The 70651-nt window shown below is 50.0% G+C and overlaps 2 protein-coding genes across 3 annotated transcripts; both read right to left on the reverse strand.

Annotated features, from left to right (window-relative positions):
* Positions 1 to 7263: 7263 nt before the first annotated feature.
* On the reverse strand, positions 7264 to 9332 carry TMSB4X (thymosin beta 4 X-linked). Its single transcript, XM_077889533.1, has 3 exons — positions 9226 to 9332; positions 8110 to 8223; positions 7264 to 7706 (listed from the first exon to the last, which is right to left on the reverse strand). The coding sequence occupies exons 2-3, from the start codon at positions 8207 to 8209 to the stop codon at positions 7672 to 7674; spliced, it is 135 nt and encodes a 44-aa protein (XP_077745659.1). The 5' UTR covers positions 8210 to 8223; positions 9226 to 9332; the 3' UTR covers positions 7264 to 7671.
* Positions 9333 to 44231: 34899 nt separating this feature from the next.
* On the reverse strand, positions 44232 to 62893 carry TLR8 (toll like receptor 8). 2 transcript variants are annotated; one of them, XM_077889531.1, is made up of 3 exons: positions 62740 to 62893; positions 48351 to 48408; positions 44232 to 47401 (listed from the first exon to the last, which is right to left on the reverse strand). In XM_077889531.1, the coding sequence occupies exon 3, from the start codon at positions 47393 to 47395 to the stop codon at positions 44279 to 44281; it is 3117 nt and encodes a 1038-aa protein (XP_077745657.1). In that variant the 5' UTR covers positions 47396 to 47401; positions 48351 to 48408; positions 62740 to 62893; the 3' UTR covers positions 44232 to 44278. The 2 variants fall into 2 exon arrangements, with proteins under 2 accessions (XP_077745657.1, XP_077745658.1); XM_077889532.1 differs by lacking the exon at positions 48351 to 48408 and having other exon boundaries at positions 62740 to 62872.
* Between the last annotated feature and the right edge of the window lie 7758 nt (positions 62894 to 70651).

The raw sequence follows: 70651 nt of genomic DNA on the forward strand, positions 1-70651 counted from the left end.
ACGGCTGAGGGGCAGCCCCTCCAATAAGCTCTGCCCAAGTCAAATCCCCGCAACTTGGGAATGTGAAGTTATTTGGAAAAGGAGTCTTTTTTTTTTTTTTTTGCCTTCAAATAATCTCTACACCCAACGTGCGGGCCAAACTTACAACCCCAAGATCAAGAGCCGCAGGTTCCACTGACCCAGCCAGCCAGGCCCCCCGTGGAAAAGGACTCTTTGCAGATGTAGTAAACTATCTTGAGATGAGATCATCTTAGATGACCCAGGGAGAGCCTAAATCCAATGACAAGCGTCCTTAGAGAAGACAGAAGACACGACACAGAGCCAGAGAGGGCCATGTGACGACAGAGGGATTTATGCAGCCACAAGCCAGGGACCCCCCGGAGCTGCCAGAGGCTGGAAGGGACACGGAAGGACTGTCCTCGAGAGCCTTCGGAGGGCATATGGCCTGACCCCACCTTGATGTTGGACTTCTGGCCTGTGGAACTGGGAGAGACTGAAGTCTGTTGTTTGGAGCCACCCGGTTAGCGGTAGTTTGCTACAGCAGCCCCAGGAAACCAATACATGATCCAAGGCCAGCTCTGAACGTGCAAACCCTAGTATGAGGCACTGCACACCTCGGCCATCCCATCCAAAAAACGTAATCGTAACTATTTCAAATATATTAACCTTCCGTGCCTACCACTAGAAGACTTGGTAGCAAATGAACAGGAAAAGTGCTCACAATGCGGCCCGTCTTATTGAAATGGAGACTAAGAAATACCAATAAAAGGATAATTTGTTACTTTCCCATATGCGGTCAATATGATACTGATAATCTGCTTTTTCTTTTTTTTTTTAATTTAAAAAAAATTTTTTTTATTTGTTTATGATAGTCACAGAGAGAGAGAGAGACAGAGACAAAGGCAGAGGGAGAAGCAGGCTCCATGCACCGGGAGCCCGATGTGGGATTCGATCCCGGGTCTCCAGGATCGCGCCCTGGGCCAAAGGCAGGTGCCAAACCGCTGCACCACCCAGGGATCCCCGATAATCTGCTTTTTCGATAACAAGTGGGGACAGCTTCTTTTTTGCCCTACCCTGCAGGTGGCTATGGTTCTGTGCAGAAAGAGTCCACGCGCGGTCTCCAATGGGCCAAGTGGTTTTACTTCTGACATCTCCTCATTGCCCAAGGCTAATTTTCAAGCCTCTCAGCCAGGCATTAGCAGCCCTTTACCTTGTTCCAGTGTATCTCCCAGATGGGTGTATCGTGGGCCAAAAAAAAAAAAAAAAAACCAACAAAAAATCAGCCAATGGTTTTTGGGCAAATGAACAGATATATGGTTTCTGCTGTAGAGCCCTACCTGGCTTTTCTTCACTTACATGGGCCTGCTTCCGATTCATTTCTATTCCCAGCAACTACCAAAGGGCTGGACATGCAGGAGGTGCTCAATAAATGTTCGTTGAGTAAACAAAGAATAATTTCTTTCTACCCTTAAAGCAAGCCATTACTTTATTACTTTATTTACTTATTTGTTCATTCATTCATTCATTTATGGTGAGCCATTACTTTACATTGAAATAACTTGATGGCACTCAAGATTATCTATAAATATGCTGTTTTAATCTTATGAACTATTTCGGTTTCTAGATCGGGAAAATACTATCCTGAAGCCTCTGGGTAGCCAAAGGGTATCAGCCACTTACAGAGCTCTGTGTGGTAATGAGGAAAGGCCTAATTTCCTGTGGTTTGACAATAATGTGACAGGAATAGCTTCATCTGCTTTGAATAGATCATGAACATAACTTGTCCCTCTCTGTTGAAAGCCATGGAGTCCTACTAAACAAATGTGACCCAGCCATAGGGCTGAGAATTACACTTACATACTTAGAGTAGACATATACTTATAGATATCCTGATGTGGTCGTGATTTCGTTATGTTCTCTGAGGGATTTCAAAATTCAAGTGACTCTTTTTCTGCCCCCAATTATCTGACAGTCGAATCGGAGAAAGAAAACTGACAAAAGAAGGGTAAGGATTTAGTAAGAAGAAGTGTTTCTCTGGAAATTCAGCATCTAAGTTGTAAAATCCTGAAAAAGACTTTAAGATAATATCCATTCAGTCCATTCTTGAATCTTGGGCATTCCTCATAAAGGATTATCCAAAGGTAACGGGCAAGGGGCACCTGGCTAGCTCAGTCAGTAGAGCATGCAACCTTTGATCTCAGGGTTCTGAGTTCAAGCCCCACATTGGGGGTAAGGATTACCTTTAAAAATGAAATAAAAAGGTAACAGGCAAGAGTTATTATGCCCAGTCTTTCTATGCTGATAAAATATTTGATTGTGGTGCAAAGAATCAATTGGTTTCCATCACATTTCACTCACCATTGAGCTTTTAGAGGGATTTGATGGAATCGTTAGAGATACATCTGGGGGAAAAGTTCACAGTAAAGCAAAGGATAGATTTTTTTTTAAGATGTATATTTATTTTAGAGAGGTGGGGAGGGGCAGAGGGAGAGGGAGAGAGAGAATCTACAGGAGAGTCCCCAATGAGCACAGAGCCCGACACAGGGCTCACAACCCCGAGCTCATGACCTGAGCCGAAGTCAAGCTGGAGGCTTAACCAACTGTACCTACCACTCAGGCGCCCCAAAGAACAGGTTTTAAAACATGTTTAAAAACTCAAAGTGCCAAGGAGCTCTGCTGGCTCAGTTGGTGGAGCCTGCAACCCTTAATCTCAGGATCATGAGTTCAAGACCCATGTTGGGCACAGTGTTTACTTTAAAAATGTATATATGGGGCAGCCCGGGTGGCTCAGCGGTTTAGCGCCTGCCTTCGGCCCAGGGCATGATCCTGGAGTCCCGGGATCGAGTCCCATGTCAGGCTCCCTGCATGGAGCCTGCTTCTCCTCTGTCTGTGTCTCTGCCTCTCTCTCTCTATCTGTGTCTCTCATGAATAAATAAATAAAATCTTAAAATAAATAAATAAAATCTTAAAATAAATAAATAAAATCTTTTAAAATAAATAAAATGTATGTATGTATTTTTTTAATGAAAAAAATTCCAAAGCTCTTAGGTTCTGCACCCTAAAAATGAATAGTAATATTTTCTTAGCATTTTCTACTCAGATTTAGATGAAAAGGACATCTGTAGCCAAGAAAGCACACATGAGAGCAGGGACTGTGTCTTACTTATGACTATCTCTGTAACAAATAAAATAATAATAATAATAAATACCCAGCATGTATTGGACATTCAATAAATATTGGTGGGGCGAACTAATGACCCAGTGCTCTGGCTTAATAGTACGCAGTTGGCTCTAAGTGTTGATTCAAAATCTGCACAACCAAGGACAGTGGCAAATTAGCACTCAAAGCTCTTTAAATATATTTGTTAAATAATTCTTAGGTTTTTACAAGTGGAGATTCCACATTATCTGTGAATTTCATTACATTTAGGTGGGTATTAGCGATAAGTATTGAGGAAAATGTCCCTATAATCTCCTTCATTAAAAAATATTTTTTAAAAATACATATACGAGGCCAAGGAGAAGTGTAATGAGGCTTATTATATGGAATCAATGCCAAGGCACTTGGCTGGCCATCCTAGTCTGTGACTGTCACAGAAAAAGAAAAAACATTCAATGGAATTTGGTACGACTGCTTCTAAGTTATGGCTTTCTTTGGCCATTGGCCACCGACAACCATTTGTGTAATTATCAGTAGCAATGATTACTATTATCTGTGTAACGATTAAAACACCACTTCAGGGGCACCTGGGTGGCTCACTCGGTTAAGCATCTGCCTTCAGCTCAGGTTTTGATCCTGGGGTCCTGGGATGGAGCCCTGCATCATTTGGGCTCCCTGCTCAGGGGGGAGCTTGTTTCTCCCTCTGCTGCTCCCCCTGCTTGTGCGCTCTCGCTCTCTCTGAAATAAATAAATAAATAAATAAATAAATAAATAAATAAATAAATAAATATCTTTTAAAAAATAAATAAAATACCACTTCAAAGTCATTATATATATATTTAAAATGTACTATATATATATTTAAAATTGTACTATATTAAAATTGTACTATTTAATATGACATTCACATATTCAAAGGTAGGCCCCAAACAATCACGTTGCATGAACTCTCCATCAATTAAGAGGAGCAAAGTGTATACTGAAGCCCTAAGATTGCCCATTACCAGGCAAGGCCCTGTCGGACATAGAAGGGAAAGCACATGAGTAGAATGTAGGGCCACACACATTCTGCCCACAAAAGTCTGAGAAGCCAAGAGTCGAGGTAGCACAACTAGCACAACTGTATGACTACAGAGATAGGAGGCTATGGTACAAGTATCGAGGGGAAAAACCAGCCAGGTAAATATAAGCTTTCTTTTTTTAAAATTTTTTTTATTTTTATTTAAAAATTTTTTTAAAAAATATAAGCTTTAGAAACGTTTTCTTCTTAGCTCACTTCATTGCACATCTGTGTCTTAAATTTGTGATATAGTTTCTTCTCGATTCTCTTAGATTGCACAGGAAGGCATTTTTAAAAGTGAAAGATATGGGGTGGAGGGCAGCTGGAGAGGGTTTTTTTCTTAGTCTCTTGCTAGGTCAGTGAAGGCTACTACAGTAAATCAGGTGCTAAGTGTTTGCAATTATGAAATAATGTTTTCGATTTACAATCTTAAACTAAGAAGGGCCCGAGTTTTGGGTGTGGGTTGGGTTTGTTTGTTGTTGTTGTTGTGGTTTTCCAAAATGTCGCTTCCAAAATTTCCTGTTCTCTCTAGTAAGCACAAAATTGGCTCCATACGTTTAAAAAGGGTAGAAAATTGTTTTTTGCATCTTAAGCAGTTAGATGCATCTTTAGGGAAATAAATAGATCTTCCCAGTGCATTGGAAGGAGACAATATCTAGCTCACAAGGGCGTGGGGAGGATGCAATGATGGTCAGGGACGGAAGAGGCCCCGTACAGAAGAGGGGGGCTCTGTGTTTCAGACATTGCATGCCTCCCCGCCACCCCACCCTCTCAACGCACATGCAGTCGTTGCATGCAGCCCAAAAGCTGTGTTGTGCTCCTGAGAGAATAAAGTAGCTTTCAGATTCCATGCAGTGGAAGACTGAGCATGGGGCTGCGATGGTTGAGGAATTTGTGAGGCTTGGAAATCAGTAAGGTTCTGTCCCTAGAGTCCTCTGGTGAGCCTCTTTTCACTTCCTCTATTTTTGCTTTATTCGGCTTGATCAATTCAAAATTTGCAGAAGTCCCACACAGGACCGTGTGACCCTTGGCTCTTACATAAGCAACCTTGGCCTGTTTCCTCCTGGGGGAGGGGAGAGGGTCCCAGATGCGGTGGCTTAGGGTCTCCTTCAGTTGGAGCAGTCGCTCATTCCAGTGGGGAACCTCCAGTCCCCTTGGTGTCTGCAAGAAAGACTGTCCACCCCAAGCTCCCAAGAGCAGTATAAATTCTCATATGGATTCATAAATACCCCCAGGCCCTTCTGGGAAGATCCTCTCTTGGGAAGAAAAAAGAATGCACTCAACAAATTACAAAAAAAAAAAAAAAAAAAAAAAAAAAAAAAAAGGCGCCTGCCCCCACCCCAGCCCCCCGTGCAGCAGTTAAATGCACAGTGTGATGTGCGCAGAGCTTCTGCATTTCCCCCTCCCACACACCACTCAGCCCAAACTCAATCATTGCCAGATTTTTCATTTACTTTCTGCTTTTCTTCCCCACTCCCCCTCCCCGAGCTGTGTTTCAGCTTTGTCTTCCCAGCACGGGAAGGTCTTCTCCTTCAGCATTTTATGAACCATCCCTTTCCCCTTAATGCTCATTTTTATTTTTTGAACTGGAGACCGTGCAGCAGGGTTGATTTCTTCAAATCCGATTTCATCTCTGCATTGTTTGGAAAATGTACTCAGCAAAAACCCGTGTGGGCTTGGCTTATCTCTGGGCCTCGGGCATTTTCATTTGGCCCACACCCTTCCTTGCAGGAGGGAAAAGAAATAGTGGGGTGGGAGGGCCAGCTCCATCTTGAGCTCCCAGACCTCCGGGCTCCCCCCACAGCGGGCTTTGCAGCCGCAGGCACAAGGCCCTTCCCTCTCGACGCAGATCTGCTTCTAGCTGATGGGTCTGCTCGATTGTCTAAACCACAGGTAAATGGTTTCCTGTGCATTTCTCAAAATAAGTGTTGAGCAAAGGAAATGAAATCAACCAGTTTAATACTAATCAACAATTTGCCCTCCACCCTCTCCTTCACAAGGGGTCTTTTCTTCAGTCTTGGGGTGGGGGTTGACCTCCTGGACCTTTGCATTCTAAATCCTAGCTTTGCTGAGGTACCTGAACAAGTCATCCTGAGACAATGGATACAGATTTTTAAAGACATCTGCACCCTTTCTTACTGAACAGAGGTGCCCATTAAAGAACCTTTAAGAACGACATCCCTTTTACTTTAAAAACCTGAGAATTCATTTGCCTCTTTTTGTACATTAATGTCCCAAAAGGGCTTGGCTTTTACCCACCAGTTAAAAGGACTTCATGCGAAGTTACCAGGCCTTAAGAAAGGCAAACCCTCAAGAAGTACCAATTAAGTCCTACGTTATGTAAATTTAGCATAAATTCTGTAGATTTCATCCTAGTCCCAATGCCTTTTAAATCGTAAGATTTTGCCCATTATCCAAATTGAGGACAATTTAAAAAACCTAATTCATTAATCCCAAATGCAGTGATCTTATAAAAATCACTTTTGAATATTGGAACCAGCCATTAGACTGAGGAAGCAGATCCTTGGAACTTTTCCTTGCCGTTTTTTTAAGCAGCTGTTAAAAATGTTATTTTCCCCTTAGACGAACTGCTGGAAGTCTTGTGTCAACGCTGATCAACTGGCTAAATAATGGAGTTCATTGGACACCCCTTAAATACTGTGCTGTGAATTGCCACCACCTTCGGGTTTAATATCAGACGCCATAAATTCAGTGTTGGCTTATCAAACCCTATGGAAGGCAAAAAATCAAGGATTCTATCACTTTTTATGCTCCTACTAGGAACTCAGGCAGCCCCTCAAAATAACCTTCCAATCTCCTAATGATCACCTAATACAAGAGGATTTCATAGCCTACTCCTTTCTACCCCCCACCTCCGGAGTAAACTCCTTTCTACCTCCCCCCTCCGAAGCCTATACCCTTCCCCCAGTGAGACCCCTTGGGCCTCTGTTTATACCCTCCCCCCAGTGAGACCCCTTGGGCCTCTTGCAATGGTTGCCGTTTACCATTAAGCCGCTTTTTCCAGACATCAGTCACACCAAAGTCACGTTTTAAAACTTTATTTGCATATTAAAAAAATTGTGCATTCCAATAATTAAAATCATTTGAACAAAAAAATGGCACTCTGATTAAACTGCATTTTAACAGCCTGCAAGATACCTTGGGCCAGCTTGGTTTTTTACTCTAGATCTCACTGTCCTCCCACCCAGCTTCTTCCTTCACCAACATGCAAGTTCTTTTCCTTCCCTGCCAGCCAGCCAGACAGGCAGATGGGAAAGGCAGGCGCCTTCGTTGTCAGTAGTTCTCCATTCTTTGATGTGAAAAGGGGCAGCACAGTCATTTAAACTTGATCCAACCGCTTTGCATCTTACAAAGTTAAACAGCTAAAAGAAGTAAAATAAGAAGGCAATGCTTGTGGAATGTACAGTGCATATTGGCGGCGCACGCCTCATTACGATTCGCCTGCTTGCTTCTCCTGTTCAATCGCTGTGACAGAAAAAAAAAAAAAGAGAAAAAAGATGGAGAGAGCTCATTAGGCGGGCTCAGTACAGCCTAGTGGAAGATTATTGTACTTTCGTTTACGCTTATCTCCCGGGATCATAAACATCCACCAGTTATCAAGTGGCCTCACCATGAAAATAGGTACATTAATAGAAGATTTTAACACATTATATTGCATATTAATAGGGCACATCAAACATGCCATTATTAAGATTATCAAAGCCCCGTTTATTGCTTGCAAAACAATTTTTAATTGACCTTTCCAGGCCACATTCACCCTAAGAACTGTCAGCCCCTCCCTCCCCCCCGCCCTCCCTGGGGCCGCCCCCCGCCCCTCCCATCCTCCCTCCCGCCCAGCCTTTTCTCAAGGGGGTGGGGGGGGGCTTACTTTCTTTCGAAGGCAGTGGATTTTTCTCTTGCGTTTCTGTCTTCTTCAATTTCGACTTATCGAATTTCTCAATCTCAGCCATATCGGGTTTGTCAGACATGGTTGCAGAGGAAGCTGCATATACAAAGCCAAGGCGGGTGAGATCGAGCCAGCGACCCACCCAGGTCTCTTGGCTCTGAAATGCGCTTTTGCCCTCGCATCTCCTGCCTGAAACCCCACCTCTGCCTCCTTCCGCTTTCATTCAAGGCTCAGGCTCTTCCCCCGTCTACACAAAAAAGACCCCCCTTCATTATTCCCAAATGCGGGGGGCCGAGCCGGGGGGATCGCACTTTCGGAAAACGGAGACGGACCACCGGGGATTGCGATGCCCAGGAACCGCAGCAATCCGGCTGGGAGCGGCAAACAGCGAGGCCAGCTCAAGGTGGGGCCGAGCAAAAAATCGTGAGCGCGCAGCCGAGGCTGCAGGGGCTCCCCGGGGCCGCGGGCGGGCTGTCCGTGGAGACGCGGGCCGCGCCGCTCTCCTCCGCTCACAAAGGCGGCAGCTGCTGCGGCGCCCCGGCCACCGCCCTGCCGCCGCTCGTCGCGCTCAACAATGCAGCCGCCGCACACAAAGCCGCCCCCCGCCCCACAGCGGCCCGGGCCCCTGCAAGGAGGGCTGGCTGGCCGTTTTCCCCCCCATTTAAGCCCAGCCACCTTAAGTCTAGACCGAGCCCGAGGAGCCAGCAGAGGCTACGGGAAAAATGTCATTGTTGAAGCTCCGGGCTCGGGTGGGTGGGAGCGCGAACAAAGGAGCTTTCTGTTCCGGATTCATCAGCGCCCAAGAGGCGATGCAGAACGCCCCGGGCGGGGGGGGGGGCGGGGAAAGACCCCCCCTCGAAGGTGCACGACCAACGCCCGGTTTGGGAGGCTTTGGGCTTTAAAATCCTCGCCTTCCCGACCTCGTCCCCCAGCATCTGGAAGGGTTTGGTATCCCCAAGACCCCCAGGCAGGCTCCCCCGGGAGGACCCTTGGGGCTCGGCTGCAGGGCTGCCCCCGGACCGGGGCGAGCTCGGGCGCCGGGCGGGAAGGGACCGCGGGCGGGAGGGAAAGAGGGAGGGAAGGGGCCCCGGGGCTCACCGGAGCGCGGCGCACGAGCGAGCTGGAGAGAGGAGAGGGATCCGGTCTGCGCTGCGGTCGCTGCCGAATGCCGGCTGGGGCGAGCCCGCGCCCTTATATGCGCGCCCCTATGCAAATGAGGTGACGTCACCGCGGGCCCGCTGCACTCCTCCGCGCTGCGTCCCCGCCCCGGCGCCCGGGGGCCCGCCCGGCGCTTGGGGGACTCGCGCCCCGCGTGCTCCAGGGCGCCCGAACCGCAACGACGGCGGAAAACTAAAGGGGGCCCAGCACCCCCCGCGCTCCCCGCCCCAGGCGTTGCCCCCTTCGAGGTTGAGGGTGTCCGAACGGGTTTGGGCAACAGCCGCGCGAACCTGCTCTCGGGGGGCCGGGGCGGGATAACCGAGGGTCTGGGTGGGACCGGGCGGGGGGGGGGGGTGGGTTGTTCCTTTACTGCGAAGCTGGCTTTGTGCGGTGCGGGCAACCCCGAGCGAGGGTGCGGTGGCCGCGCGGGAGGGCCTCGCCCCCCGCAGGGCGCGATTCCTGTGACTCAGCTTCGGGGTCCGCCGAGGCCTTCGCCCCACCCCGGGCCTCTTTGTCTGCTCACCCGGCATCTTCTGAAATTGGGGGTGGGGGTGGGGGGTAAAGCACCCCGAAGGGATCTGCTTGTTACATAAAAAGGTTTCCTCGCTGTAACACGCATATTAGTCCATCGCTATGATTTTTGTGAGCACCCCGCTGAAAGACCCGGAATATTGGCTGCTCGGAGGTCAATTTATCCGGATTTTCCAGCGCACAACGCCTCCCCGCTTAGAAAAAAGCAGCCAGGTTCAAGCTCTGCCATTGACTTGCTGCCTGACAATAAGGAAGTTCTTTTACTTTCCTGTTCCTTGTTCCCCTAAACGTAAAAGCGATTGCCCCAAGGAGGCCTGCGTCCCGGGCCAAAGACTGCAATCCCGTCGGCTCTAAAATCCAAGATTAAATTTAAAAAATCTCGCTGTGTTGTGCAAAGAGCCTCTTCGGCCCCAGCCGGTTTGCAAGGGACCTGCGAAGTACGCCCGGAAATATGGGACATCTCGGGAGACAGGAGCAGTTTGCAAAATGGCCCCTTGCCTGGGAGCACCGGTGACCCCTTTGCCGCAGAAATCACCCACCACTGGCGTGCCCTGTGCCCCCCAGCGGCACGTGCAAACGCAAAGGACCCGCAGGTTGGAAAAGACCCACTTGAGAGGATTTTGAGACACAAAGCAGTAGGCACAATACTTCTGATCCCCTTCCGCATCCTAAGGAAATGTTTCCAGAACCCCCCTGCTCAGCACGTTCATGGCTGAGGCTTTTGTCCCCTGGGGATTAAAGTCAAGTGTTATATAGACCCTCAAAAGCCACTGCAGAGGCAGCTCGGACTTCCCCATTTCTTTATCCACTTGACTTCCTTCTTGGAGTGGGGGGTGGGGAGGCTGCAGGGCTGGGGGTGGGGGGCAGGAGCAGGTGATTGACTGGCTCCCCAGTTCGTGCTCTGGGGGGTGGGGGGAGGTGGCTGCCATTCTGCTCTCCAAACAGGATGTCACCTCTCTGGCTACACCTCCCCCTGACCGCACCCTAGTTGACGGGCCTGACAGTCCCCTCCACTGTGGAAGCTCATTTAAAGATCACGCATGGCCCGTTTCGGCTGGCAGCTGCCTGACACTGCCACCATCCCTGTGGGTTCCCTGATTCCATGTTGCCACACCCCAAACGCTGTCAGAAATCACTTCTTTCCTCCCCGGGGGTCCCCCCATACAAAGGAAGGCCATTAACGACGCACTGCTTCTTGTCCCCAAGGCCCTTTGCTTACAAAGGGTAAGGCCTTGCAGAACAATGTCTCCAGAAGAGACGGAGGAGAGGAAATTTGGAAACGCCTGGGGAATGTTTCTAGTTCGCCTTCCGCCGTGTTTAGATAGGGACGGAAAGAAAGGAAGGGCCCTCGCTTAAAAGGGAGGGGTCTTCCTTACTGGGCTTGCCTTGCCACCGGGTCAGGGGCCTAGAGAGTGCAAAGACAGGGGGAGGCACCTGAGAAGGAATGCAAACTAAAGGAATATTGTTAAGAGTCGTGTGACCCCCGCCATGTGAATTAATGTTTCTGGGCCTGCGTTTTGTCATCCGTGAGAGGGGATCATTGCAGTGCCCACCTCACGGGCTTGCCGGGAGCCCCGAAGTCTCAGGACGGTGCGTGACAGCTAGTAAGTGCTTTGTGTTCTTATTATTATCATTTAGGATGGAAGGTTGAGAAAAAAAAAATTATAGTGTTTGGAAGTGCAAATTTTAGAGGTTTTTATTTTTTCATTTTTAGTTAATTTTTAAAAAAGATTTTATTTATTTATGAGACATACACAGAGAGAGGCAGACACACAGGCAGAGGGAGAAGCAGGCTCCCTGCGGGGAGCCCGATGTGGGACCCCGGGATCACGACCTAGGCCAAAGGCAGACAATCAACCCCTGAGCCACCCAGGCACCCCTAGAGGTTTTTTTTAAGATTAGTCATTTCTCCTAAAAAGTACTAGTAAAAATGAAATCTTGTGTTAGTTCTATAGCAAATAAAAACTTACAACCCCCGTTGGTTGATGCCTTATAAAAGTCAGGCATTGTCAGAGGTGCTTCTGCCTTTGTCCCCTGCTGCACCCCCACCCCCCGCACCAGGAGGAGAGGTTTACAGATGGGGAAACTGAGGTCAGAGATCCATCCTTGCCGTAACTCAGCCGGTAGCCGCTGCCTATTATTTGTGCTAAGGGGCTCATGAAAGTCTTCACCACCACCACCACCACCACCACCACCACCACCACCACCCCCCCGCCGTCCCCCAAGCCTGCGCCTGAGAATCATCAGGAAGCATGTGAGCGGCAGGCTGCTCTGGGTCCCACAGTGCCGGGGACAGAGCAGTTGCTCAATAAACAGTTAAGGCATTGCGTTGATCTGACTTGCTTTAGTGAGGAAGGTTCCAGAACCCAGCTCGGCCAAACTCTGAACCCGTGGCTCTAGCCACCTTGCTTCCTTCCCCAGATAATTCAAACCTTTCGGTATCCATGTGTCAGATGCCAGGGACGACTCCTGCCTCCCTTGAAGCTACCATTGTGAGCGGGGTAGTGTGTGCAGGGGAGCGACCGCCACCCAGGCGGGGGTTTTCAATCCCGATTGAAAAGACAGAGGCTTAGAGTGGCAAGGCTCCCCTCGCAGGGCCCTCGGGTAGAAGATGGGTGAGGCACCCACCTGCTGCGGGCCTGGTCTGCCTCAGCCCAGGGGCCCCTGCACCTGTGTGCCGAGAGGGCCTGCACTGGACGGTGGCCCACCTCCAAAGCCCGTGCCCAGGGGAACCAGGAAGAGGTATCCGGGCCCGCTGGGTTTGATGTTCCTTTCCAGGGTAGGCCTGGGACAGATTTGTAGCTATTCCCGAAGCTGGAGAAGCAGCCACAGAGGTCTGGGTACGTGAAAATTAGTCCCATTATGTTTAACTTATTAAATTCTGTGCAGAGCACTGGCCAGAAGGAGAAGAGGAGGAAGAGAAGGCTCCCAACCCTTTGCTCTTGCAAGGCCTGGTGCCCTTGTCTCGGTTTCAGGGCCTCCTACCGTCTGCCCTGCCTGCCTGCACCCGGCTATCCCCAGTGACCCCACAATCTCTCTCTGTTCATCTAAATCCCCTTAGAGACACAGCCCGAGCCCCCCCCACCGCCCCCCACAACGACAGGGGCTATCTGTCCACAATGTCTAATTCAATCCTCACCCCGTGCAGAGGGCACGAACAGCCGCATTTTACTACTGAAGGATCTGAAGCTCAGAGAATCTAAGGCACGCAGCCCAGATGAAGCGCACGGTCCCTCCACCCGCTCTACGCCCGCCCTTGGGGCATCTCCCCCCTCCCCAGCTGAGTGTGCCTCCCGGAACCCCGCCTGTGGTGGCTCCACCTCGGCCCAATGGAACCGGAGGCCCCCTCGGTGAGTGTTCTCAGAGCCAGTGCAGGACCCCAGTGAAGCAGAGAAGAGGCAAAGAACACTCTCGAGAATGTCAAACGTGCTGCTAACTTTCCTGTTCTCTTTGTGGGCCTGATGGCATTTTAGAGCCAAGAGGAACTTTGAGGGGGGGGGATCTCATTCAACCCAGTTTCCTTCTGTGGCTTGAATTCTCCTCTACAACATCCCCTCCAAGTGGTTGCTCGGTCTATGCACAGCAAGGGCAACAGAAAAAAGCAGGCAGAGACTCTTCGAGTGTGTGCAGGGGGTGGTGAGTAGCTTAGGGCGGCTGGGGCTTGCACAGAAGGCTAGAAAGTGAGGGAAATAATTCTAAGAGGCAGGCGGGCCAGATTCAATAATACCAACAGATGTAACAATAATTAAGCAAAACAGCAGCAGCAGCAGCAGTCCCGACCGTGATGATCCCATTTTTTGAGTGCTCCCCACAGACGGGAAGTCTCTGTGCATAATCTCCCAAAAGCCTTACACAACCTATATGACAGAGGCCCTATTATGTTCCTCATTTTGCCGATGAGGGAGTCTTGGGGAGATTAAATAATTTGCCCAAAACCACACAGTGAAAGCCAGAGGCGGAGTTCAAACTCAGACTGGTTGGTTCAGAAGCCACCTCAGTTAAATATTCCGCTTTTCTAGAATCCGAAGGCCCTTAGACTCTGTCTTACAGGCCCAGCTAAGGGTTAAGTTGTATCCCATCACAATAAATCATCCAACTTTCCCATCAGAAAACTTTGAAAGGCAGATACCATAGTCATGTATCAAATAAATTAAAAAGTTGCCTGCTTCAATTTTCAAATGATTTCACCACGGAAATTCGCTCTCTGCCTCACCCTACGGGGCCCAGCGTACTCGCGATAAAGGGGATTCTTACCTTGAACATTGGCAGTTTCACACGGCTTTTTTTTTTAACTACTTTGATTGTTTTCCAGCATTCACATTAGCTGGTTACAAAAAATTAGGTCAAGTAACATATCTAAAGGGGAGGCATTGCATACTCCCAATCGCCTTTTGTGCTAAAAAACAAAAAGGATACTTTTCCTCCTGTTTGTGAAGCAGAATTATCATTAGCAAGTTGTAAGTGTTCCTGTATCTTAAAAATGTGCTTCTTCTGTGGACGTCAGTGCTTTTTAAATACAATGCAGTTCCCACAGCATCAGCAGAAGGTGGCTAATGGCATCCCGGTACGGGAAATAAAGCACAGGCGGGCGCCGGATTTGAGGGCCCCCCTCACGTAGGCCTTGGGCAACCTCCTTGGCTGACCCGGACCCCTTCGCCACTGCAAGGCAGGCTCCGAGGCCGCGTGAGCCACGCGGTGGCACAAGGCCTCACACTCACAAAGCCACACTTCGCTCGGCTTCATGCTCTGCAGCCACTATCTTGAAATTGCTAATAATTTTGAACAAAGGGCCCCAGGCTTTCATTTTATACCAGGTCCCCAAGCTATGAAGCCAGTCCTGCCCCTGTCATTCCCTGTGCGCCCTCAGTGGCCTAGCTTTTCCTAGGACCCAGGAATGGGTCCGTCTACTTAGATGCCCTTTCTTCCTGCCTACCGTGCTCTCTCTGAGCCTTCCCGCCTATGCGGCCTGAGTGTGAAAAGGTCTGAGTGTGTCCCCGGGTGGGTCAGCCCCTGCACCCTCTGCTAAGCTTCAGTCTGAGCCTAGTTGCCTTTGGAGCTGGTGATCACCACATGTTCCTAGGGCCTGGGCCAGGTACGCACAACAGTTCTCTTCCCTTCCTTCCGGCCTGGCTGTTTTGTCCGGTCCGAGGGATGCCTACAGCTCTTAGTCTGCTTGCACATCAGAATTCCCAGGCATGCACCAAGGTCAGTGAAGAAGCGAGCCTTTACCGGCATCTCTGCCCACTCCTCCCATGCTCTCTGATGCCTTCGCTCGCAGGAGGCTTCCGTGGGGGAGGATTCCACGGATACATTTTGCACGGAAGCAAGAAGAGGGGGATGTCACTCTCTCACACAAAGGCCAAACACAAGGCAAATGAAAGCACCGGCAAAGGATGCCTGAGTTCTAGGCCTTTGCTGTGCAATTTATTGCCTGCCAGGACTCAATTGTCTGAGTTGGTAAAGACGATATGGACAATTGAGGTTCACAGACACTACAGTCACTAAATCTCACTTTAGGTTAGAATGGACTCAGTCAAAAGCATGCGTTCAGATACTCGTCTTGTTCATGGCAGCACAGTCCAAGAGCACAAAGGTCGAATGAGCCAAATGCCCCTCGATGGACGGACGGATAAATGAACTGTGGTGGTGCCATCGATGGGATAGTATTTATCCTTAAAGAGGAATGCTGTCCCGGTGCAACGTGGATGAGCCTGGAGAGCCTGCTGAGCGAAAGCAGCCCGATCCAAGAGACCACGTACCCTAGGATTCCATTCCTGTGAAACATCCAGAATAGACGAATCCATAGGCAGAGAAGGAGATTAGAGGTTGCCAGGGGCTGCGGCGGGAAGCCAGGGGGTGCGATTGCTGGGCAGGTCTAAGGTTTCGTTTTAGGGGGATGAAAATGGGAATGAGGACAAGGGGGTGTGGGGGGGCGCACAGCCCTGCGAATGTACGGAATGTCACTGCCTTGTTCGCTTTTCCAAGTGTTAATTTTACGTTAGGTGAATTTTACCTCCATTAAAAAAAAAAAAAGCGGGGTGGGGAGAGGGGGGTAAGAAGAGAGAGAAGAAGAAAGAAAAGTAAATCATAGTCCCATTTCCTCACGCGGGCGGCGTCTGGTAAAGAGGAAATGGGAGGGGAGCTGGGGGTGGAGTGAGAGTCTGGTTCTTAACTCTTCCTGTGCCGGGCCAATTTGAGGAAGCCCAGAGACCCTTTCTGAGAATTATGTAAATGCCTAAAATTAACCAGCAAACCACCCCCGAGATGGAGAAGGAAAGCAATTGGATTTCCATACGGTACCAAAAAAGCCTTAAACACCGACACGTAGTGCAACCCGCACGTCTGCGCGCAGTAAATCCCGCGATCCGACAGTCGGCCTCGGGTCCCGCATAAATTCAGAACGGTGGCGAGTGTGCAGACATCTGCAGAGTGTGAGCAGACGTGAAAACACCCGCGATGCCCGTTGCCGACACGGTCGCAGGAACCGCTCAGGCTACCGAGCTTCCCCGCTGGTCGTCCGAAGGAAGGCGGCCGTCCACAGGGCCCACAAGCCGAGCAAGAAACAGGTTCTCAGCAGGAAGCAAATGTGCCCACATCTTGGTCTTGGACTTCCCGGCCCCCAGGACGGTGAGAACTACCTGTGTGTGGTGTCAGCGGCTTGCTCCCTGGCGTTTCGTTAGGGCAGCCCCTGCTTAGAGACGCGCCTGCAGGCCCCCTGGAAAGAAATGCTAAGGCTCCCTTAGAGGTTAATGGAAAGATGTCACGTTTTCCTCTCTAAATTCATGGACCCCCCCCCCCCCAGATTCGCTGCAAAGCTCTCTTGGACTTCTGTGGACCCTAGTCTATCGAAGGGAGGGTCTCTCGAGCCAGAAAAAGGCACAAAAAACAGAAGAGATAACCGTGTGGCTATCGATAAACCAGATAAACCACCCAATGGCCGCTTTGGAAGTGTCATTTTACCATTTCCTCCCGCATGTTCTCGTCCCCACTTCGAGTCCACGGTCCGTACAGGCAGCTTCCTCAAAAGGGCTTAGGCACCAGCTCGGGGCAACCTGCTTATAGGTGTCACCTCACGTTTGGGGCTTCACTAATCCCTTAACACAAGTCGCATTTATCTGGCCTTTGTGAACTTTGTCAGTGCGCTTTTTCACCTTTTGGGTCACTGTGTCCTTAAAGCAGCGTCACGCAGATAGAGGGGCCAGGTAGTGGCATCAGTATCTTGCAGAGGATGAACCCCAGCACAGAGAGGTTAAGTGGCATTGGTTAGCAGGGCCAAGACCAGAAACCCCAACTGCTTACTCTGAGCTGTGGGCCTGTAGCCCTTCAGGCATGCTTTTGGCCACGGGAGAAGCAGATTATATACCTCGGGTGAGAAGGAGCCAAGTGGTTCATGAAAGTCAGTCACCTAAGAGTAGTATTGTGTAGCTCACTAGAGGACTGGTGGGTTGGCACTAAGTGTTCCAATGCTAAGTAAACAGCAGCACCCCTGGTTTTGTTGTAGTCGTGGCAGTGTTGGTGACGGTAGTGTGTTTGGGGATTAGTCTTGTCATCCAGGAATCCACTTCTCAGATTTGAACCTGCATGCTGGGCTTCCAAAGGCTTAAATCTACCCATTCGTGAAAATGCCTTCCCCGACACCCCCCCCCTTTCTTTTGACTACCAGTAGTCCTTGGCACAAAGAAAAAGTGTACATTTGGACTTAAACGATTTCTATTTTTCTATCTACTTACAGACGGGGGCACAATTTTAGTTTGGGCCAGAAGGAGGTATTTTAATGCTTGAATCTTGTATTTTGTAGTCTATGGCGATGTTTGCACAAATGCCTTACTTTTTAGCTAGAATGCTGGGTCTGGTTTTGCATCGAATGTGGCAGGCCTTGGTCTCTGGGTCCTGGGCCACCGCCTCTGAACTCTGCACACATTTCCCAAGTGGTAGGGAGTGTCTTTGTTATTCCTGGTGGGCCCCCCTGGACTGTGCCTGGTTGTTTATGATAACAGGTGGCTCCGGGAGAAGTTGCAAAGCGACAATAAGAAGTCCTGAACATTCTGCACCCAGATTCATCAACTGTTACTGTTTGTCCCACATATGCTGTATCATTCTCTTTCTCTCTCTCCATGTATCTTCTAAAGCCCGATAGCAATTCACAAACACAACACGTTTTTGCTCCCAGATACTCCCCTGCATTTACTGGAACAAGACATTCTCCAGCACAGCCAGGGTACTATCATTAGGACCAGGAGACTTCATGTTGTTACAATACTGCTGTCTAATCTACAAAGTTTTTTTTTTTAAGATTTTTTATTTATTTATTTATGATAGTCACAGAGAGAGAGAGAGAGAGAGAGAGAGAGGCAGAGACACAGGCAGAGGGAGAAGCAGGCTCCATGCACCGGGAGCCTGATGTGGGATTCGATCCCGGGTCTCCAGGATCGCGCCCTGGGCCAAAGGCAGGCGCCAAACCGCTGTGCCACCCAGGGATCCCTTAAAAAAGATTTTTTTTAATTTTTTTTATTTTTATTTTTTTAATTTATTTTTTATTGGTGTTCAATTTACTAACATACAGAATAACACCCAGTGCCCGTCACCCATTCACTCCCACCCCCCGCCCTCCTCCCCTTCTACCACCCCTAGTTCGTTTCCCAGAGTTAGCAGTCTTTACGTTCTGTCTCCCTTTCTGATATTTCCCACACATTTCTTCTCCCTTCCCTTATATTCCCTTTCACTATTATTTATATTCCCCAAATGAATGAGAACATATAATGTTTGTCCTTCTCCGACTGACTTACTTCACTCAGCATAATACCCTCCAGTTCCATCCACGTTGAAGCAAATGGTGGGTATTTGTCATTTCTAATGGCTGAGGGATATTCCATTGTATACATAAACCACATCTTCTTTATCCATTCATCTTTCGTTGGACACCGAGGCTCCTTCCACAGTTTGGCTATCGTGGCCATTGCTGCTATAAACATCGGGGTGCAGGTGTCCCGGCGTTTCATTGCATTTGTATCTTTGGGGTAAATCCCCAACAGTGCAATTGCTGGGTCGTAGGGCAGGTCTATTTTTAACTGTTTGAGGAACCTCCACACAGTTTTCCAGAGTGGCTGCACCAGTTCACATTCCCTAAAAAAGATTTTTATGTATTTATTTGACAGAGAGTGAGAGAACAAAAGCAGAGGGAGCAGCAGGGGGAGGGGGAGAAGCAGGCTCCCCACGGGGCGGGGAGGCAGGGAGCCTGATGCTGAACTCAATCCCAGGCCCCGGGATCATGCTCTGAGCTGAAGGCAGCTGCTTAACTGACTGAGTCACCCAGGTGCCCCTAATCTCTGAGCCACCCAGGCGCCCCAATCTACAGATTTTATTCAGATTTTGTCTATTAGCCTAGTAACGGCCTTATGACAATTTTTTTTTCCTGGTCCAGATTCCAGCCCAGGAGCATGCATCGCATTTAGATGTCATGCCCCTTAGTGTCTTTTAGCACTTCCTCAGCCTCTCTAGGTCTTCCATGACACTAATATTTTTTGGAGAGGATGGGCCAGTTGTTCTGTGGGATTTCCCTTGATTGAGGTTTGGCTGATGTTTCCTTGCGATCAGATTTGGCCTTTGCCACCCTGGCAGGAATCCTCCGCGAGGATGCTGTGCCCTTCTGGGCGTCTCAATCAGGAGGCTCATGGTGTTGGCTTGACCGTTATTGGGGGTGTTCATTTTGATGACTTGCTGAAGGTGTTGCCTGCCAGGCTTCTCCACCGTGAAGCTATTCGTTTTTGAGACATGCTCATTTCCCGATCTCTACGTCAGGCTCCACACTGAGCTCCTAGCTTGGGGTGTTAGTTTATTCAGGTTTCCGCAGTGAACCCCCACAGGCTGGGGGGTGGCTTATAAGCAACAGACATTTATTCCTCACAGCTCTGGAGGCTGGAGGTGCAAGATCGGGCTGCTGGGATGGTCGGGTGAGGGCCTCTTCCCAGTCACGGACTTCTGGTGATGTCCTCCCGTGATTCTAGAAGGCTGAAGAAACTCTACGAGGCCTTTTTTTTTTTTTAATCAGGGCACGAACCCCATTCAGGAAGGCTCTACTCTGGTGACCCAGTCATCTGCCGAAGGCCCACCTCCTGATCTTATCGCCATGGGGGTTAGCATCTCAACATATGATTTTGGGGGGGATACAGATATTTAGGCCACAGCACTCAGGCCTGGTGGCGTTAACTGTAACCTCAGGGGAGGCGAATCATTCTCTCACCTTGCACCAGCCCCGGCCAGAGGCTGCAGCGCTGAAGGGAACTGAGAAACCGGGTGTCAGCACCGACCCCACTTGCAAGTAACTTAGATGTCCTTGGAGCAACACCACAGCATTCAGGGGGCACCTTGTTTCCAAAGAAAGCAGTTAAAAAGTAAAATTAAACGTGGCAAACGTATTTTCACAAAGTGGGCCCATGAAGATCTTCTTAAACGCTGAGGAATGGGTAATGGGGCTGTTCACTCAACCAGTTTGCTGAGCGCTGCAGGATATAATTCTGTCTCAAAGGACAGACCAGAAGGTTGGAGTCGCCCTTCCAACCAGTGCCCTCCTGCAGCGTTTGCAGCCCCAAAGAGCCTTTCGGCTAGGCCAGCCTTTAGTAGGTGTTGGGAATCACCCACAGTCCAGGGGGCTCCACTCCTTGCCTGTCCTGCTGGGGGGCGCGGGCTGAGCCACTGGGGGGACCCGTGGCTAGGAATAACCACAAGGGTCATCCAGAGTGCCTGCCAGAGCCAGGCACTGTCCTGTGTACTCTTGAATTCCCTGGGCAAAGTGAACACCCCATCTCGCAGGAAGGAACCTGGGGCTCTGAGACGTAACATGCCCCAGGTCACTGGCTCAGCACACAGACCGCGGGATGTGATCACTTCAGTTTTATGTAGTTTTATCTTTCAGCATTTTATTTGTATTCTCCTCCTTCAAGCCGGGGCAGCAAGTAAGAGGTGAGATCTCAGACCTCGCAGAAACTGGTACCAGGCCTTGGACTGGGCCAGTCGAAATCTGGTTTGTTGGTTTTTGTTTTGCCTTGATGGGATGGCCACTAACGTTCGTTCGTCGTGCCGGCCACTTGTATTGCTTTGTTGGGGCATTTCCATAACCCGTATGGTCTTGGTCTTAGGATGCTTATTTTACAGATGGAAAGAATGAGGCCCTGGGCATCACCCAGGGCAGTTGCCTGACCTGGGATGGCATCTGGCTCTCTCTCTCTCTCTCTCTCTCTGGTTCTGAAGTCCGGCCTCCAAGAGCCCCTCCTCGAGAAGATGCCCCTGGAGAGCAGGCTTTCAAATGCATATCAAACAACGAGGCTTTCTCTGCCCCTTTCTCTGCCCCTTTCCGATAGACAAAAATGAAAAGGTTGAGTACTGTCTGAGGGTGGACAGAAGGCAGGGCAAGAGTGGGGGCCGCCCTCCGTGCCCTTGCTGGAAGTGTAACTGATATGGACGTTTCAGGGGCACCAGCCGTTCTCACAGTGATTTCCAGTTTGGCCCAGTGATTCCACTGTCAGGAAGGTTTTCTAGGGGATCCCTGGGTGGCTCAGTGGTTTAGCGCCTGCCTTTGGCCCAGGGCGCGATCCTGGAGTCCCGGGATCAAGTCCCGCATCGGGCTCCCAGCGTGAGCCTGCTTCTCCCTCTGCCTGTGTCTCTGCCTCTCTCTCTCTTTGTGTCTATCATAAATAAATAAATAAATCTTAAAAAAAAGGTTTTCTAGGGCCATATTCGGACCGATACGCCAAGATATGTCTACATATATGTACATGTGCACGTACATCTTTTCCCCATAGCACTGTAGGTTAAGAGGAAACCCTAGAATTACCCTAAGTGCATACATTAATTAGGAGATTAGTTAAATATATAGTCGAATACCCAAACAATGGAAAGTTAGGCAGCTGTTAGAAAAAGATTGAGGGGCACGTGGGTGGCTCAGTCGGCTGAGCGTCCAACTCTTGGTTTCGGCTTGGATTACGATCTTAGAGGCATGGGATCGAGCCCGCATCGGGCTCCCTGCTGAGTGGGGAGTCTGCTTCAGAATTCCCTCTTCCCTCTCCCTCTGCCCCTGCTCCGTCTCTCTCTCTCAAAATAAAATCTGAAAGAAAGGAAGAAAGAGATTGAGGCAGCTTTACTCATGAAGCCATGGAAGGATAGCCAAAGTAGACATTTTTTAAAATAAGAAATCTCTCCACCTAATGTGGGGCTCGAATCTATGACCCTGAGATGAAGAGTCACATGCTCCACCAACAGAGCCAGCCAGGCACCCCGAAAGTATACTCTTAAGTAGAAAAAAGAGAACCTTCCACATACTGTATGATCTATCTCTGTGCAATAACAAAGTGAGGCTGTAGAGACAATTTCCAGAAGGGAATTTTTAGAACTACTAACAGAAGTTACCTCTGGGGAAGGGGAATGGAGAATCCTCTACCACTGACATTTTTACCAGAAGCATGTACTACTTTTTTTATTTTAAAACGTTTGAAATACCATGTTGCGTTTTACTTTCATCTTGTATATATTTAAAAATATGATTTGCGTCGATAACGGGGGCGGCTGTGCATGTGTGCGGGCAGGGGGGGATATGGGAAATCTCTGTACCTTCCATTCAGTTTGGCGATGAACATAAAACTGCTCTAAAAAATAAAGGCTGTTTTAAAAAAAAAAGTAAAAAAAAAAAAAAGTGTATATATCTATATTTTCCTGCCCCAGAAATTTCATGAAGCCGACACAAAAGGAGTTGAGCTTGCCTCCGAAAGAAATAGCCGTGGCCTTGGACTTGGGGTTTCTTTAGTAAGAAAACACCTCTGCAAGGAAGTGAAACAAGCAGCCCAGATAGAGTACAGGCACTTCCTGCCTATCTGCAACTGAGGGAGCCTCTGTTCTTAAAGGGGCAGGAAGACGTTACTAAGGCCATCACCCTGGACAGGTCTGCAATAGGCCTCCTTTCTAGAATGCAACTGAGGCACACCGGGCTCAGGCAGCTGGCCCACCGCGGGCCCAGCGAAGAGCCACCCCGATTACAGAAGCTGTGTCTTCCACGTTTTCCTGTAAAATGCAAGCACAACGTTACATTTTGGTGAACCGAGTCATGTTTTCAGGGAGGCACAGAAGCTGCTCTTTGAACCACGCCACGGCGTGTGGATGTGTCTGAACGTTCGTGGATCGCATTTCTCTAAGTAGGGGCACCTGCAGCCAGCCGGAACCACCATAAAAGGGACATTTGTACAGATGCTTCATTTCCTTTCCTTTTTTTTTTTTTTTAAGATTTTATTTCTTTATTCATGAGAGACACACAGAGTGAGGCAGAGACACGGGCAGAGGGAGAAGCAGGGAGCCCGACGTGGGGCTTGATCCCGGGACTCCAGGATCACGCCCTGGGCTGAAGGCAGGCACTTTACTGCTGAGCCACCCAGGTGTCCCAGATGCTTCATTTTCTTTTCTTTTTTTAAAGATTTTATTTTTTTATTCATGAGAGACACACAGAGAGAGGCAGAGACACAGGCAGAGGGAGAAGCAGGTTCCCTGCGGGGAGCCCGAGACTCCGGGATCACGCCCCGAGCCACCCAGGCGTCCCAGCTTCATGTTCCAATGTGACCTGGAGTTTGCACCTGCCAGCTCCATTTCTTGCCTCCTGGCAGCCCTGGAAGGGTGCGAGAGGGCAGCCGGCATGCCGTCCACAAATGAAGACATGCGGCATGTGGAGAGTGACTTGCCCAAGGTCTCTGGGCACATCTGTCATGAGGCCAGAAGTGGGTCCCAAGCCTAGCAGGTTGGCCTGTGGCCCGGTGCCCCGGCAGGGGAGGAGCTGTGGTTTCCCGGAGTTTCATCATCCGTCCACCCGTTGATGTGCAAGTAACTTTCCACTGGCTTCTCCTAGGCCGACCTAGGGAGTTGGGTGCCAACGCAGCCCGAGGTGAAGGTTCTGGACGGGGAGGGTGCCACGTGGGTGGCAGATGGGGTAAGCCTGGGAAAGCGGGTGAGGCGCGGGGAGTCACCCAGTGTGTGGGGGAGCTGAGGGGCCGCACAGCGGGGGAGAGGGAGCACATTCCCAGCCCTCCCCTGCTCCTGCCCTATCAGTCTTGGGCTAATGGGACGATTGCTTTTGTGGAGGTAGAGCAGAGCAGCCCGGCAGCCACGCCGTGATGCCCAGGCCTCCTGCCATCATCCCCAGCGACCCCGACAGTGCCGTGCGCAGGTGTAGCCGAGTGTGGCCCTCTCCCCTTCCGCACGGCCGCACCCCAGTAGAGTTCAGTTGCAATTTGGGGTGAACGACAAATACTTGGGAGGGTGAGCTACTCCCGCAGTGTTTGAGACATGGTTCAACGTCAGCGTTGATCGGAAATTCCGACGTAACTGGGAGTCCTGCGCCTTCTCTGGCAGCCCTACCTGAGGGGAGCTAAGCTCCACTCCCCCCACCTGCCCTCAAGGTGGGGCTGCCCCAGGAAACACAGGGCCCTTTCAGCAGGCCTCGACGTCTCAGGGCTCAGGGTTCTGGCTCAGGGGCTCCTGCCAGCCCTGCCCCAGCTGGGTCTGCCGCCTGGGGGAATGGGGGGGAGGCAGGAAAGGGGGGGGCAGAAGAGAACAGCATGCGGGAGGAGCTGAGGGCCAGGCCCCGCCAGCCAGAGCCCCCGGGAGCCCCCGACAGGATCAGTGGGCCTGCATTGCTCGGAGCTGGCCCGCCGACAGCACCCCACACTCAGCCCAGAAGCCCCAAGACTCCCCTGAACCCCCTCAGGTCAGCCAGTCGTGGAGGCTCCTCCCCCGCAGAGGCCGGGCCCCCGTGGCTCCCGGGGCCATCGAGCAGAGGACCCACCAAGGGCCAGGCCGCGAGTCGCGGGGACACCGCGGTGCCCGAGCCCGCACACCCTGGGTCCCATCAGCTGGCTTGAGGTTTCATTTACATAAAACAAAACGCACCCATTTTCTGTGCACTGTCCATGGCTCCTGACCCACGACCGGGCGGGCCTGCGGATCACCCTCCCGGACGAGACACAGAATTCCGCCCTCCGCCCAGAAAGTTCCCTGTCTGGCAGCCATTTTAGAGACTTGTGCTTAAACGCAGGCCTGAGGTGGGGAGCCCTCCTCACCCCCTGAGACCGAAAGCTGTCCTCATGCCCCCTCCTCTTGGGACATTTGGCCCTGTTGTTGCCACTTGTTTGTTCCCTGTCAGGCTGGGTCTCCTCCGTGGTGGGCCTGGGGTCCTTTCTCTCTACCTCCAGGGGTGACAACATGGAGGCCTGAAAGGCCGCTTGTTGACGGCTCGGCCCACAGCTATACTGGGGCGGAAGTCCAGCCCGAATCATGAAAAGTGGGGGGACTTTATTAACCCAGAGAGGTCCTCCTTCAAAACAGTGCGGATGTGGGTCTGTTTCCCTCTCCTCTGTGGCCTTGCTCAGCTCACCTTGGGTTGCTGAATCGGTCAAAAGCTCTGCCGTGAGCCCACGTGGGGAGAGCCCACGAGCCCCTCTTTCTAGGCCGCGGGGGGCAGTCGTAAGGCTTGACTCAGCGTCACCACTACAGTGTCCGGGGTGGTACCATCATGCCCCGGGGGGGGGATAAACACGTAATGATAATATGACTTCACAAAGATGTTTCTGATCTCCAGCGTCACTCAGGATCACTGTAGAACTATCTAGAGAATTTGATGTGACATTTATGGCCTGCTTTCTGCAAGCCAGCGACTCATCGAGGCATTTCTCATGTCATCTTCAGAACAAAGTAACACAGTAGGATTGAGATAAGAACCAGTATTGTTGCCTCCACTTTAAAGAAGGGATCCAGGTTACCCTCACTTGGCCAGAGCCCCCCTGCTAGTGGGTGGGAGCTGGGATTTGAACCCAGGCAGCCCAGCTTGAGGTGCCCCACTTCTCAGGTGGCTACCAAGTTTGAGAGAAGAATACGGTAGAGATTTGGAAGAACATTTTTTTTTTAAAGATTTTATTTATTTATTCATGAGAGACAGAGAGAGACAGAGAGAGAAAGAGAGGCAGAGACACAGGCAGAGGGAGGAGCAGGCTCCATGCAGGGGGCCCGATGTGGGACTCGATCCCGGGACTCCAGGATCATGCCCTTGGCCAAAGGCAGCACCAAACCACTGAGCCACCCAGGCTGCCCGGAAGAACATTTTTTAAATTTTTGCTTTTTCTGGTTTTAATTTCATGGTTTCCTCTGAAATGTACAACTATTATATGATACAGTCACATGCAAATACGAGATATAGGACCCATGATTATATCATAATCAAAGAACCGATAAATGCCTCTGAAAATTGGAAGGGAGAATTTCAGGGGGGAAAATCCCCAATTGAGAAATGACCTGAGTTTATAGACAGTAACAGCTGTTCTTTTTAGGAAGTTAAATTAAATTTTTTTTTTTTTTTTGTCTTCTCAAAGAGTTTCTACTTCCTGAAGAAATATATCCTGTTTGCTGCGTGCTCCAAGGCAAACTTTGTGTCTGTGATAACATCCTCCGCCAAGGCCTGGTGTCCTCAAAACAACAGGCCAGGCCAGCAGGCATCAGGAGCTTTTTTTTTTTTTTTTTGATATCCAGATTGTTAGCACAGGCCTGTCATCTCCACTTACCCCTAAATTGTCTACTTCTCCCCATTTCCCCTGCCTTCTCTCCACCAGCCCCTCCTCACTGCGCCCCTGCAGTGTTGCTGTGACGGCGCCCTCTAGGGGACGCTCTGGCCCCAGCCGGCTTTGCCCCACCGTGACCCCTAGGGTAAGTCCCCTGCCCTGTGTCCCCATGGCCACCTGCTTCTAAACGGTCCATCCCTGCCCACCAGCAGCAGCTTCAAGAGCAGGGCCTTCAGAGCGCCGCAGCGCGGAGCCCGCACTATCTGCCGGCACATTTCTGTTTCCTCCAAGTGACCACAGCTGCAGCCACCAGGGTTTATCATTCTTTCCGCATAGTCCTCTCCCTGCGTCCACTTCCGGACCATTCTTCACGCGGTTCCCTCGGCCCGGAATGCCTCAGTCTCACTTCCAACATCACAGCCACCTTAGGAGACGGCCAGCATAGCACAGATGCTAAGATGGAAGGCTCTGGAGTCAGACGGCCCAGGGCCTGCATCACGGCCGTGCAACCTGCAGTCACATAGCGCGAGCCCCATCCACGCTCCCTTGAATGTGCTGCTGCTGCTGCTGCTGCTGTCAGGAGATCTAGTCAGCTTTGAAGGGGGGCACTGGGCTCACAAATCCTGCAGCCGCTCCAGATCCTAACCCCGGCAGGCCGCATGAGTGTATGATGCGGATAAGGGTGAAGAGCTTGAACGGGAGTGGGGGGGATGCGTGGGAAATGATCCATAAATGGGACCCAGCACGATCCCCCTCTCCCCCGTGGGGAAACGGGGGCTCAGTGCGTCCATCAGCAGCACACAGCTGTCATATGACAGAAAGTGATGCAATTCACTTTCACTTCCCGTGTGAATGTGAACTTTCCTACGCAGCCCTGGCCCTGCTTAGCACGTGGTCGCACTGGCTCCTGGGGCATTGACTGTGTGGCAGTACTCAAGGCCCATCCTATCCCCCCGCTTTTTAAAAAGATTTTTATTTTATTTTATTCATGAGAGACAGAGAGAGAGAGAGAGAGGCAGAGACACAGGCAGAGGGAGAAGTGGGCCGCAGGCAGGGAGCCCGACATGGGACCCGATCCTGGGTCCCCAGGATCAGGCCCTGGGCCAAAGGCGGTGCTAAACCGCTGGGCCACCGGGCTGCCCCCGTCCTACCCCTTTTACTCTTTTCTCATCCGCCTTGAAAGCAAGCAGAGCACAGAGCTGGTCTTTTGCACATTCGAGAAATGAGGACAAACAAGTGCCTAGGCCACCGGCCCAAATCCAGTGCGGGTTCTGCTGAGACAAAGAGGGCAGCCTCAGAGGCCGGGGCTCCGGGAACCCATTCATCATGCCTGTCTGTCTTCAGACGTGAGCCAGAACCTTCCTTCCTCTGCCAAAGAGGCTGACACACGCTGGGCTGGGGGAGACGCTTTTTTCTTGCGGGTTAACAGGGAGACTGCAGTCTTGCTCTTCCCTGCGGCTCACAGGTCAGAGGGCGCTGCAGGGAGGGGGGCCGCAGCTCCCCGTGCCCCCCAGAGCAGCTGGCAATCACCCTGCGGCTCTGACAGCTCAGCACCAGGATTTCTGGTGGTGACGAGGGGGCGGGGCTGCTGCCAAGGTCAGAGTCAAGCATTCTTTCCCCTAATCCCACATCCATGCTTGCTGAATCTCGGGTTTCTGCTCTGCTCCTGCGACGACGGCACCACCGGTGCGAGAAAGCGGCCGCAGGGCCAAGTGCTCAAAGCCAGACATTGCGGCAACCCAGGGGAGAAGGCCCCGGCCTAGAAAGGGCGAGAAAAAGCAGCCTCCCCACCTTCCCCCGGAGCTGACATGCGCGCTGAGGCTTGAAGGAGGAGGAGGCCTAACTGCCAGCTTGGCTCTTGGGCTGCGGGAACAGGTGTCACATGCCTAGCGACGTAAGCCACATGACTGTGCGCGCTTACACTTTTGGAGGTCAGGAGCCCCAGGCAGGTGTCGGGGGCCAGCGTCAAGGGACCGGAGGCTGTGTCCCTGTCTGCAGGCTCTGGGGGAGCACCTCCTTTCTTGCCTTTCGGCTTGTGGCTCCCCTCCTTGTCTTCAAGGCCTGCACCGGTGCGCCCCTCTGACCCTTCGCCTGTGTTCCCCTCCCTGGGCCCCGTGATCCGCTGCCCTCCTCCACGTGCAGGGGTGAGGGCCCTGGGGGTCCCGCTGGAGGCACCCGCCCAACTCAGGACTCTCCGTCCTCTGAGGCCTGCTGGCTAGCAGCCTTGATTCTGGCCGCAACCCGGATTCTCTTTTGCTTTGTCACCTGCTCACAAGTTCCAGGGATTAGGACGTGGACATCTTTGGGGGGCCAGTATTCCGGCTAGCACACCCATCCTATAGGCTACTTACTCTTCGGCCTTCAGCAACTTGCTCCAGCCTCTCTGGGCCGGAGGCTTCTCGTCAGTACAAGCAGCAACAGCCACCCTGCCACTGCGCAGTGTTGCCCTGAGAATTTAATGAGACCGTGTCTGTAAAAATGCTTAGGAACGGGCAAGACCAAGGTCGGCATAAAGGTTCCTATCGGGTGAAGACAAGCGGGGATGTGATCCGTGGTGAGGGCCTGCTGCAGCCCAGGCACGTCCCCTAAGCCGGCCCGTCTCCGGTGGCGCACGGCTGTCCCAATTCCGCGTTTGCTCGTGCCACACTGGCGGTAGCTTGCAGTGAGCCGCGGTGGCAGCAGGCACACGGTGCAAGCGGCAGACCCTGCACATCGGGGTTCCCCCCTCTCCCCCGCCCTTAGACAACGCGCAAGTGTTTGAAGGTCAGCAAATACACACACTTCATTCAAAAAAGGAATAAAGTAAATAACAGGAATAAAGTAAATAACAGGCCTGCATTCTATGGGGGCAGGTCGTGGTGGCAATTCCGGGCAGAAGAGAGGAACAAAAATCCCGACTCTGCTTTATGCTCAGTTTTAATCCGGTTCCTAGTCCCCCCCCCCCCCAACCTGTGCTGAGCTTTGCTTACGAAGCAGTCTTGGCTTTTATTCGAAACGTGCTCAAGGCATAAGGCACCTACACTAGCTGGCGGGTGTGAGCGTTTCACCAACACCGGTGCCAAGGCCGCACGTCTAGCAGTGGCTCAGCCTTGGCTGCACGTCGGAATCGCCTGGGGAATCTTTCAAAACTCCGGGCGCCCAGGGGTGTCCAGGCCAGCTCACCATCACCTGGGCGGGGGGGCCCCCCGGCGTCTGCACATGCGCGTGAAACCCCCAGGTGGTTTCCAGGTGCAGCCAAGGGGCGGGGCGCCGCCACCACCGGTTATTGTCTACACTCCCGCCTTGCGTTGCCCTCTCTCGGCTTTTCTGCGGTTTACAAAGAGCGTGGGGACAAAGCTCAGTATCCGCTTACAGCTCAGGGCCCTGGTTCGGCAGGAGGTGAAAGGGCTCAGAGCTTTTTTTTTTTTTTTTCCTTCTTCTAGATGTTTCTGGGATTAAGAAGCCCCACACCTAGAAAACCAGTTCTCCCAGCCCCGTGTGACATCACCGGGAGCCAATGAAAAAACTTCCCACTTGAGTTGACCCGTTAATGTCTAAACTGATTTATGCCTCGACAGTGCTGGACAGACCTCGTGGGATTACGGTCCCCCCCACCCCGAAACTGTCTTTGTTAGTGTTGTTGGTGTTTGGGTTTTTTCATGAGAGCCCGTTCTGCGATCTGCAGGAGATCCGGCCTCCCCGGAGCTCTCTGGGCCCCAACACCAGTGTCGTGGCGCCGCTCGGGGGAAACTGAGTCACCGGGCAGCTGAGAAGCCCGGTTTCAGAGTAAACAATGAGCCTCCACGCCCCGAGGGCTCCCCAAGCCAGACCCGAAGTTTAGGCGGCCTGTTGTCGCCACCTGCCGGCAGCCAGTGCTCGGTGCGGCCCCGCCCCAAGGAGTCCGAGCCCCCGGGGCCTGTCCCCACCCCCGCGGGCGGGGCCGGGGCAGTTGCACCTGCGGCTCCAGAAAGGGAGGGGGGGTTGCGATCATCCGGGCTCTCCCGGAGGATCTCCCGGCCCTGCTCAAGGCCTAGCAGCCCCTCTTCGGGGGAGACACCCCTGATGCCTGCCCTGAGCCCCGAGGCCCCGCAGGCTGCAAGGCCTGGGAGGCCCAGCTCCTGCCTGCACTCCACGTTGCCCGAAGGGCAGCCTTGCAAACAGTTCAAGATTCTGCCCTCAGGAAACCTGGAAGCCTCTGGAAAGGTTCATGCGAGCGACATTTATAAAAGAATGGTATGATCAGTGATGATTGGCCGTAGTGCTATTTATCGGCTGCCCTTCCAGAATTTTACTCCAGATTTTTCTAGACAGCTGCTAGCTAAGATTCACCTTTTGCGATACTCCGGGTGATACTGTAGGTCTGAGTACATGGTGGTCCCTGCCTTCAAGGAATTTACAGTCCTGGGGAGGCAGAGGAGATTGCTGCACCCTGTCACTGACGTCGAGTGTGGTGCCTGGGTGACGTTTAGAGCAGTGGCTGTCAGAGTGGCATCCCGAACCAGCAGCAGCAGCACCTGGGAACTTGTTAGAAATGCAGATTCTCAGGCTTGCCCCAGACTGATTTAATAGGCCCCCCAAGCTGACCCACACGCCAAAGTTTTAGGAGCCACTGCTCCAAAGAGAAGATGATGTAGGATGGAAAAGAGGCCTCAAAAGACGCATAGAGCTTCTTTAATTAAGGGATGCTGGGAGGGCACGTAAGCCGCTGATCTCTTACGTTGGCCTTGTGAATCACCCCCGATTACCTGATTTGACCCTTACAACAACAGGACGTGGGAGAGCAGGAAGTGCAAGAAGTTTAGATTTGGAAGCAAATAAGAATTGGGCACAAATTCTCACTCTGACACCAAGCTGTGTCAACTGAGGCAAGGCCCTTCACCTTTTGAAGCCTGCTTTGTCACCTGTAAATGGGAACGGTGATATTCACGGGGAGTGGGGGAGGAGTTCAATAAGGATTAGACAGGGGATCCCTGGGTGGCGCAGCGGTTTGGCACCTGCCTTTGGCCCAGGGCGCGATCCTGGAGACCCGGGATCGAATCCCACGTCGGGCTCCCGGTGCATGGAGCCTGCTTCTCCCTCTGCCTGTGTCTCTGCCTCTCTCTCTCTCTCTCTGTGACTATCATAAATAAATAAAAAATTAAAAAAAATAAGGATTAGACAGGAAACATATAATGCAGAGACTTGTTGCTCACCAAATGGCTATTATTTCTATTTACTATTTAAAAAAAATATTTATTTGAGAGAGAGAGAGAGACAGAGAGCATGAGTGGAAAGGGGAAGGGGGAGCAGGAGAGAGAATTTCAACCAGACTCCCTGCTCGGCGTGGAGCCCGATGCAGGGCCCAATCCCGGGACCCTGGGATCATGACCTGAGCTGAACCCAAGAGTTGGACCCTTAACGGACTGAGCCACCCAGGTGCCCCCTATTTAGTATTTTTATAATCCTCTATTGGCCATGAGACAACCCAAGCTTCATTGTGGACGTGAGGCTGTCAACTTGGGTTCCTGGACACTCTCAGTCCTGGAATGGTTTCTTTACGCACAGTTTTCACTACAGATGAGGCCTCTACAGATGCCCTCTCGCTGTTCATAGATTCTGGGTTCTCGTTTCTTGGGGTTACCCTGTGTGGAACTATGGAGGGCTCCACTGGTTCGGTGTGCAAATGGCAGCCACTGAGGCAGAGCTGGGACAGAATTGAATATCACAAAGTATCGTGAAGGCCGAATCACCCATAAACACGGGTGTATGTCTCACTTTCTCCTCTGGATGAGCCACTTTTGGGAAACAGACCTACATAAACCCTCTCTTGTTTTGCCCAAGTTTAAGGACAAAAGTGGTCAACTTTTTATACCCTATAGCTATTAGCTAGAGACTTGCACTCTTTTAAGAATTCAGTAAATTTGGGGAGGGCCCCTGGGTGGCTCAGTCAGTTAAGCGCCTGCCTTCGGCTCAGGTCATGATCTCAGTGGGATAGAGCCCTGCATTGGGCTTCCCGGTCAGCAGGGAGTCTGCTTCTCCCTCTCCCTCTGCCTCTGCCCCTCCCTCTGCTCGTGCTCTCTCTCTCAAATAAATGAATAAATAAATAAATCTTTTTAAAAAATTACACTCACTTAGTATCTTAATATCTATTTTTTTCTTAATATCTATTAATCAGTCAATAATGACCATCTTTATCTCTATATAGCTGCTTCTCCGCATGTGTCTGTATGTATACAGTAAACATACATGTACACATTTCATAGTGGTTCCCAGTGCAAACAGTTATCGCCATGTATCCAACCTTGGTTGGATCTGGTTTGCTGATTTAACGGAAATTCTTTCAAGATCAGAGACTGACCGCTTTAGTCATTCCCACTGGATTTAACATCTTCGAAACCACCATATTCTTTAAGCCATTAGAGAGCTCGTTCAGCCACAGCACGGGTTAGCCCAAGCAGTGGAAGTATCATGTCTGCTCTCACTTCATGTCAAATGCTAAAATTACCCTGATGTTTTAGAAATGAACATTAACCACCTCATCCTATACTAAAGAAGAATCTATTATTTTACAGTTTATTTACCGCTTCTGAATTATAATCTGCTTTATTGTCACTTCTCTCTTTAGAAGCAATCATGTCCCCTCTGGAGACCTAGCAGGCCCAGTTCAAGGAGCCAGTCACTGGGCTCTAAAAGCCCAAGGCATATGGCCTAAATTATTATTTCTTTCAGCTTTTATTTTATCTATTAATAGAGCACGAGAGAGTGGGAGAAGCAGACTCCCTGCTGAGCAGGGAGCCGGACACGGGGCTTGATCCCAGGACCCTGAAATCATGACCTGAGCCGAAGGCAGATGCTCAACCAACTAAGCCACTCAAGTGCCCCTTCTTTCTGCTTTTATTTATTTATTTTTATTTATTTTCCTTATTTTTTTCTTTCTGCTTTTAAAACAAGACAATCCATGTCAACATACACCTGGAAATATCAACATACACCTGGAAATGTTTCCAGGGGCTCACCAGGATGGCTGACTCTCTATCAGGCCTTCAAATCCTCATTTCCAAAGGGAAAGAGAGAACATCAATTCCAGCAGATGCCTTGCAAACAACAACAACAAAAAAACCAGAATCCATGGTCAAACAAGTTTAGACACAGTGTAATATCGCCCCCTCTTGGAGATCACAATGCCTCTTAGAAATGCTCTAATAACCAAGCAGTTCCCAAACTTATTTGACCTCAGGAACATTTTTGGTGGAGTGTTTACTAAGGTGGTATGGAATGAATTTGGGGAAATTTTGCTTTGAAGGGTGTCATAGAACCTGCAAAGGCCCCCTGCTGATATAGTCAGGAATCGCCTTCCCTGAGCCTGATTTCAGGCTCACTGTTATTATGTATTTGTTTATGGATCATCACATGGTCTCTGTAGAGTTGTAGCCAACTTACTTCTGTTTCATGACGTCTTCCCTTGGGCTCCTTCTCTGTCTATGCTGTACTCTCTCTGAACCACAGCCTAACATTCAGATACGAATGCCAGTGATTCTTGCCCAGGCTCAGAGCCGCATAGAATCAGCATCGTGGCCTCCAAGATTGCTGGCGCAGCTAGTACCCAAGAGACACCCGCATGCTTGCTACTGGGAGTGGAAAAGGGGGAAGTGAAGGGGGAAGAAGCCCCGCCTCCTGCATAGATGCCACTGTGTGACATTTGACAGTGTGACCTCTACTCATATCACAGCTGCCCTCATGTGGAGCTCAGGAAGTCTCTCTGAACTTTCGTTCATTCAGTCAATCACTTGAAAAGTATCTGTTGAGACCCCTTATTGTGTATCAGGCATGATAATAAATATTAGAGACGCGGTGATGGGCAAAAGACACCTTCCCTCATCTCCGAAGCCTATAGTCTAACGGAACACCCATGTGTTGATACCATCCCATCCATTTAGCTATTATCTACCCAGCAAAACTTGTGATAAATGCTAAGATGATAGTATAAGGGGGCACCTTAGTGAAATTGGGAAGGTAGAGAAAAACCCAAGTGACATTTAACCTCTTCCTGTAGGATGAGCAGGAATTAGCCAAGTGAAGTCTGGAGGAAGAGGTGACTCAGGGCAGTGGCATTGGGTAGGTGCTGAGGCGAGAGAATGTGGTGTGTTGTCAGCATGAACTACAGGCTAGTGACGGGGGTGTTTAGAGCAGAGGCCAGAAGGGCAGGAAATGGGAGATCCCAGAGGGCCTTGTGCATCATATTAAGGAGTTAAGGTTTTAGGCTTAATTCAGAAGTCACACCTTTGACAAGAATCACTCTGGCTGCTGGAACTGAATTGGAGGGAACAGAGCGGATACCACGAAGCCAATGGGAAATGCTGGTCGGGACAAGGGGTGTCGACGACAGAATTGGAGATGGAGGATGGGTGGGAGAGAAATTTAGGAGGTTGAATCAAGAGTGCTTGCTGAATGGTTGGATGTAGAGTGAGATGGAAGAGTCAGCAAGGAGTCTCAGGGTTCTCATTTAGTCTCTTCCCTCTGTACACTGGAGGGACATTTATAAAGACCGTTTCTCACTTTGGGTCATTATCACAGGAAGTCCTGAGATGTCTCCTTCAGGTTCAAAACACTCATTTCCTGCCTTGTGTCCTCCAAGACTACATGATTGCTGAGTAAGACACGGGGCTTTATCAATTCCCCCATTCCCTGAAGGCACCTAAAGGGCAGGGAGGAAGAGAACACAACTGTGTGACCTTTTTTGGTGCTCATTGGAAATAATGGCTACTATTATGGCTTTGAGTTCAAGGATAATGACAGTGGAAACCTGGCCACATCACCATCATAGCTTTATTAATAGCCGAGAGGGAAATTGCCTTTATTCTTTCAACAATCATAAATGACTTTCCCATTCCCAAGGGCGTTTTCAACTTTCACAGAATTTTGAGTAATGTTCAAAGAAGAAAAGCCATGGTTGGTTATGGGTTGAACTGTGTCCCCTGACCCACCTCAAATTTTATGTCTAAGATCGAAACCCTAGTATCTTAGAATGTGACCTTTTGAAAATATGGCAACTACAGATGTTGTTAGTTCAGATGAAGCACACTGGAGTAGGGTGGACCCTTAATCCAATCTGACTGGTGTCCATATAAGAAGAGGAGAGACATGGCGATGCCTGGGTGGCTCAGCGGCTGGGCATCTGCCTTCAGCTCAGGGCGTGATCCCGGGGTCCTGGGACCAAGTCCCACATCGGGCTCCCCACAGGGAGCCTGCTTCTCCCTCTGCCTAAGTCTCTGCCTCTCTCTCTGTGTCTCTCATGAATAAATACATAAAATCTTAAAAAAAAAAAAGAAAAGGAGAGCCATGGAAGGAAGACTGCCATGTGACATTGGAGGCAGAGATTGCAGTGATACATCTATGGACCAAAGAGCACCAAGGATGGCCAGGAAAGACCAGAAGCTAGAAGAGGCAAGGAGAGACTCCCATAGAAGTCTCAGTAGGAGCATGGCCCTGCAGACACCTTGATTTCAGACTTCTAGCCTTTAGAACTATGAGACGATAAACTTTTATTGTTTTAAGCCACCTAGTTTGTGGTACTTTGTTATGGTGGCCCTAGGAAACTAATATAGTTGTAATATTTAAAAATACCTTGGAGATCATTTAGTCCATTCTACAAATGAGGAATCCTGCTCAGCAAGGTACAGTGAGGGGCGCCTGGGTGGCTCAATCAGTTGAGCATCTGACTTCAGCTCAGGTCATGATCTCGGGGTCTTGGAATCAAGCCCTGTGTTGGGCTTGCCACTCAGCGAGGAGTCTGCTTGTCTCTTTCCTTCTCCCTCTGCCCCATCACCTGTCATGCTGTCTCTCTCTAAAATAAATTAAAATCTAGAGAAAAAAAAAAAAAAGGTGGAATGATGTTCCCAGAGTCACCCAGTTCCTCTGCTAGGACCAGAAATGGCCTTCCAGTCCCTGTGGTTCAGGGTTCTTTATAGAGGCCAACTCTCAGAGATCAGTGCCAAACAGAGATTTGGCAAATCATTGCCAGCTCCAAGAAAAGAGCAGAGAACCAAAGTAAGCTGATAGGACTTCAAGAATACAGGGTAGTGGGCAGCCGGGGTGGCTCAGCAGTTTAGTGCTGACTTCAGCCCAGGGCATGGTCCCAGGGTCCTGGGATTGAGTCCTGCATTGGGCTCCCTGCATGGAGCCTGCTTCTCCCTCTGCCTGTGTCTCTGCCTCTCTCTCTCTCTCTCTCTGTGTCTCTCATGAATAAATAATTTAAATCTTAAAAAAAAAGAATATAGGGTAGAAATGTTAGGCACTCAGACATGGAGGGGGACAACCTAAGAATACCACCCAAAATAAAAGGGCAAAGAAGAGAAACAAGGCAGTGCATAGATTCAGGGTTGTGCAGCCATCACTACAATCAGAATGTGTGCATCACGCCAACAAGAAATCCTGTGCCCATTAGCAGTCGCTTTCCATCTTCTCCCAACCCCCAGGCCCAAGCCACCACTTTTCTGTCTCTAAGGATTTGCCTTTTCTGGACATTTCATATAAATAGAGTCATAAAACATGTGGTCTCTTGCATCTGGCTTCTTTCACTGAGCATGCTTCCAGGTTCCTCCATGTTGTAGTACGTATCAGGGCTTCATTTCTTTTTATGGCTGAATACTATTCCATTGTGCGGAGAGATTACATTTTTTTCAAGATTTTTTTTTTAATTCATGAGAGACACACAGAGAGAGGCAGAGACACAGGCAGAGGGAGAAGCAGGCTCCATGCAGGGAGCCCGATGTGGGACTCGATCCCGGAACCCCGGGATCATGACCTGAGCCAAAGGCAGATGCTCAACCACAGAGCCACCCAGGTGCCCCGAGAGATCGCATTTTATTTACCCAATTGATTAGTTGATGGGTTTTGGCCATTTTTGAACCCACCTTGGTACTCAATGCATGTTAGTTGTTCAAAAAAGCATTTGGTTATTAAGTATACCTTTTGAACTGAAGAGGGAGATAGATGAGATAGCCCAGGCCTGATGATTTTATATTCTCACCACAATTGGTGCTAGGGGAGGATGGAGCCTTGAAAAAGAACAGAAGTTTAGGATATGTGAGACCTACTCTTTCTCAATGGAATGGGTCTGAGGATCTAATTATAGCTGAAGTGTTAATGACTCACCTCTGGGTTTCTTTAGCACATAGGGATGAGCAACATGTGGACGGTTTCAAGTACTATGGCAGGACCAGCTGGAGGCCTGCTAGACCTCCCAGAGAGTCCTTGACACACAGAGACATTGTGTATAACGTAGCTGCCCCTTCCTACAGCCTTTTTTTCCTACTCCTCTTCCACCCCAAGGAAACCTGCTCACCTGAGGCCGGATCTTGGAGAGAAGAGGGAAGACCAGTCACCATTGGTCCAATGGCTCTCCACAAGTGCACTTTGACACAGTGACAACTGGTGCATATAGGAGGCGCTCACCCAATTTTTGTTGCATGAACGATGTAGAATATCTGAGTAGGAATGAGCTACATCAGATGAGTGGAGAGTTCCTCTGAGAGTGTCCACTTGGTAGGAAGTTTCTGGAAGTGTGAAGGAGCATCTGTCTGGGACGGACTCCCCTGGTTGCTGATAAAACGCCACTCTGACGGATTCTTCTCCCAGGAAAAGACTCTACCTTTCTTCTAAATCATGGGTCCTTTGCTGAGGACAGTGGGAAGCACTTGGTTCAACTGGTAGTTCTAATATCTAGGTAGATTGCAAAGCAAAGGAACGCTTGCATTTCCCTGAGAAGATGTTGGATTTCTTTTTTTTTTAAAGATTTTATTCACTTATTCATGAGAGACAGAGAGAGAGAGAGAGAGAGAATCAGAGACACAGGCAGAGGGAGAAGCAGGCTCCACGCAGGGAGCCCGACACAGGACTCGATTCTGGGTTTCCAGGATCAGGCCCTGGGCTGAAGCCGGCGTTAAACCGCTGAGCCACCCGGGCTGCCCAGATGTTGGATTTCTAAGAGCATCAGGGAGAATTATTTCTTGGGCTTTATGGAACCAAGTCCTGCATCCATTCTTATTCCGGGCCAGAGATCATAAGGTAAAAAGCAAATACGTGAAGAAACAATACCGTGAGTACCTGTCCTGGGCCACGTGTCAGATCTTTGTTGCCTCCGGCTCCCCCCTCCCGCCAGCGTGTTACACTCCCTGTCCTCATCATTTATCAGTTGATTAATCACATCAAGCTGAGGAATCTTATCTCCATGATCTTCAACCAACGCTCCCGGACCGTGAGGTTCCTCACTCTTCATTCCGTGGATCACCGTCACTCAATAACATTGTATGAAATTTTGCATGGTGTAGTTTGTATTATCAAAGCAAAACACAAGCTAGAGATGCTTTCCTAATGCCCCGTCCTTCCCAACAGACCCTACACTGCCAGGGAGGGCTCTAGACTTTGACCATTGCACCTGTGCTTATAGCATGTGTTCATTGGTGGGCCAAATCCATGCCTAATGATCACTTCTACTCATTCCTCAGGAAGAAAACTCAAGATGGACACTGAGCACAGTCTATTTTATTTTGGGAAAGGACAACCATCAACTCTTCCTTGAGTCTATAATTCTTCAGATCTTTCTTCCAAGACTCTGAGTGGGAGTATACATTTGAGCAACCATTTTGCAGGACAATGAGGCAGTATCTATAAACACTTAAAATGCAACAGCCCTTTGACCCAGTAATTCCACTTCTAGACCAGTATTCTTCAAACCATCTGTGGCAAAAGACCAGGTTCTTAAAATTTCCAACCTGTCACACATCACTGATCACGGATGTCACGGCCATGTCAAACCGAAAGCTCTCAGATTCTGTATTTGTCTCATCACACATCAGTAACATCCAATTACAGATCACATTGTGGGCAGCCCAGGTGGCTCAGCGGTTTAGCGCTGCCTTCGGCCCAGGCTGTGACCCTAGGGACCCAGGATTGAGTCCCACATCGGGCTCCCTGCGTGGAGCCTGCTTCTCCCTCTGCCTATGTGTGTCTCTCTCTCTCTCTGTGTCTCTCATGAATAAATAAATAAAATCTTTAAAAAAAAATCACATCAGGGATCCCTGGGTGGCGCAGCGGTTTAGCGCCTGCCTTTGGCCCAGGGCGCGGTCCTGGAGACCCGGAATGGAATCCCGCGTCGGGCTCCCTGCATGGAGCCTGCTTCTCCCTCTGCCTGTGTCTCTGCCTCTCTCTCTCTCTCTCTGTGACTATCATGAATAAATAAATAAAATCTTAAAAAAAATCACATCAGTCTGTAGGGCACTTTTGAGTATTGCTGTACTAAACTTGTTTTATTCTATGTGGATATGTTTTTGTTTTTTAAAGATTTTATTTATTTATTCATGAGAGACACAGAGAGAGAGAGAGGCAGAGACACAGGCAGAGGGAGAAGCAGGCTCCATGCAGGGAGCCCGACGCGGGACTCGATCCCCGGTCCCTAGGGTCATGCCCTGGGCTGAAGGCGGCGCTAAACTGCTGAGCCACCCGGGCTGCCCATATGTGGATATGTTTATGTGAACACAAAGATGTAAATGTTATAGAGTTATTCCTAATACCAGATGATTGGGAGCAATCTAAATGTTCAGCAATACAGGACTGGGAAAACACCTTGTGGCATAGTCCTATAAGGCACTACTATTCAGCTATTAAAAAGAAAAGTATAGGGGCCCCTGGGTGGCTCAGTGGTTGAGCGTCTGCCTTCAGCTCAGGTCGTGATCCTGGGGTCCTGGGATCGAGTCCCGCCTCAGGTTCCCCGTGGGGAGCCTGCTTCTCCTTCTGCCTATGTCTCTGCTTCTCTCCATGTCTCTCATGGATAGATAAATAAAATCTTAAAAAAAAAGAAAAGTATAAACTCTGAGAAATATTAAGTGCAAAAAGCAAAATGTAGAGCAGTATTACAAAGTCTGCTCCTTCATAGTAAAAGAGCAATTATAGGCTTAGATGTACAAACTGAAAACTAGAGGTTGTGGCAGAGACGGCTAGCTGTCCATCAAGTCTCTTCTCCCTTTCTCCCCCAGCTAGAGACTTCCTGGTGGGCATATTGCCCAGCATACCTTGCAGTTATGAGCCACCAGATAGGTCCTCACTAATGGAAGGTGAGCAGGAGTTGTGGGCGCCACTGTCGAGTCTAGGCCTTGCGACACTGGCCTGAGGATTTTTCTTATTTTCCCCTTGCCTCATTTGGAACCCAAATGCCACGGTGCCCCAGCCTGGCCCGTGCTGGGGATGCCAATTCCCTACAGCAGAGCAATAAGAGGAAGGAGCGGGGGATCTTGAATGGCCGGGGGGAACAGAACTGCCTTGCCAACCTCCGCTAGTATCGCTGGAACTGTAATGGGTGTCTTAGTCCATGCAGGCTTCTATCACAAAATTCCAGAGACTGGGTGGCTTATAAACAACAAACATCCACTGCTCATGGTTCTGGAGGCGGCGAGTCCAAGATCACTGCCCTGGCAGATTCAGTGTCTTGTGAGACCCCTCTTCCTAAACAGCCGTCATTTTGCCCTAACATCACATGGTAGAGAGGCCAAGGGAGCCTTCTCAGGCCACGTTTATAAGGGCATCAGTCTCATTCACAAGGTCTCTGCCCCCCTGGCCTAATCACCTCCCAAAGGCCCCACCACCTAACACCATCACCGTGGGGGTTAGGTTTCAGCATGTGGATCTTGGGAGGATAAACATTCAGGCCATAGCATATGGGATAGAGAAATAGACCTCCATGTTGTTGGGTCTTCTGGTTATAGCAGCTGAGCCTTTCCACTTACGACACCAAAGAATACACAAGACTCTCTAAGAGTGATCGTCTCCAGGAAGCAGAGATGTATCGAGAGAGGGATTTAGGGGCACCCTAGCTGGCTTAATCAGGGGAGCATGTGACTCTTGGTCTTGGGGTCGTGAGTTTGGGCCCCACGTTGGGCATAGAGTTTGCCTAAAAAATAAAAAGAAATAAATAAAAATTGAAACAGAGAGAGAGATTCAAATTTCATTGTACATCCCTTTGTAACATTTGAATTTTAAGAAACTTCTATGCAGGTATTAGCATATATTCATTTTATTATTTTTATTTTTTAAAGATTTTATTTATTTATTCATGAGAGACACACACAGAGAGAGAGAGGCAGAGACACAGGCAGAGGGAGAAGCAGGCTCCATGCAGGGAGCCCGACATAGGACTCGATCCCGGGTCTCCAGGATCATACCCTGGGCCGAAAAGGCAGGCGCTAAACCACTGAGCCACTTGGGCTGCCCTTCATTTTAAAATAATAACAGAACATTTACCTTTTCTTTAACAAATCATAGGTCTGATTTTCTCAGGCCAGTATCTTAAATGAGAAAAGGTGAGTTTCTGAAACATGTTTTTATTAACCACTGATTTCACTATCTTTGCTTTATGAAGATAGTTGCTATGAGGGGAAAGCTGTTTGTGACCTTCATTAACTTCTGATTCTGTCAATAGAACGCTACCAACATGTGTGAGCCTCACATAGATCCCCAACTACTAATGCTGCTGAAAAATCTACTTTTTTTTTTTTTTTTTTTTTTTACCAAAACAACCAGGAAACGAATGAGCTTCTTCCAGACAACAAATGAATGTGGCATCAACAGGAATGAACTGTGTGTGCCCCCACCATTCTTTCGGGGGTGCACCTTCCTGGAATTATCCTGCTTTTATTTATTTTTTAAAAAGATTTTATTTATTTATTTGACAGAGAGCACAAGCAAAGGGAGTGACAGGCAGAGGGAGAGGGAGAAGCAGGCTCCCCACTGAGGGCAGAGCCCAACATGGGGCTCCATTCCAGGGCCCTGAGATCACGACCTGAGCCAAAATTTTTTTTTGAAGATTTTATTTATTTATTCATGAGAGACACAGGGAGAGAGAGAGAGAGAGAGGCAGAGACACAGGCAGAAGGAGAAGCAGGCTCCATGCAGGGAGCCCGATGCGGGACTTGATCCCAGGACTCCAGGATCAGGTCCTTGGCTGAAGGCAGGCGCTAAACTGCTGAGCCACCCAGGATCCCCTTAAAGATAGATTTATTTATTTATTTATTTATTTATTTATTTATTTATTTATGATAGACATAGAGAGAGAGACAGACAGACAGAGACATAGGAGGAGGGAGAAGCAGGCTCCATGCCGGGAGCCCGACGTGGGACTCGATCCCGGGACCTGAGCCAAAATTAAGAGTTGGACGCTTAACCTACTGAGACACCCAGGTGCTCCCACTTTGTTCAGTTCCTTAAAAACGCATAATTAAAGATAACTCACCCTGAAAGATTAACTAAGAGCCTGTATTTGAGGAAGGGTGGTACAATGGGGATTTTTCTTCCTTTCCTTCTGAAGGGACCTTTTTTTTAAGCTTGACTAGTTTCCAGTTATTCTCAGGTAAATTTCCTAAGGTGCCTCTTCAAGATTCATACCTGTAGCGGAGGGAGGATGCTATAAACTGGAGCAGAGGAACCACGGGGGTATAGAGGTGGGGGAAAGGGCCAAGGTTGGTTCCTTTGGGCGAATTGCATAAAGGGCACCAACAGGCAGGCATTCTTTGTCTTCTGAGTGGGAAGTAAAGATATAATTAATTCCTCTATTAATAATCACCTTAAGGGCCACCTGGGTGACTCAGCGGTTGGGCATCTGCTTTTGGCTCAAGTCGTGATCCTGGGGTCCTGGGATCGAGTCCTGCCTCAGGCACCCTGCAGGAAGTCTGCTTCTCCCCTTGCCTGTGTCTCTGCCTCTCTCTCTCTTTGTGTCTCTCATGAATAAATAAAATCTTAAAAAAAATCATCATCTTAATATATAAACTTCATCAAAACTTATTGCCCTTTGGCTTTTACCAAAGTTCTTTAAAAAAGTATTCTCCAAAAACCCAGTGTGGATGGCAATGTCTTTTACATTATAGACCTATTTCCTTACTGTATGTCAATCATATGCTCATGATGTGAAATGAAGCGTTTTTAATCAATCAAGATTTACGGCAATGGCAATTGGCAGATACTTCAGATGCTTCTAATTTGGCTGCATACTTTTAAAAAGTAGTTAAGGAATAGAAAACACTTAAAAATATCCATCTTAGCCTTTAAATGGCATCTAAACCTTAGAAGTCAAATATCATAACCGATATTTATAAAAGGAATTGTAAAAGGAAGACTAACGCAACCACAGCGTAATACAACCGTGTAGCCAAGAATATATGATAAATCTAAACAGCAGCTTAACATCAGAGCCATGAGTTCTAGTTACAAAAATTCTTAGACCTTGGAAAGAAGGTATAGCAAGCCAACTGTAAAGCTGGCCCACAATAACCTCTGCCTCCTGGTACTCACAGTCTATGACCAAGATGGTAGGCCAAGGCAGGCCATTTTGGTCTTGGACTAGTTTCCCTGGACTGAGGTGATCACTCCCACGGAGCTGGCAGCAGGACCTGAGATTTACTTCTAACAAATAGAATATGGCCCGAATGATGGGGTGTCACTCCCCCGACTAGATTATCAGGGCAGGTGACTTCCATCTTGCTAGTGACCTCTTTCTTTTGTTGGCTTTGATGAAGCAAGCTGCCCCGTGGGAGACTTCCTGCTAGGGGGGCAAGTGAGAACAGCCTTTGACCGACAGCGAGGGAGGAACTGGGTCCTGAAAACCACCGCGTGAGTTTGAGCCTGGAAGGGGATCCCAAGCCCGGGAGGGTCCCGTGGCCCTCACTGACCTCTAGACTGCAGCCTTTGAGAGACACTGAGCAGAGGACTCGGCCAAGCCTCGTCCGCGATCCCGACCAGAGACGCTAAGATCACAGAGTGTGGGACTCTAAGCCACTGAGTCTGGGGGTAATTTGTTACGCAGCAATAAATACCTAAGACAGAAGGGCAGTCGCTTCACATTTTTATTATGTTGGCGGGTCATGGCTTAACATCAGTTAGTATTGCTTAATGGAATCAACGTACAAATTGTTATACCGTGAATCGTTTTCAGTTAAGACCACGTTTTTCAGACTTTGCCAAAACAAGCCTTCCGCCTTGGGGTTGTCAGGCCATTGAAGGATGGAGCTCTTGCAGATCCTCTGCCGCAGCCTCAGATACTGAGAATGCTGTAACACTGGCTCCAGCAAAATAAATATGATCACATCCATATTCTCATCCATGAGCCGCTGCAAGGCCAAGTAGAACGCCGTTTTAAAGTTCCAGTTTTGGGCGTATTCTTTGGTTAAGACGAATATGGTTTTCTTGCTTTGGTTTATGCTCTGCATGAGGTTATCGATGATGGCTAATCCCGGGTCCCAATCTCTCTCCTCTAAACAGAGGAGCACATTTTTCCCTTCACTCTCTTCTAGGTGGAAGCGCAGCTCATTTATCACCCAGTCAGTAACAGAGGCATCTTTGGTGTCATAAGAAACATAGGCGTCGTAGAAAGTTTGGGACGTGGAAACAGACCTGTAGCCTTTTACCTTAGCCAAGCACACGTGATAGATAAACCAGACATCCCAGTAAAACCAATGGTGACCCAAGGCAGCCAACATGACGGTGACGGTGATAAAGGACGTGAAGATACACAGCACCGCCGCGAGGGTATCCGAAATACAAGTTGTTAGCTCCAGACTCACAATGCTCTTCCCCCTTTGATCCCCGGGACTAGAGCAGATGACGTCTGTCAACCTAGGGATGGTGACATTCAGATTTTCATCCATCCATCTTCGAAAATCTCCAATGTCGCAAGTACAGTCAAAAGGGTTTCTACCTAGTTCCAGAATGGCTAAACTGGTGTTGGTCTTAGTTTGCAGCGTGGATTTGTTGATCATCTTCAGCAGGTTGGAGCTCAGGTCGAGGTGAATCAGACTGCTGGCTTCGGAAAGAAAGCTGGCGGGCAGGTGGGAAATCCTGTTTCGGTGAAGTAGCAGCGTCTGCAGGGAAGACGTGAATTTGGAGAGGCTGTTGGTTATAGAGGACAGCCTGTTTCCACTCAAGTCCAGCACCTGGAGACGTGGAAACTCCTGGAGTAACGTCCAGTTAAAGAAATTTAAAGCGTTATTTTTTATGTACAGTTGGGTGAGACTCTGGGGCAGGTTCAGGAAAGCTTCGTTCGGGATGCGCCGGAGGTTGTTTAAGGATAGATCGAGCCGTGTCAGATTCCTGAGACGTGTAAAAATTTTCCAGTACTTGTCACCTTCGGCATTCCACAAAATGTCAAGGCGGTTTCCACTGAAAACTAATTCTTCCAGGGACACGCTTCTCAGGTCTTGCTCCGTTAAAGTGTAGATGCTGTTGTGGCTCAAGTTTAAGACTTTCAGTTGTGTTAAGTTTTGAATAAATCCTAGGCGGTGCGTCACCCCTGCTATTCGGAAGTAGTGTGCATTGTAGCTGAGATCCAGAACTTCTAACTCGGGCAGATCACTGAGCGCGTTGTCATCGTCAAAGTCTAGTCTGTTGTTTGTCAAATCCAAATATTTGATATGCGGCACCGCTGAAAATTCATTTCCATGTAACACTTGACCGTTGCCGTTCGAAGACAGATTTAAGCAGGCGATGTCATGAAAAGCTTCAAATTGCTCTCGCCCGATGAAGAAAATACTGTTCAGGCTTAAATCTAAGGCTTTGCCATAAACTGTACATTGTGGCTTTATTAAAGGATGGGTGTTATGATAAAAATTTGAGTGTGGGTCAAACTCCATATCCGCTGAGCGTGGCTTAAGGACATGCCTTTGAGAAGAGGAACCATTTACTTCATTCTGCCGGATATCATTTACCAAGGGTGATATTCTGTTTTCTGACAAGTAAATGATGGAGAGGTTGGGGAAATTTTGGAAAAGGGTAAAATTAATTTGCTTAATAAAGTTGACACCCAAGTTGATAGTCTTTAGATTTGAGAGACCCATCAGGGGCTCGAAGTCTCCCGCTCTAAGTTCCTGGAATACGTAACCTCTTAAGTGCAACGCCTGGAGCAACTTCAGGCTAGAAAAGTTGTGGGAAATATTAATATATTTGGGATATTTCGCCTTTACGTAGTTATAAGATAAGTCAAGTATTTCCAAGACGGGCAGCTTCGTCAAAAATTCCCCGGAGGCTATTTCGTCAACTAAATAATTGAATTCCAGATGCAGTACCTTCAGGTTACGCATGTTGTCAAACCACGTTGCAGGAATCTTCCGGAGGGAAGTGCTAGAGAGGTTTAGGTAGCGAAGCTCCGTCAGGGTTTGAAAAGCAAGAGGATGGATCTGAATTGAAGCGCCTCCCTCACAAGGTGTACAGGGAAATGGGGCATTGAAGCACCTCGGACAGTTCCCGCTTAAATCCAGGACTCTTAAATTTCTCAATCCCTTGAAATCTTCCTGACTGATGATTTTAATCTTGGCGTTGCTAAGATAAAGTTCCTTCAGGGAGCTTGGCAGTTTCGGGGGCACATGGACAAGCTTATTAAAGGACAGGGACAGCACCTCCAAATTCGTAAGACTTTCAAATGTTCCGTCTTCTATGTTGAAAGTTTTGTTGTTACAGTTGTTGCCAAAATAGCAATTCCAGCTCAAATAGAGCCTTTCCAGATTCGTGAGCCCAGACGTATTCTTTTTCGTTACCCAGATGATGTTGTTCTGAATCAGGCTAAGTTCCTTCAAAGACCCTGGCAAGCCAGCCGGTATTTGGTATAACTGGTTGTCTTCAAGGAGTAACTGGTTTAGGTTTTGTAGGTTGAGGAATGCCCCATCTGTGATATTCATGCCATTTTTGTTATCAGGATTTTCACTCAGGTGCTGTGGGTTGGCGTTGTGATTTAGATTGATCTTAGTGAGATTTTGCAGCCCGTGGAATGATTCGTTTGTTATGTGTGTGATGTAATTATCAGACAGGTCTAGCACTGTCACGTACTTGCCCACTGTTTGGGGAACTTCTTGAAGTCGACGACCGTTGCACTCTGCAATAACAGAGCCATTCTGTCTTCTCTCGTCACAAGGATAGCTTCTAGAATAATTTGCTTTGGTGACGAACTCATAGGAGTCAGAGATGAGCAAGAAAAGGCAGGTCAGAACCAAAGACCGAGGGCTCATGTTTTCCTAAGGAAAATCAAAAGTGGAAGCGCAACGTTAGAGTAGCAGTATTTACTACGCATTTCATGATGCGACTATCAGCGCTTCATCACACCGTGCATGCGTTTTGAAGTGTGAATTCTCTCAACAATTCAACAAATTTGGTTTGGAACAATTGAATTAAAAATATATATATATATATATTTTTACTGGAATTCGATTTGCCAACATATAGTATAACAATTGGATTTTTAAAATCTGTTTTTCTGGGGATCCCTGGGTGGCTCAGTGGTTTAGCACCTGCCTTTGGCCCAGGGTGTGATCCTGGAGTTCCAGGATCGAGTCCCACATTGGACTCCCTGCATGGAGCCTGCTTCTCCCTCTGCCTGTGTCTCTGTCTCTCTCTCTCTGTGTCTCTCATGAATAAATAAAATCTTTAAAAAAGTAAAATAAAATCTGTTTTTCTTTTTCACATATTTATTTAAATTCTAGTTGGTTCACATATCGTCTAATATTGGTTTTAGGAGTAGAATTTAGTGATTCATCCCTTACATATAACACCTAGTGCCAGGTTATGAAAATTGTTTGGAACGATTTTAATTTCTCGCTGCCTTCAGCTTCATGGTGCTCAAAGAAGTTGAAGATGGAACTATCTGAGATTATGTTGATGAGAAAGCCTGGGAAGCTTTTGCTTGCAGAGGCATTAATTGAGATGCCGCATCACTGTAGCAGGTCTGATGCTGGCCCGTGGCTGTGGTTCATCTAGGTCTGTAGCGCAGCAAGCTATAGATTCATAGCTTCAACCTATTAGCATAACTCTTGATGAAAGTTGGCCCGTCCCAAGTAGAGTTCAGATCCAGCTTTCATTATGGGGTCATCCAAGATCTCCAAGCCAGAGTCACCTCTAGCTCATCTACGTAGCCATCTCTCTACACAACCGTATCTCTTATTGCCATTCCCCCCAGTTTTTTCCTACCTCTCCGGTGGTGCGTCTCTGGATCTCTTATCTCCTCGAGTGACAAAGCGGACACCTTCTGTTGATAAGGATAACAGCGTATCAGGTAGTGTGCTCACCAGAAACATTTTCTCACCCGTGTTAATGCTCAGAGCAACACAATGAGGTGGGTTCTATGTTTTTCACATTTTGTGGGTGAAGAAACAAACCCAGACACTTTGGTGGCTTTCAGAAGGATAGAGCAGCCCGGGTGGCTCAGCGGTTTAGAGCTGCCTTCAGTCCAGGGTGTGATCCTGGAGACCCGGGATCAAGTCCCATGTCGGGCTCCCTGCATGGAGCCTGCTTCTCTTTCTGCCTGTGTCTGTGCCTCTCATGAATAAATAAATAAAATCTTAAAAAAAAAGAAGGATGATACACCGTAGAGCTGGATCCCAGTCATTCTGATTCCAACATCGTGTTTTAACCAGTAGCCATGATGCTACACAACCTCGCTTTGAAGTCTTCATGCCAGAACAGTGCCTCAATTGTAGACAGCACGCAACAAAAACTTTGCGGAATGCCTACCAGTGCTCACATGTCCCTTAGCAGATGAACATTGGCATGCATAGCTATTCTGTGGCTAATATTGTAAACTTCTGTGGGGAAGACGTGATGTTTCCTATTTTTATGCGGCCTCTGTAACACTTTGTAGTGCCTCACTTTCTGCAGCCCTCTCTCTTTTTTTTAAGACAATTTATTTATTTTTAAAGATTTGAGGGGATCCCTGGGTGGCTCAGCAGTTTGGCGCCTGCCTTTGGCCCAGGGTGCGATCCTGGAGTCCCGGGATCGAGTCCTGCATCCAGTTCCCGGCATAAATAAATCAAATCTTTTTTTATTCATTCATGAGAGACACAGAGAGAGAAGCAGAAACATAGGCAGAGGGAGAAGCAGGCTCCCTGCAGGTAGCCCGATGCGGGACTTGATCCCTGGACCCTGGGATCACGACCTGAGCCAAAGGTAGGCGCTCAACCACTGAGCCACCCAGGCGTCCCTCCGCAGCCCTCTCAACGGAGGGCTCAATATATTACTTCTGGTAGTTATACAATGCAATAAACAGATTAGTGTGATTCGTTTGATGAGGGTCATGGTCAACTCTCAAAATCTTATTTCACTGGGCATGGAAACCAACCTTCACTAAATTGTACTTTTCACTAGAGCACAACTCACATCCTTATTGAGAGTGAAGCCAGGTAAGTGCTTCCTCTTTAAATCCTTCTAAAGTTGAGGGTTAATGAGCTAACAGTCACTGTCATAGCCTTGGTAGTGAATAGTGATATTCTGGGGATCAGTGATCACTGCCAATTCATCGCACTCGAGGAAGAGCCAGCTCCTGATGAGATGAAAATATATAAGGTGAACCAGAACCCCCAGGCATTTCCAGTTACTTTCAGTTATTTTCAAATACAGCACAATCTAGGTGCCGCTACTTGATGTTTTACTAGAAGAAAGCCCTGCTTTACCTGGTTTGGTAGGCAGAATTTTAAGAGGGCCCCTCTGGCCTTTGCCCCCTCGCACTACTGGTGTAATCGTGCTATGTCACTGTGGCAAAAGGTTGATTATCTAGATGGGCCTAATTTAATTGTATGTGCCTCTAAAAGCAGCGAGTTTTCTCTGGCTCGCAGCAGAAAGGAGAACCAGAGATCAGAAGCAGGAGAATAATTTGACTCTTGCGGACTTAAAGGTGGATGGGGCCGCTGACGGGGAATGCAGGCAGCCTTTAGAAGCCGAGAGTGATTCTCTGCTGACACCTTGCAAAGAAATGCCCCCTCTCCCATCCTACAACCACAAAGAACTAAAACTGACTGACACCCTGAATGCACTTGCAAATGGATCCTTACTCGGAACCTGGAGAGAAGAGTCCAGCTTGGCCAGTATGTTGATGTGAGCCTTAGGAGATCTAGAGCAGAGGACCCAGGCAAGCCCACTCAGACTTAACCTACAGAAATTTGAGCTAATAAATGCGTATTGTTTAAAGCCTCTAATTATATTAATTTGATATGTTAAATTTGAGTTTGTGATCTTCCAGTGGAGATGTCCAGTAGGCAGTTACATATATGCCCCTTGGGCTCAGAGGAGCCTCATGGACGGATGAATTTGGGAGTTGTGGCAAGTGTACACCATAAAGGATATTCCACATTTCTGTTCCATCAACAACGATTTTCTCATCTTTTTTTCCTAGTAATTTTATGATTTCACTTTCTTACACTGAAATATTTATCTCACTGGGATTGTTTTGGCTTAAAACATGAGGTACAGGGACGCCTGGGTGGCTCAGCGGTTAAGCATCTGCCTTCGGCTCAGGGCGTAATCCCGGGGTCCTGGGATCTAGTCCCCTATTGGGCTCCCCGCATGGGGCCTGCTTTTCCCTCTGCCTGTGTCTCTGCCTCTCTCTGTGTCTCTCATGAATAAGTAAATAAGATCTTTAAAAAAAAAAAACAAAACAAAAACATGAGGTGCAGACTCACAATATTTTTTTCTCAACAGAGACCTGGTTGCCCCAACACTGTTTATGTATTTATTTTCACCGAGGTATAGTTGACACTCAGTGTCACATTAGTTTCAGGCACATAACCTAGTGATTCGATACCTCTGCACCTCATGCTCTGCTCAGCACAGGTGTGGCCCCCACCTGCCACCACACAGCGCTATTACAGTACCTCTGACTGTACTGCCTGCGCTGTACCCTTCATCCCCGAGGCGTACTCATTCCCTACCTGGAAGCCCGTATCTCCCATTGCCCCCTTCACCCATTTTTCTCATTCCCCACCACCCTCTCCTCTGGCAACTACTAGTTTGTTGTCTGTATTCCTAGGTCTGCTTCTTTGATTCGTTCTTTTTTTTTTGTTTGTTTTTTAGATTCCACAGATAAGTGAAATCATACAGTATCTGTCTATGACGTATGTCATTGAGCATAATGCCGTCTGGGTCCATCCACGTTGTCACAAGTGGCAAGATCTCATTCTTTTTCTTTAAATTATATCACAATAGCCTTTTTTAAACAAAATATTTAATTTATTTATTTATGGGAGAGAGAGAGAGAGAGAGAGAGAGAGGCAGAGACACAGGCAGAGGGAGAAGCAGGCTCCATGCAGGGAGCCCAACGTGGGACTCGATCCCTGGTCTCCAGGATCACGCCCTGGGCTGAAGGTGGCGCTACCACTGGGCCACCCGGGCTGCCCAGATCTCATTCTTTTTTATAGCTGTTGTGTGTACACTACATCTTTATCCATTCATCTATCGATGGACACTTAGGCTGCTCCCACATTCTGGCTATTGTGAATGAGGCTGTAATGAACATAGGAGTGTGTGTATTTTTTTGAATTCGTGCTTCCATTTTCTTTGGATTCATACCCAGTAGTGAAATTACACCATATAGTGTTTCTATTTTTTAGTTTTTGAGGAACCTCCAACAGTATTTTTCGCAGTGGTTGTACCAGCACCAATTAACATCGCCACCAACAGGGCACAAGGGTTCTCTTTTCTCCACATCCCCCTCAACATGTCTTTTGTGTGTGCATTTTATTTTAGCCATTGTGACAAGTGTGAGGTGAGATCTCATGGAGGTTTTGATTTACATTTTCCTGAGGATGAATGATGGTGAGCATCTTTTCATGCGTCTGTTGGCCATCCCTATGCCTTCTTTAGAAAAATGTCTATTCGGGTCCTCTGCCCAATTTTAATCAGACTATTTTTTTGGTGTTGAGTTGTATAGTTCATGCATTTTGGATAGCAACCCTTTATCAGACAGACCCTTTGCAAATATCTTCTCACATTCAGTAGGTTGCTGTTCTGTTTTTTTTAATGCTTCTTTTTTTAAATTTTTATTTATTTATGATAGTCACAGAGAGAGAGAGAGAGAGAGAGAGAGGCAGAGACACAGGCAGAGGGAGAAGCAGGCTCCATGCACAAAGAGCCCGACGTGGGATTCGATCCTGGGTCTCCAGGATCCCGCCCTGGGCCAAAGGCAGGCGCCAAACCGCTGCGCCACCCAGGGATCCCAGCTGTTCTGTTTTGTTGATGTGTAACATCATTTGAATAATTTTTTGCTCACCAACTTGATATACTCCTTTTATCATATACTAACTTTCCTGTATATTTGTTTTTTTTTAAAGATTGTATTTATTTATTCATGAAAGACAGAGAGAGAGAGAGGCAGAGACACAGGCAGAGGGAGAAGCAGGCTCCATGCAGGGAGCCCGACGTGGGATTCGATCCCGGGTCTCCAGGACCACATCCTGGGCCGAAGGTGGTACTAAACCGCTGAGTCCCCCGGGCTGTCCACTTTCCTGTATATTTGGGTCTATTTCTAGACTCTCTGCTTCATCAATCTGTTCATCATTCATGCGCTAGCACCGCATGTTTTAATAACTACAGTTTGAGGGGATGTTATATCTGATCGGGCAAGTCCTGCTCAGTGTTCTCCTTTGGTGAACGGATTACTCCTATTAGACGGTAGAAATTACGGTGGAGAGGGGCGCCCGGGGGCTCAGTGGGTGAAGCATCTGCCTTCGGCTCAGGTCATGATCCCGGGGTCCTGGGATTGAGGCCCGCATTGGGCTCTCCACTCTGCGGGGGGCCTACTTCTCCGCCCCCCTCTGCCCACAGCTCCCCCTGCTTGTGCACTCTCTCTCTCCCTCTGTCAACTAGATCAATAAAACCTTAAAAGAAAAAAAAAAGGAAATTATTATGAAGAGAAATAAAGACAGGGAAGAGGTTGGTTATGTAGACTGTCCGTCGATTGGGATTTGTCTGTTGGTTTTCTCATGATGAAACTGGGGTAATGGCTGAGGTAGTGCTTGTCAGGTTCCTGCTCTAATTTTTAATTATTAATTAATTAAAAAATTCAAAATTAATGTTTAAAAGGGCCCATGAGGAACAGATGGCAGGGTAAGGCCAGATTGGAGACTCTTCCCTTGGCCTGCTAAATAGCTGTGTTGGTAGGAGTGGCATTTTTAGGTAGTTCGTTGGGCAGGTCCAGAGGACAGAGCTGCCCTGTGTGGCCTCAAGTTAAGGCCTCCACGTCTCATTTCAGAGGCCAAGGCCTCTCCTACAACAATGAACAAGTGAGCAGAAAAGCCTCTAGGGGGCACTGGAGACCAGGAGGAGAACTTGTTGAACTCCACTGGGTTTTTTTGTTTTGTTTTGTTTTGTTGTTTTTTTCAGGATGAAAATGGCCTCCCAGAGAGTGAGGCAGCTTACAGTAGATGTCGGCCAGGGAAGGGATCAGGACATCCCGCAGATCTGTGAGCAAGGAGCTCGAGGTTCCTAGCTCCACCCTTCCACGAGTCCAGAGTGGACAAGCTCCATGTAACCTCAATTTGAAGAGAAACACAAGGCGGGGCAGGGTGGGAAGTGGTGGGCAGGCTGCTAGCCTGGGGGTTGAGGAGAAAACCTCCCCCCGTCAGCCTCTCCCTCTGCCTCAGGTCCTCTCTCAAAGTGCTGGGTGAGGCCCAGGGGCCAGGCCACTTGGCAAGGCCCTAGCTCGCTCGTCCAGCTGGAGCTGGAGGGGGGGGCAAGACCCCAGCAGGAGCAGCATGACCTCCCCAGCCGAGCCCCTGGCTCCCAAAAGTCTGTGGCTCCAGAAGCACCTCCTGGGGAGCCAGATCCCAGGCAGGGCGAGAAGGGTACCCGGGACAGTCAGGCCTCACTCAGGTGTCGTCGACGAGCCAACACATCCAGCCTGGCAACTCTGCAAGGAAAATAGAGAAATGGCCACTCGCCCCCCCCCCCCCAAAATAGAGAAATGGCAACTTGGCAAATAAAATCGAGGGCGCAAGGGGGCAATTATGCAAGTAACACAGAAAGTGCAACTATGCAAATAAAACCGAACCTGAGACAGGGAGGAGAAAGGACGCGCACTTCTGCTGCTGTTTGCCTCTCCCGCCCTGGCAGGTCAAGGCCCCCACTAAGGGAGAGTAAGGACCGGGTCCCCCCCCCCACATCTGCGAAGGCACATCGACAGAGAGCACCTGCAGCAGACAGCACCGAGCCCCGCCCTCCCCACCCTCCCCATCCTCCTCACCCTCCCCATCGACCTCATCCTCCCCATCCTCCCCATCCTCCCCATCCTCCTGATACTCCCCACCCTCCCCATTCTCCCCATCCTCCCGATACTCCCCACCCTCTCCATCCTCCCCATCGTCCCCATCCTCCCTATCCTCCCCACCCTCCCTATCCTCCCCATCCTCCTGATACTCCCCACCCTCTCCATCCTCCCCATCGCCCCCATCCTCCCTATCCTCCCCACCCTCCCTATCCTCCCCATCCTCCTGATACTCCCCACCCTCCCCATCCTCCCCATCCTCCCCATCCTCCTGATACTCCCCACCCTCCCTACCCTCCCCATCCTCTCCATCCTCCCCATCCTCCCCACCCTCTCCATCCTCCCCATCGTCCCCACCCTCCCCACCCTCCCCATCCTCTCCATCCTCTTGATACTCCCCACCCTCCCCACCCTCCCCATCCTCTCCATCCTCCCCATCCTCCCCACCCTCTCCATCCTCCCCATCGTCCCCATCGTCCCCACCCTCCCCACCCTCCCCATCCTCCCCATCCTCCCGATACTCCCCACCCTCTCCATCCTCCCCATCTTCCTCCTGCACCACCCCTGGCTCTGGGAACTCTGCCAATGTCCCAGCTCATGGACACTCCCCTCTAGCACCCCAGCAGGAAACCGGAGCTTCTCCCTGGGAAAATGAACAAGCACGGTAGCAGGGCTGTGAGTGCCAAATTTAAGGGGGCACCCCAAAACTTAGTCATCAAGGTGAATGCTAGTCTAACAACTTAAAATCTCTCATGGGCTAAATATTCAACATTTTAAATAAAGATGGGCACCTGGGTGGCTCAGTGGTTGAGCATCTGCCTTTGGCTCAGGGCGTGATCCTGGGGTCCTGGGATCGAGTCCCACATCGGGCTCCCTGCATGGAGCCTGCTTCTCCCTCTGCCTGTGTCTCTGCCTCTCTCTCTTTCTGTGTCTCTCATGAATAAATAAATTTTTAAAAAATCTTTCAATAAAGACAGAATCCAACCCTGCACTTGTGAGGCACCACTTCACTTGCCTCACCCTGAGCCCAGCTGTGGTTCCAAAAAAACTTTATTCACCAAAACTGGCAAAACTAGTCTGCAGGCTGGGCTGTAATTTGCCAGTTTGATTTTTGAATAGCAAATAGCACTATTAAAATATTGCTTATCTTGATTACGGAGCTTTTTGGCATCCTCCCTTCCTTAAATTTTGCACCTGGATGAGCACCTCAACTCGCCTCACCCCAGCCTCAGCCCTGCACCAGAGAAAAGATCTATGATCACGTTGGCATAGTCTGACCAAAAGCGACTCACAGCCATTCATCTTGGGCACAGACTCATCCGTTGGGAAGTCTTGTCCTTGAAATCGGAGCTCGTAATCAGTTATTTGATGCCCCACGCTTGAGTATGAAATAACAACCAATACCAATCACCTGAGCGATTCACCGAGCATGAGAAAAATCGATACAAGCAAAAAGAAAAAAACAATCAGACACAGCTATTGATCGAATGAGGCCTTCTGGTGCCCAGGATAGTGGTTTACGGTTTATTTTCTTAATGCAGGTCCTGTCTTGCACGCATTCTCAGTCCCCTCTCTGCAACTCTGAAATCCTAAGAAATCTGAGCACCAGAAGACTACATTTTTGTTTCTTTTATAACATATTTGGCAGCAGAACGTGACCTGAACTGACCTAAGGCTACTGTCACCTGTATTTCCGTACTTAGCGTGAGCATTCTTGTTTCACGGCAGAAACAGCCACGTGCCTGACCTGGACCCCTTGGAAGTGTTTTATAATGTATCGTGTGGGGAGCATGTCATCTTGCTGGAATGTGAATTCTGAATTCGGACGCCCTGCTGGCCTACAGGTTTCAGATAAGGGACTGGGGATCAGTACTTAAACCTCCTGGGCGCCCGGGTGGCACAGTTGGGTAAGTGCTCGACTCTTGGTTTCGGCTCAGGTCACGATCTCAGGGCTGTGAGATGGAGCCCCCGAGTCGGGCTCTGCGCTCCGCTCCGCAGGGAGTGTGCTTGTCCCCCTCCCCTGTCCCCTGCCTCTCCCCCTGCTTGTGCTCTCTGGCTCTCCATCAAATAAATAAAATCTTAAAAAAAAAAAAACTTAGGGGATCCCTGGGTGGCTCAGTGGTTTAGCACCTGCCCTTGGCTCAGGGCCTGATCCTGGGGTCCCGGGGTCGAGTCCCCCATCGGGCTCCCCATAGGGAGCCTGCTTCTCCCTCTGCCTGTGTCTCTGCCTCTCTCTCTCTGTGTATGTCTCTCATGAATAAATAAATAAAATCTTAAAAAAAAAAACAACTTAGATCTCCTTCCCTGGGGACATATTAGTGATTCCTGAGTTTCCCTTGGCATGTGTGGTAAATCAGCAAATCGAATGTGGTTGTCAACAGGGCTGAGCTATGACTTTCATGGCACTTGTGGGCTCCTTCCTCCATTAAAAAAAAAATAGTAAAAGATTTCTCTAATGACTGTTTTGGCGTAAAGCCCCACACAGTCTGGGCTGGATTATGTTACTTTCCTGATTGTTTTATTTTATTTTGTTTTATTTTATTTTATTTTATTTTATTTTATTTTATTTTTTAAAAGATTTTAAAAGAGAAGCAGGCTCCATGCAGGGAGCCTGACGTGGGACTTGATCCCAGGTCTCCAGGATCAGGCCCTGGGCTGAAGGCGGTGCTGAACCACTGAGCCACCCAGGCTGCCCCACTTTCCTGATTTTAAAGAAAACAAAACGTCTCCTTAAAGTGTCACGGGTCCCAGGCCCTGTGCCTTCTAAGAAGAGCTCTCCAAAGAGAAGCCAACCCTGGTTGTCAGTGCTGTCGCCCTGGGGCTCAGATCAGGCCCAGGGGTGAGGTGGGGAGATACCCGCTGGCGGAAAGAGAAAGGTTAGAGCGGAGCTGACCGGTGGGGGACCCGAAGCCAGCAGAGGTGGCAGACAGGGATCAGAAAAGGAGAGTGTGGTGGCTTCAGTTATGCCCCCCAAACACATGCTGAACTTTTTTTTTAAGATTTTTATTTATTTATTCATGAGAGATGCACAGAGAGGGGCAGAGACACAGGCAGAGGGAGAAGCAGGCTCCGCGCTGAGCAGGGGGCCCAATGTGGGACTCAATCCCGGGACCCCGGGGTCATGCTCTGAGCCAAAGGCAGACGCTCAGCCTCTGAACCCCCCAGGGATCCCCACACGCTGAACTTCTCTGTACCTGTGAGTGTGACCTCACTTGGAAGTAGGGTTTTTAGAATTGGAATGGAGTCGGGGCGCCTGAGGGGCTCAGTGGGTTGAGTGTCTGCCTTCGGCTCATGTCTGGGGTCCTGGGATCGAGTCCTGTATTGGGCCCCCTGCTCAGCACGGAGCCTGCTTCTCCTTCTCCCTCTGCTCCACCCCCTGCTTGTGTTCTCTGTCTCTCTAAAAAATAATAAAATCTTAAAAAAAAAACAAAATGAATGGGATGGAGTCAAAGTGAGGTCCTGCTGCTTTAGGGTGCAGCCTAGTCCGGTGACTGGGGTCCTAAGAAGGAGGGGACGTTGGCAAGGAGCACCGAGGACTGCCGGCCACCTGCCGGCCACTGCGGGGAGCCAGGAGCAGGGCCTGGGACCCTTCCCCCTGAGCCACCAAGAAGGAACCAAGCGTGCTGATAGCACCTGGATCTTAGACTTCCGGCCTCCAGGATGGCCAGAGCACCCGGTGCTGTGGTTCTGGGCCACCAAGTTTGTGATGCCTGTCACAGAGGCCCCAGGAAACTAAGAGGGTGAGAACGGGTGGCCGGTGACCCCACCGCCCAGACACAGTGCAGCGGCCCGAGGAGGCCCTTGGTGCACACGGGCCCGGGGCTCAGTGCCCTGCACAGCCCCGAGGACGCCCGAGGCAGCGTGCTCTGGATTCTCACTGGGAACCCCCAGAAAAAGTCAGGACCCGTTTGTTTCTTTAAAGAGAGCCTATGACACACACACACACTCACACATGCACACACGCACGCACACAGAAATCTGTTTAACTTCCCCTCCCTGCCAGAGACAGCTGTTGCTAGCTGTAGAGGAAGCGATTTCACAACCGTTTTCCTATTTTCCGTGCGTCCTCAGGTCTTTGGCTGGGGCCGTGGCACACCACAGGCCACACCAGTCCCTCGAGTTCCGAAAGATGCACACGACACAACAAAAAACAACCTGCCTTGGTCCTCCCTCAAATCTGCCTTCCGTGCTTGGATGCCAGGGGACGCCACAACCACAATTTTCAAGGCCCAGCGCCCTTTCAAGGCTCAGAAAAGTCCGCCTTGGCTGGGGACACCCCCAGAAGCCGTCCTGTGGGCCGAGGGTCGTGCGTAGGACAGAAGCTGAACGTGCTGGGTGCAAAGGGAGCGCTCCCCACTGGGCGGTGCTAAAATAGATCCCGCTGGTTTTCCTGCACAATTTCACAATCTAGGGCAAAAATCGCCTGCGGGGGTTCCGGGTGGGGGCCGAGCCTGCCTTCCTGAAATAAAACAGCTTTTTATCTTTCCACATCCCTGTCCTAGGCTGCAAACGGCCTTTCGGCAATGATGCCCCCTTTCCTCGCCCTCTGCCTCCCAACATCTCCCGAGTTTACTCCTTTCTCAGGATGGGTCCCGCTGGTAACCCCTAGCGCTGCAGTGTCAAGAGAACCCATTGATTATAAAACGTGATTAATCCCCCCAGGTGACTTATTTCCCTGTTTGGGCAGGTGTGCCGTGGCATTCGACCAGACCTGATTTTTTTATTTTTTTATTTTTTAAATTTTTGCCAAACTGGACATTTTTCTAACTTCTAACAGGTTTTGATTCGTTTGCAGTTGACTCTGTGGACCACTGAGGCATCCTGGCAGTCAATGAATAAAGAAACGGTTGACAGGATTTGTCACCTCGGATAAAACGTATAATTAATCAATGGATTTTTTATTTTATCCATCCCAAAGCTGACGGATCCGCTCACAGCTTTGGAGGCAAGAAGATACCACTACTGCATCAAATGCACATGTCCAAAAAAAAAAAATACTAAAAAATAGTGAAAGGGAATAAAGGGGAAAGGAGAGAAAATGAGTGGGAAATATCAGTGAGGGAGACAGAACAGGGGAGACTCCTAACTCTGGGAAACGAACTAGGGGTGGTGGAAGGGGAGGAGGGCGAGGGGTGGGGGTGACTGGATGACGGGCACTGAGGGGGGCACTAGACGGGATGAGCACTGGGGGTTATACTATATGTTGGCAAATTGAACACCAATAAAAAATAAATTTATAAAAATAAAAAACACACACACAAAAAAAACAAAAAACAAACGCACACGTCCACAATGAGATGGGTCCTGATTTCCTATATGTTGAAATATGAAAAATCATGCTATTTGAATTCCTGGAAGTATAGGAGGGAGAACGTGGTGAGTGCTTTACCAGGAAGCAAACACTGGGAGCTGCGCCAAGTCACACATTTTTGTATTTAATCCTCCTAAAACTCAGGGCGGCAGGTGCTACTCTAAGCCCTCATTTTACAGACGGGGAACCTGAGGCTCAGAGAAGCCGATCTCCCCAAGGTCACTCAAATGGGACGTGGCAGGGCTGCAGCCGAGCCCGGGCACCCCGAGTGGTTAGCAGATGGGTGGGGCTGGAGGCAAGCAGCTGGTTGGCAATGCTCTGGTTTGGATTATCCACAGGGACCTCCCGGCCACACCTGGACCTTCAGGATTCAAATGCCGGGAGTGGATTTTCCACCTTGCCTTTCTGCACTGGTCAGTCTACCCCTGGGGCACTTCCAGATTCTCTGGAATTCCGTAGAACCACCGGAAGCCTACTGACTGGAGACATAGGCACCCACGAGGAGCTCTTTGTTACCCTCGGCAAAGTCAGCACGGCCTGTACTCGCTCCTGCCGACCCAGAAGCCGCGGGTTACGCGTCCAATTTACTCTGCATTATAGTCCTGAAGGGTCATAAATTGGAGATAAGACCTTAAACAGCAGCAAATCCCGCAGCTCTGTTTAATAACCCAGCTGAAGTCAAGACATTCCATTGGAATGATGATCCCCCCAGTAGGCTCTGGCCGTCACCCTAAGATGCCCTTATAAATCACATCCAGCGGGTTTTCAAAGACTAACCATGAGTAACAACATGTTCCCCCACGAGACACACCCCACATCCCCTAAGTCTGGTTTCCCAGGGGCCTGCCTTCCGTCCCCCCCACCCCCCACCCCCACCACACGCAGTGCTGAGGCTTAGCACAGGACAGGATGAGAAGCAGCCCCTGGAGGAGAACGAGCGAGCGTCACCCCCTGCCTCGCCCTGAACCACAGCCCTGGCTTTTCAGCTAAGGCACGCTTGGAGCCTTCATTTCACCTTCTGAAATCAAACCAAGGGGCTAATAAGTGAGCTCCGGGTCTTCTGGAATCTTCTCACCCCCCTACAAAAGGACTGTGCTCTTTTAAGCAAAGGACCAAAGGAGCTGGTCGGGTGCTGTCCTAAGGCAGTGGCTCTTGGGCTCACGTTGAGAAAGCTGTGAAGCTGAGAAGCTACGAACGGCTAGGCCCAGCCCTCGACATTCTGATTCCTTCAGTCTGGGGGGTCCCCGGTGATTCCAATGTGTAGTCAAGCCTCTGAGGTCAAAGGACCTTGCCAGGGGCCTGTGAGGTCCTTCACCTCTACCTAAGTCACCGGTGGAAGGGAGGCAGGGCATGTTTCCACGCTGAGTTTGATTTTGTTATCATTCCATTTTCACTTTTTTATAATACAGTTATATTGGCTGGGGCTCCCACAGCGGCTGACAAATACCTAGTAGAAACTGGATAACTTCGGGACGCCTGGGTCCGCGGTTGAGCGTCTGCCTTTGGCCCAGGACGTGATCCTGGAGTCCCAGGATCGAGTCCGACATCGGACTCCCCGCATGGAGCCTGCTTCTCCCTCGGCCTGAGTCTCTGCCTCTCTCTCTGTGTGTGTCTCTCATGAATAAATAAATAAAATCTTAAAAAAAAAAAAAAGAAAAGAAACTGGATAACTTCAATCCCAATTCCACATGTGTCATTGGCCCTGGCGGGCCACCACAGTCAGTTCATAAAGCATCATAAAAATTCAGTACAGACTTCGTCTCCTTTCAAGATCTAAAACGGGCATTACATGGATTTCAAAATTAACTCCTTTCGGCCACCAACAAGAGTGGAATCTCGCCATTTGCAACCATGTGGGGGGGGGGCGGTAGAGAGGATGATGCTAAGTGAAATAAGTCAGAGAAGGACAAATACCATATGATCTCACTCATTTGTGGAATTTAAGAAACAAAACAGATGAGCAAAGGGGGTGGGGAAAGACAGAGAGAGAGAGACAAACCCAGAAACAGACTCAGCTACAGAGAACACACGGGTGGTTGAGGGGGGTGAGGGGAGAAGTGAAACAGGTGATGGGGATGGAGGAGGGCACTTGTGATGAGCACCGGGTGATGGATGGGAGCGCTGAATCACCGCATTGTACACCTGAGCTTAATATTACACCGTAACCTTAACTACCTGGAACTAAGATCTTTAAAAAAAATAAAAAAGGAAAGAAAAAGAACTTCGAAAACTTAAATATACACTAAATGGCTGTAGAAGTAAATAACTCCAAGAACTTTAATAAGCACTGACTGAGCATGGAAACATTATAAGGTAAATTTTGGATGAGAGTCTCTTGAAATCAGACTTTTTAACTGCTCTCAAATCTCAGAGTTTTTTGTAGAAAACACATCTTAAAATCGTCAAGTTTGTGTTTCCATCTGACAGTTGTCGGCAATAACAAAAAACTGACCCCCTGCTAGGTCTCAACACTCAAGCACACAACTGCAGAAATGGTACCACGTTTACTCAAAAATCCTGAACAAGAAAAGGGGCAACTAATATTGAACATTAAGCTCCTACGAGTCTCAATTTCAGGCTCCGCCTAGGCCCTCGCAAGCGACTGGCGCATGTGAGATCAGAGTTTGCCCTTTTTAATTTAGCTTAATTTAATTTTTTTTTTATAGAGGTAGCAAAGGAAAAACACTTCTCCCACCCACTTGGCTTTCAACTCTTTGGTTCTAGAAGAGAATATTGCTTCCTGCACGACCGGAGAGTCATAGTCAACTCCTGAACCTGGAATTTGCTTGTTGTCCTATTGGAATTAGTAAGATCGCTTACTAGGTTTGATTTTCAAAACCTACTGCACATGAGGCCACTCGGCCCACATTAGGGGTTGCTTCAATACTTAACCTTTTTATGCTTGTGGCCCCATCCGTCCCTTTCTGTGTCCACACCATTTGCTCCCAAACCACATTTCGGAGTCGGAATCAGGTATTTTGTTGGAAAGCTTTGTTAAAAGAATAGGGGCGGCTTACCGAGCTTCTGTGGTCCTAAAGTCTCATCCCGTCACCTGCAGCACCGAGGGGGGCTGTCCTCTGGGCGGTAGGTGCACTCAGGGAAAAGAAACTGGCCAACTTCCTGAACTCGGCTGCTTTACCATCAGCGGAACCTAGCACGTGGTTTGCAGAACTTTATGTGAGAAGAAGGGAACTTGTGATTTCTTAACTGTTGCCAAATCATTTATTGACTGTGCTTTCAAATTTCAAAACTGAAATTCACGGGGAGGGGAGAAAGTTATTTATAAAATAATTTGAGTAAGTGATACAAATATAACGCATATGGGGTTGGGTGTGTGTATGTGTGAGTTTGTGTATTTTGGGGTGTATGTCGGGGGGTGGGGAGATGGCTGCAAGGATCCTCACCAAAATGTTAACATCGGGGTGGGGGGCGCCGGGGTGGCTCAGCAGTTGAGCGTCTGACTTCGGCTCAGGGCGTGATCCCGGGGTCCTGGGATCTAGTCCCGCATCGGGCTCCCCACAGGGAGCCTGCTTCTCCCTCTGCCCGTGTCTCTGTCTCTCTTTCTCTTTGTGTCTCTCATGAATAAATAAATAACATCTCAAAAAAAAAATGTTAACATCGCTTTGCTCTGGAGTCTAGGATCAGGGGAAAAGGAAGGAGAGAAACAGGGAATATTTTTCTTCCGCTTCGCAAGCTTTAGTGTGTTTTTGTAAACTTCACAACTTTGAGGTCAGTTTAGGGTTGCCCAAACTCCTCTTTTGTTGTAGGATTCACAGTTAAATAACACTTGCGTCGCCTTGACTTTGTCCCACTCATTTCCAAGACAGCTCATAGCAAGGGAAGTGTGGGGCTCCGTGGGGCCTGTCCCCCCGGGTGTCCCCGCACCTCAGCCAGCACCTGGCACGTGGCCTAAGCCCAACAAACTTTCGGTGAATGGGCCAGCGGGGGGCTGGATGAGCACGCACCAGGCACGAAGACTCAGTTTCCTGATTTGGTCTGACAGGTGAAGTGGAACCGAGGGCCTCAGAAGGTTTAACTGAGCACTGGGGTCCGCAAACCACAGCGTGTGGGCCCAAGCAGGCCCCAGGGCGCGGGATGGGGGAGGGAAGAGTAATTTTTACAAATAAACACTTGCAACCGGTCTGCTGCTAAAGAACACTGACTTTAGGGATCCCTGGGTGGCGCAGCGGTTTAGCGCCTGCCTTTGGCCCAGGGCGCGATCCTGGAGACCCGGGATCGAATCCCACATCGGGCTCCCTGCATGGAGCCTGCTTCTCCCTCTGCCTGTGTCTCTGCCTCTCTCTCTCTCTCTCTCTCTCTCTCTGTGTGACTATCATAAATAAATAAAATTAAAAAAAAAAAGAACACTGACTTTAAACTTCAATCACACGATGCGATCATCCCCCCAAAAGAATTCCATTCTTGTCCTTATTAGACCTAGATCACCAAAAAAGTGCACTTGGTTATTCCGTTTTGATTTTTATCCATTAAATAATTGTGCGGGGGGGATCCCTGGGTGGCTCAGCGGTTTCGCACCTGCCTTTGGCCCGGGGCGCGATCCTGGAGTCCTGGGATTGAGTCCCGCGTCGGGCTCCCGGCATGGGGCCTGCTTCTCCCTCTGCCTGTGTCTCTGCCTCTCTCTCTCTCTCTCTCTGTCTCTCTCTGTCTCTCATAAATAAATAAAAATAAAATCTTTTAAAAAATAAATAATTGTGCGATGTGTTTTTCTCGTACGACGGAAGTACCTACATAATGTCTTCAATGTGCCTCTTGGTCCGCGAAGCCTAAAATATTTACTTCACAGAGAACACTGGCCGACCCCTGGCCAAGAGAATCATTTGGGATGGGATGGGTGTGCTTCATCTCACCCTACACTGGGGACTGGGTGGGGACGGGGGACGTTTTTTTTTTTTTTAATTTATTTTTTATTGGTGTTCAATTTGCCAACATACAGAATAACACCCAGTGCTCATCCCATCAAGTGAAGGGGGGACGTTTTCACGCACACGCACACACATGCGGTATCGCACACGTTGTGTCATTATTATCACACCCCCCCCCAGGGTTTCCATGACACCAGGCAACACAGCCTGTGGCTTCATAGGATCTCATGTCCGCGCCACCCCGGCTCTCGGTTTCCCTTGAACCATTTGCTCAGAAATAGCTTCTGAAGATAAGTAAAGGGGCACCTGGGGGGCTCTCAGGGAAGCTCTGCCTTCGGCTCAGGTCCTGATCCCGGGGTCCTCGGGTCGGGCTCCCTGCCCAGCGCGCAGTCTGCTTCTCCCTCTGCCGCTGCCCCCCTCCCTCCTGCTCTATCACCCGTTCTCTCTCTAATAAAGCAGTCAAATCTTTTATTTTTTTATTTTTTATTTTTTTATTTTTTCAGTCAAATCTTTTAAAAAGTAGTAAGTAAAACTGATGGCCAGCAGTGGCCTGAGCGTCAGGCTGGACTCCTGGGCAGCCTTTCTGGGAAGGCCAGACACACATGCCCTGGCTCCCGGGCCACCAAGTGTCAGCCCATTACAGATCCGTCATCCGGGCACTCGGAAGCGTGGCACACGGTGGGGCGACACTTGCCGACGGCCTGGTGGGTGCCCGTGCTGGGCACGCTGGTGAAGATGAGCCGCTTGTTCAAGGCCAACGAGGCTCCGCGGGTTTTCCTGCACAACCAGTGACCTTGAGAGATGACAATGAAATGGACGGCGGGGCCAGAGGGTCGCTGCAGACGGGAAGCTCAGCCCCATGTGGAAAGGGCGGGGGGATCCTCGGCCCGAGCCCCAGGACCGGCCCTCCGGGGCCAGGCCGCCAGGGCGTACGTCTCGGCCGCCCCTTCCTCTCTTCCTCTTGCCGCCCTGCTGACACTGGTCTTTATTTCAAAATGGAAATGATCCGTCGTGAAGCGCTCCAGTCGGCCAACGTGCACCTGTTCGGATGAACCTCTCTGAGCCTTGCTTTTCCCATCTCTCAAATGGGGATAAAACCCCCCAGCATCGTCCTCATCCGTTGGCTTCGAGGACTAAGCCATGCTGGTCTCAGAGCAGCACCTGGTGCGGGGTCAACACTCCACCGGCAGAGCTGTCACTGCTCCCTTGCCCCGGCTGTGGCCCACACGGGCGGGGTGCGGGCCCTGGAGAAGGCTCAAGACCTAGGGCAGCCCTGGGTACCTGGCACCAGTTGCAGGTCCCCCCAAGAATCAACATAAAATATAGGAAAGGCCCCAGTGGACGGAGTCCTGGAAAAGAACCATTTCTTAAGCAAAGGATTTCGATGAAGAAATGCACCAGAGAATCCCTAGACAGCAAGGCCAGATCTGATGGGAGTCTGTGCTGGCTTTAAATTGGGGTGCAGCAGGGTGCCTGGGTGGCTCGGCATCTGCCTTCAGCCCAGGTTGTGATCCCGGGGTCCTGGGATGAGTCCCACATCGGGCTCCCCGCAGGGAGCCTGCTTCTCCCTTTGCCTGTGTCCCTGCCTCTCTCTCTGTGTCTCTCATGAGTAAAGAAATTAAATACATAAATAAAATCTAAATAAATAACTAAATTGAGGTGCAGAGCTCCCGAGGGCATGGCTGCTTTGTGGGCCCACATCTCGGAGGCTGATGGCAGCTTCTCAGGGCGCCTCCAAGCCCACGGCCCCTCCCTGGTCGGCACAGACATGGGTGACAAGGGCCACAGGACTCGGCCACAGGTAGCAGCTCCTGTGCATCTCATGGTCCTCGTGCACCTGTTCCCACACTTCCATAGTTTTTTCTCCACTCCCCACCCCTCCCTCACTCCTGAGTCCCTTAACCCACCCTCCAGAGCACTCAGCGTTAGTGCTCAGACTCACACCTGGCCCCGTATGCTCAGTCCCAACTGCAGTTCTTTTCCATTTGTACTATTATTTCTCATTTCAAACAAAAGCTTAAAGTGCTTGTCTAGATGATACCTCAATACCCATTAGAGAATGGCAGCCCTGTCATGAAAAAGTTGGCTAAAGCAGTCCTCCTGTGGCTAATGTCGCCCTAGATCAGGGCACAGAGCTAGGTACAAAGAGGGAGGGCTAGAGGACAGCCTCGGTTGACCATACGGCCAGCTACTCTTGAGCAGTGGACAACCTGTGCAACTGTACACGGCGGCTCAGCTAAACCAAATTGAAGCTTATTTCAGCATGACGAAGAGGACAGTCTCCTTTCCACAGCACGTCCGACTGCACAAGCAGGGACAAGGCGGTCCTCTGCACATTCCCTTCTCGAGGCAGCCCCAGGTTGCGGGCCAAATATCTGAAGACCTGGGTCTTTCCCTCTGCTGCCACCCATTCCTGCGTTTCCTGAAGCCTAGTGTCTGGAATAATGGGCCAGGACACCGCAGGGAGCCGGAGCACTTTGGAGGCGGAAGGGCCCCTGGTTTCAGGGGGTGTGGGAACCGAAGGAAAGGTCAGGAGGACAGCAGCGGCCGAGCCGAGTCTCGGAACCGGGTGGCACACTTCTGCTCTGTGCGCTTTCAACTTCTCCCTTCACGAAATGCCCCCGGTCCAAAGCCAAACAGGATCCAGCCTGCCGGGCTCCCACCAACCCCGCCGTCTTGCTCCCCACCCGCCTCGCGCGGCGGCCTTCTCTGTCCGGGGACGCGCTGCGTGTGCGCTGACGTCCCCTCGGCCCTTCTCCGTCCGCCAACGCAGAGTTCGGGCCGACCCCGGCTGTTGCTCCCACCCCAGGTGTTCCTCCCACCCCAGGTGTTCCTGAGCCAAAAGGGATGCGTGAAACAGGAAGGCCTCGTAAGACTGTCCCCGTGAGAGTCCCCTGACTCGGGAGGCACACATCACCCCCCCCCCCCCCCCCGACACAGAGTGCTCCTTCCTTGCCCCGGACAAAGCGTCATTTCTGCAGCCTGAAGAGGAGGAGATGCCGAGGGGAGCAGCATAGAGACACGAGCCACGCGGGCTCGGACAAGGGCCTGGCCTGTGCCAAGTTCAGGAGGAAACTCAGAAGCCGCAGATAGGGCCCGCTGCGGGGGCTTAGGCCCAGGATGTGACCCTGGGGTCCCGGGATCGAGTCCCGCAACGGGCCCTGCATGGAGCCTGCTTCTCCTTCCACCTGTGGCTCTGCCTCTCTCTGTGTGTCTGTGTCTCTCGTGAATAAATAACTAAATCTTTAAAAAAAAATAGAGCTTATGCGGGGGTGGGGGGTGAGGGGGACAGAATGAACCCCGGGGCACTGGGTTGGTTGGAGATGCCAGTGGGAACCCATGTTTGAGCTTAACAGACATCAGCGGGCAAATAGAAAGATAATTTTGCTGCTAACAGGTGTCCCTGATACGATGTGTCAAGAACGACACCTCACCCCTGTGCCTCTTGCTCCTCAAAACCCATAACCCCAGTGTGGTCACGAGAAGAACAGGGCAAAAACCCCGAGTCAGGAGTGCGCTACAAAATCCCGGACCAGTCGTCTTCAAAACGGGCAGGGTCATCAGGGCCAAGGTCAAGGCGAGCGACGGTCACAGCTCGGAGGGGCCCAAGGAGACATGCCGGCTCCCCGTGTCATGCTGTTGTGAACGTTACGGAGAAACGAATGAAGCCGGAATAAAGTGGGGCTTCCACTAATAATAACATATCGACCACCGTGGCACAGCAGCAGAAGACGCCAACCACAGGGGAAACTGGGTGGGGGCGCTACAGGAAAGAGGGACCCCTGGGTGGCTCAGCGGTTGAACGTCTGCCTTAGGCCCAGGCCGTGACCCCAGGGTCCCGGGATCGAGTTCCACGTCGGGCGCCCCGCAGGGAGCCTGCTTCTCCCTCTGCCTGTGTCTCTGCCGCCCTCTGTGTGTCTCTCATGAATAAATAACATCTTTAAAAATAAATAAATAAATAAATAAATAAATAATCCAAAGAAAATACACGCCCATATAAACTGAGCGAGGCTAAGATTCCCTGCGTGCACACGGGAGTCAAGACACCTGCAAGAAAACCTGAAGCTTCCCGCTGAAAACACTACACGAAGGGAAGCAGAGCTTTTTCCGAAGAAGCAGCAGATCAAGGCGGAAGGTGTGGACGCTCTTGATGTGTTGATCCCCCCCCCAAGGATGCTTGCTGTGGCATTGCTGGTAATTTAGGGAAAAAGGACAAACCCAAATGTCAATCGATAGGAGATTAAGTAAAATGTCACAGGCCACGCTGTGTACAGCAGAGAAGGGGGGAGGGAGGGCGGGGAGGGGGGGAGCGCGCAGGTCCACACACCCCAAAGCACAGCGCTGGCTGGATCAACACGACCCTCGACCCTTCTTCTCTTCTGAGCTCTGTTTCCCTTCCAGCTCCCGAGCGCAAGCCCGCTCCTGAGCCCGTCCTCCATCTCCCCTCCCAAGTGCCATGCACACTGCCCCATGTCACCCCCCCACCTGCTCTTCGCTCCTTTTTCTTTTTTTCCTTTTTAAGATGTTATTTATTCATGGGAGACACACAGAGAGAGGCAGAGACCCAGGCAGAGGGAGAAGCAGGCTCCCCGCGGGGACCCCGATGCGGGACTCGATCCCAGGATCCTGGGGTCACGCCCAGGGCCGAAGGCAGACGCTGTACCCCTGAGCCACCCGGGGACCCCCAAACTTGGCCCCCTTCTGCGACTCCTCCAGACGCAGTTTGGGCTGCACCGCCTTGAGCGGCCTGGTCTACGCAGCGCCGCGCAGCCCAGCAGGCCACTCTTAGAGGCCAAGCATCCTCTGCTTCCCTTTTTTCAAACTTGGCATTCGTTTACAGATTACTGTGCGCCCCGCTCAGGACTGGGGGCTCCCCGAGGGCAGGGACCTATCCTTATACCCCAGGCACCCAGCCCAAGGGCTGTAGCATCAGGGCAAGCCACACAGAAGTTTCTGGAGTAAAGGGAGGTGGAGCTCACTGTGCGCCCCAACGGGCCCTCCCTCACTTCCCCACCCCTCGTGGGAACCCCCTCCCTGAGGGACTGTGGTTATTCCGTTTTCATAGGTAGGAACTAAAACACCAAGAGGTTCAGACAGTCAGGTTACTCTGACGGCGGAAGCGGGCTCTGACCTGTATTGGGTGCTCCAGGGGCAGACGGGACCACAGGGACCTAGAGCGACACCTGCCCTGGCGACCAGATTACCAGCAACATTTGACAGAGCAGTGGTGACAGTAGGATCAAAAGCCAGGTGCTGGGCAGCCCGGGTGGCCCAGTGGTTTAGCGCTGCCTTCGGCCCAGGGTGTGATCCTGGGGTGCCGGGGTTGAGTCCCACGTCGGGCTCCCTGCATGGGGCCTACTTGTCCCTCTGCCTGCATCTCTGCCTCTCTCTGTGCCTCTCATGAATAAATAAATAAATAGAATCTTAAAAAAAAATCCACGTGCTAAGGGGCTTCACAGTGCTGGGGGTGAGGGCAGACCCTGTCCCCTGGGCCCACTCAGCAGCAAGCCCAGCACACCCATGAAGCTTCTGGAAAGGGTGTGCGGGCTGCCACCCTCCCGGCTCGCACCGCCATCAGAAGCAGGGCCCGGCAGCTGGCACGTGAGCTTCTCTGCAACCTAGACCCAGTCTTTCCCCGTCTCTCCCTCTCAGTAGCCTCGGACCTCAGGCCACCACCCCCCGCTGCCCGCCCAGGGAGGCCCCGAGCCAGCCCTCAGTCTGCAGCCTTCCCCACGCTTCCCGGGCAGGTGTGCACCTGCCCACCCTGCGCCCCGTTTTGGAAAGTCGCCGGAGCTTGCATGCGGTGACCCGGTGCGGCCCTTGGGCCCTGAGTGCTCGGCGCCCTGCACAGCACAGAGGGGGCTCGGCGGCCCCAGGCCCCTTGCATCTCTCCTGGCATCCCAGGCCCCCTCCAGGCTCTGCCCCTGTGCAGCCCATACTCAGCTTTGGTGCTTAGTATGCCATCCGGTGCTTAGTATGCCATCTGTTTTCGGAGGAGGAAGCAGGCTTGCAAAGGTCCAGTAATTTGCCCACATGAACCAAGAGC

The sequence above is a fragment of the Canis aureus genome, chromosome X, assembly GCF_053574225.1.
Source record: "Canis aureus isolate CA01 chromosome X, VMU_Caureus_v.1.0, whole genome shotgun sequence".
Taxonomy (NCBI): Eukaryota; Metazoa; Chordata; class Mammalia; order Carnivora; family Canidae; genus Canis; species Canis aureus.

Bases quoted from the DNA above. Each gene is read 5' to 3' on its own strand.
- TMSB4X (XM_077889533.1), bottom strand. From the start codon at position 8,209: ATGTCTGACAAACCCGATATGGCTGAGATTGAGAAATTCGATAAGTCG. The intron at 7,707-8,109 runs GTAAGCCCCCCC...TTTCTGTCACAG, and splicing joins TCCACTGCCTTCGAAAGAAA to CGATTGAACAGGAGAAGCAA.
- TLR8 (XM_077889531.1), bottom strand. From the start codon at position 47,395: ATGAGCCCTCGGTCTTTGGTTCTGACCTGCCTTTTCTTGCTCATCTCT.